The sequence below is a fragment of the Varanus komodoensis genome, unplaced genomic scaffold (assembly GCF_004798865.1).
Source record: "Varanus komodoensis strain SLA01 unplaced genomic scaffold, ASM479886v1 scaffold69, whole genome shotgun sequence".
NCBI classification, from domain to species: Eukaryota; Metazoa; Chordata; class Lepidosauria; order Squamata; family Varanidae; genus Varanus; species Varanus komodoensis.
Window position 1 is genome coordinate 1 of NW_025336334.1, and position 58018 is coordinate 58018.

Below are 58018 nucleotides of genomic sequence, written 5' to 3' on the forward strand. Positions count from 1 at the left end.
GAGGCCCTCCTGTCCCTTCCTGGCCCAAATCCCCAGACAGGTAAGATCGACGAGAAGGCCACTTGGGCCTTCAGCTTCCTGAGTTTCTTCCCCTAGGCCTCGAAGGCCCTGGTGATCGCAACTACACTCTGCCTGGCTACGTCGTTTGTGCCCACATGGATCACCAGGAGCGACTGGTGACCTCTGGAGCGAACAAGACTCTCCACTCTGTCCTTCACATGCCGGATGCGTGCGCCTGGCAGGCAGCAAACCTCCCTTGTCTCCAGGTTGGGGCGGCACACTGCTGCCTCATTGGCCCTCAGCCGGGACGACCACGCAGAACAGACCTGCAGCAAAATGAACAGACCTGCAGCAAAACCTCAGGCCCAGGGGTCAAATATGGCCCTCTGCAGGCCCTAACCCAGCCCTCTGGGTGACCAGAAGCCTCTATTTCTTCCCTGGGCTTCAGCCCCTTCCCTCAACTGCCAATCATTTTGTATTTGGTATTTGGATTCTTGACTTACAATAGAGGTGAGCCACAGGTGGCAAATGGGCTGCATGCAGCCCCTGCAATCTCCCAGTGTGCCCTCCGCCTTCCTCCAATACTACAGAGCCCTAAAAGAGTCCAACATACAAGCAAGCTGGGTATGACCTTTTTGGTGCTCAGCAGCACACTAGATGCCCTTTGTCCCATGTTTGTTAATTCACTTTTGGGTTATCTAACAGCTCTGCAGCCTCTGGTGGAGGGAGCTGAGGAGGCAAACGTGGTTCAGAAGGTTGCAGGAAAGCCTGAGAGGGGGCAGCAGGTGATGTTGGTGTTCCTGCTAATAAAAAGTGGGCATGCTGTGGTTCTCTGAGGCCCAGTTCCACACCGTTGGTGTGTGGAACCCTTTCCCAGTGCAGTGAGCTGGACCACATGACCTTTGGATCCCTCGCAGCTTTTCTATCCTCCAGTTCTTTCCTTGGAACACGTAACATTGACAGCAACGATGCAGCACAAAATTTTCCTGCAGCAGAGCCTGAGTCAAGAAGGCCATTTTTATTATGAGGTACAGACCATCCATTTTTACAGGCATGTGTACTGTGCTTACATTAATTGCTGTAATAATGGAAAATGTTCTCCATGGATGCGAGTGATGAATTGCAGGGGAAGTAAAAGTGTCTGTGGCAGTAATGAACTCTTGCGTGATTCATGTTCAAGAAGTAGACAAAAATATCATTAACACACTGACTCCCATCAGTTTATTTTTAGCTCCCAAAAAATCTCAGAGATAAAACATGGTGCAAAGCACCTGAAATTGCATAAAGAAACATCGAAACAGAGCGAGTCAGAAGGGGTCTCCCGGGCCATCTAGTCTGACCTCCGGCACCAGCCGGCTCTGCTGACCTCCGGCAGGAGTGCATATGAAATGCTCTCCTGCCAAAATTAACTTTCTTGTTTATGAAGTGACCAGCAAAAGCTCCCTGACCCCTTTTTGCCTGGGACTGACACACACCACTGCCCTTGTTGCAAAGTATAACTTGCAAAGTGCAACTGTGTTCAGATTTGGCAGAGACACCTTGGCTGACGGCCACTTTTTCCAGGAGCTGGCCTTGCAAGGAGATGACAGGAGCTGTCACATTTCACCTGTCAACTCCCTGCAAGCAGAACAATGCTTATCTGCAGCCTTGGGGAGCCACTGTACAGGGTAGCTCCCTGCTGAATTTGCCGGTTACCTATTGCCAATGACTATCTTGTATTTCTAACAAATACTGCCTGTGCAGTTTCTCAAGAATAATAGTACCTGAGTTAGCCACTAACATTATTTTGCATATAATAAATGCACATTGGAGAATGCATTCCGCTTCCCAAACACTCTGCTACACTAGGAGATTTTCTATCTGTCTGTATGTCTATCTATCTATCCATCCATCCGTCAACTGTCTATACCTCCCCTTACCCAAAGCTCTCATTTTCTTCTCATGACATGCTTTCTCAGTATTCTGATGGTACATTTGACAGGGCCTCAGTAGTAAGTCTCACTCTGTTTGAAAAAATAAATAAGATTAGATTTAGTATATGGATTTAACTCTTTTAAATCAGCATATAAACATGTTATTACTTGCAGCTGTTAGCGATATCATACTTTCAGAATATGGTTAAGAAAGATCATTTTAGAATTGTGCTTTGAAAGCTGCTTATGCATGTTTGAGTAACTGCTTTTGTATTTTCCATGCTGTAGATATATTGATAAATGCTTGCCAAATACACTTTCTAATGCTAAAAACATAATTATCCCAAACTTGGGAATAGCATTCTAGCAATTTTCAATGCACTGTTTTGTTTTTACTTTCCCACAAGCTATTCTTGCCTTTCATCATTTACAAATTTCTACAATGTTTTGTTTACTTGTTCTCCCACTTATTATGTGCACAGGTTCTCAAAATAAACATAGGATCCATTAGACAATCCTGTTTGATCTATGTAAGTGGAAACAGATCAAGAAGTTGTGCATTTCCTTTTGAGAAAATGCAGTGTGGTTTGGTTTTGCACTGTGATTTTAATTACCTAATTGGGCCTCAGTTCACCAAGAAGTTCTCTTGCATAAGCACTATATACTGTAAGTGAATGGAAACTAAGGAAGAGCATGGTATGATTGAGTCCTTTATAAGTACGCCTATAAAGGACCTTTTATAGCCCGAAGGCTTACATAATGATTCATTAAATTTTGTAGTTTTTAAAGCAAAGGAAATTCTACATTAAGATCCTAGCTTTTTATGTATTTCCATAGCCAAGAAAAATCAATATATTTTCAATCCATTTATAAAATTTATGAACATCTTTCGGCACCAAAAGGGCCCTCAAGGTGACATCCACATTAAAACAGGAGAAGCATCTTTAATGTCCCATTCAATTGGGAAAATTCAGTCTTGGTTAGCCTAAAACAATACATAATGAATAAATGAAAAACAGGAGAAAATGATCTTTAATGTCCTGTTCACTGAGGGGAAAAATAGTTTTGATGAGCCTTGATTCAGAAAATGCCTACTCCCACAGAATGACCAAATAGTTCCTACTTCAGAATATACAAATTGAGCAGAAGTGGCAAGGGTACCATAAATCCATAGTTGAAAATATGAAGGAGGGCCAATAGTGGTATTCAACATCTGTGTAGTACTTTCAGTCTGTTTCATATGCAGTATCTAATGTAAACCCTGTAAGGTAAGACCATATTTTCCCAGTATTCTAAATTGTGAGTAATTGAGGCTGAAGGAGAGTATCTTGACTACTTAATTCAAAATATAACAAAATTCAATCTTGTTATATGTAATCCTAACCTTTTTGCATTGATGTGTGGAGTGTATTGATGGACAGGAGCTAGCCCCCCTCGAGCCACCAAAAGCTTGCTGGACAGGAAGCTGCCTCTCACTTCCAGTGGAGGAAACTGGTGAAAGCCTTGACATGGGGCTGGTTGGGAGGATGAGCTGGCTTTGGATTCACAGGCTCCAAATTCACAGGCTCCCTGAAACAGGACCAACCCAAGCCTGTCAATTGCAGCAGCCTCTTCCCTACTGTAGTGAAGAAACACAATCCACCGCAATGAACAGCTCCACAACACTCTCCCGGTACATCTTCTGGCCCAGCTAGTGTGAGTTAGCCTGGTTTCGGCTGTGGCAAGAGACCTGCAGCTCTGTTCTCCAGCAGCACTTCAAATAGTTCTGCCTGCCCCCACGCCACACCAGCCCTGGTAGAATTCAGCAGCAATATGCTTGAGTAGATGCAGGCAGGCATGGGAACCTGACTCAACTAGACTGTTACGCCTTCCTGCTCCAATACAGGAATTGTGCCACTGATTCCATTTGTAGTCCCCTGCTACCTGTTGGCTACCCATAGAAATGGGCATTCCCCTGTTCTTATGCCCGGTTTGTACTTTACCAGAATCAAGCAGGAGAGGATTTTCCCAGACTGCACCATTTAGGGGGTAGGGTGTATGTTTCTCTTGAACATCTCCCTGAATGTTGAAGCTTGCATATAAACTAGGCTGCATTGTTTGCCTTGACATGCCAGTTTCCTATATGCAGGGGGCATTGCAACGTTCTCTCCTGGAGTTTAGCAGGCAGTATAGTGCAAAATACAACCCATTAATTCTACTGAATGGATGTTCTGTACTTTAGAGAGTCTCGAGGAAATGCCATCAAAAGTTAACTGACCACTAAGTCAGTTCCCCATAAAATAATAAAATAAAATATAAAAAATTGCCCAGAATCCATAACACTGTAATACCTTTATTAGGCCAACTGAACAGTCACAAGCTACTGTGCGAGCTTTCAAGGTCTCCCATAAACACAGCAAAGGGGGAGCAGGGAGGTGCTGAAGTTCAAACCCTGGATTCTGCACTTGGCTACAGTCTTTCCATGAGAAGTGAGAAGGAGGCTGCTGACATGCAAATTAGTTTCTCCTGGAGGCTGAGATCATTTTCAGGCTGCACTTTCTGCATGTGTGTTTGTGTACAGGTGTGATTTGCAGTTTTCATTATTATTTGATGAAGAATACAGTTCAGTACATGTGCCCTTCTTTCATATATTAAGATCTGAGCTAAGATTGTAAGCAGAACTATACTAATGTAGCTCTTTGTGCCTTGTGCCACTGGAGATTTCAGGGTTGGTTTTTCTGCATGTTTTCATGCTAATATAAAGAAATGTTTATATTTGAAAATTATTTGATGGGAAGAAAACTAACTAAAATGGCCCATTTCACTCTCAGTTTTTACTGTGAAATCTAATTATATACATACAGTATGATAACTGCAAGATATGATACATGTTTCTGTTGTTTGTAATGTTTTCCATCACCCCCGGATCCTCCCTCCTGGTTTTTCTTATCATCCCAGGGTCCCCATATTCTACCTGTGGTTTTCACTTCCACTTTTTTCTCATCCGTCCTTATCCTGTTCAGCTGGTAAAGTGAAAATGCTCTGCAAGTTACCTGTTGGATCATTCTATGTTGACCTATATGGTAAGATGACAATGATAATGTTTAACGATAAGGCAATGTTTGTTTATTTTTATTTTTTTAAGTCTCATCCGTGTGCTGTGAAAAGGTGTGGACAATTTGATGTATCAAAGAGCCATTGAAACTGGGTTATTTTGCATCTCTGTTCAAGACAGTTGCTTTGAAGAACTTTAAAGGCTTGGATATATGCCAGGTCATAGATCAGCTGCCCTTCACCACGTTTTGCCCTCCTCCCCTAGGAATGCAGGTGCTGGAATGGAACGGCATCTCCTTGACTGCCAAAACATATGAAGAGGTCCAGAGTATCATCAGTCAACAGAGTGGGGAAGCAGAAATATGTGTAAGACTGTGAGTTTTTCCCCATCTTTCTGTTTCCATTGATTTTGGCTTTTCATGGCTTTTTTATTCACAATTGTTAAGGTGGAACCTTTGCTAATCTGAACATTTTAAAATTAAAAATTGATTGGTACATATATGAGAGGAGGATTTCTTTGTTCCTTATGATAAGCTGATACAAAAGGAAGAGTTAAGATAGATTCTGAGTGCAAGTCACATTCTGTTGAACTAAAGGCTAACTTCCCTGGGCTTTATGGGTGTGAATTACAAATTCTGCCTTCCTTTTGACGTCTTCTTTTGTGTGTCTGCTGGGGCTACATGTTCAGGTTCTTTTCGTAATTGGAAAAGGTCAATTGATATCTGTTTAGAAGAGTGATTAAGGGTGAAAACAAACATTATTAATCCTAGTTGAAAGAATAAAGTGGCCTTTTTTACAGTTAGAATGAGAGAATTCTAGGTTCAAATTTCAGTGCAATCACATCTACCTTGAGCAATTTCAGCATGTTGGTATGATGTAGGTTAATGATATGTAAAATGAGAAGAAAATGAATGCACAGGACTGCTGTAAATGAAAGATAATTGGTTGTAAAGCACTATGTGGGTGCTGCAAAAATCATAGGTAAGCAAATATTACATAGAAGTTATAAATCATCAAAACATTGAGGAAAGTATGTGTATTTCAGTGTAAACCTGCATTTATTCCATTAAAGATTTCACCTTAAAAGTATCATTTTTCTCAGCTCTTCAACAGCATCACAAACATGTCTCAGCCGAGAAGGGATCATGCTTGGAAGCTGTTTTCTGCCATAATTCATTTCCCATTTATCTTCCCTTATAAAGCTATGAGGATATACCAAAAGAGTTCCTTTTGTCTCAGGCTTGTCATTGCTTCTTTTAGAGATCTCAGCATGTTGTCAGATGCCGAAAATCCACAACATCTGGAATTACTTGAGCCAGGAAAGCCTGGTAAGCGAAAGCCATTTGTTTCTTTAATGTCACAGGCCACAAATTGTGATTTCTTACAGAAAAAAAAAAAGATTCAGCTACATTTAGCATGCAACATGTGGTGCAGAACATTTGCTGTAACTTGTATCTTGAATTTCGTACAAGTTGTACCATGAAAAGAAGCTGAGGATTTGCTTTTTTTTTCCCTGAGGGGAAAAAATCCAAGTTAATATTTCCTATTTCTCCTCTATGAGTGGAAAACAGTGGTCATGTTTTCCGTGAATGGAGTATTTGTTTGTATACTCTGACAACAGAATTTCCCTCCACCCTAAGGCAACAACAAAAAATCTATCACCTGTACATTGAGCCATATGATGGACTAGTGTTTCAATAATTGAAATAAAGTGTACTGATATTATTACAACTGAAAGATGGACAGAATTTTAAATTTATTTCATTATAATTATTAAGTCTGTAAAAAGCAATAAAATTACCAAGGGGCCTATATTTGGAAGATATTATCTTAGTAAAAAGAAAAGAGGGGCAAATAAGTATTTGTATGATAGAGAGGTATAAAATTACACATAGTGTGGGGAAAGAAACATACAACATAGCTGAATTGTGGGGATTCAAACTAAAGAGAAGTAAATACTTTACACAGCACCCAGTTAAACCATAGAACGAGAAGTACCAAGAGATATGGTGGCCATCAGCTTGGACAGCTTTAAAAAGGGACTGGACATATTCATGTACGATGGACTGTCAATGCAATACGTTTGTTGTGGTCCATGGCCAAACAGTTTAGAACCTACAACAGAACGAGCCATCTTAAATGCATATATTTGAGTTTTGTGTAAAGAATATAAAAATATTAAAATAAAAGCACCCTTGTACTGTTGGTCATCAATATTTCCTGTGATAAACCACGAAGAATGTGAAAATCTAGATATTCTCACCATCAACACAGGGGTGCAGAACCTCTTTCAGTCTGAGGGCCACATTCACTTTCACAGAAGCTCCTGGTATCTATTTTCCAAGGGGTGGATTGGACTGAAGGCAAAGGCAGATGGAACCAATTACAAAAAGGACAGGACCAAATATATACCCTAAGACAGCCTCAAGTGCATAGTGGCAGTAATTAAGCCTTAGGGGAGGCACTTCAACCTTTTTGAATGAGAAGAAGACCTGCGCTAATGCTGCATAACTACCAAATTGTAGACAAAGGCATGGCCTTCGAGGGAATCCCAGAGAGCCAGATGGGGACCATAAGAAGACTGGATCTGAGCTTGGGTACAGTCAAACAAAGTAAAACTTTTTTTTTTTGTATTTTTTATTCAAAAGTGTCCACCTCCATGTATTTGCCAATCATCCCAGTGCCTTTGCATTCATCCTGCCTTTCCCCCAAAAGATGCAGATACTGCCCTGGTTAAAAGTCTAGATGAAATCATTGAGTTTCATAGTTGAATTTAGTTTAAATTTCTGGGATATGTTGCTGTTGATCTTTCTTGGTTCTTGGCATTCCTTTTTGCTGAAAGAATAAGAATGTTATCAGTATGAATGGTCATGTCTGTTCCCATGCACTGATGGTTGAAAAAACCTGAATGCAAAAAAATTTGTTTCCAGTGGAGAAAACAAAGTCCCCGGGTGTTGATCCTAAGCAACTGGCTGCAGAGCTACAAAAGGTTTCTCTGCAGCAGGCCCCAATGATGGCTTCCTCGGCCATGGAAAAGGGCTCCTATGCACATTCCGGAACAGCGTCAGCCAACTCTAGCTCCATTCCAAGCCCTGGCCAGCCTGGTTCTCCTTCAGTCAGCAAGAAGCGGCACACTGGCAGCAAGGTATGGACTTCTTTTGTTTGTTTATTTCTAGTTGACCCTGTATGGATCCAGAACAAGATGGATGTATGGATGGACAGGAGGACAGATGGATGGACAGAGGGATAGACAGGAGGACAGAGAGACAGACAGAAGTACAGCAATAAGAAAATTATATATTTGAAATTGCATGGCAAGGCCCTGCTAAGAGATCTCCTGTGTTGCATTTTATGCAATAGACAACATTTCATACATATGTGATATTCCGTATGAAAACATGTGACCCTGCAGCTTTGTTGTTTTTGCTTTTTCTTCTTTATGACTTATCATTATTAGAACCTTATCACTATTAGAACATTTTAGCAATGAACAAAAGTTACTTGTACTTTTGATTTTGAGCATCACAGCCACAGTAGGACTGTCATTTCGATCCACCAAATGCATGCCTGTTTCATCATGGCCTTAAATGCTCAAAGTGCTACAGGGAGAAACCATTCATTCAACAAAGCTGCAGCATCTACAGAAAGAACTGAACAAATGAGAGTAAATTACATGGCACAGAAGGGAATGAACCTTTTGGTGCAAAGTGCCAACCACATCCTGTGAAAGCTTGTTTCTTCTTTTATCATTTGATGGATGATCATGTTACAACCCACATTATATTGGGTGTCTAATTATAAATATCCTTTGAGAGCAATTAGTTGCAAAAGAACAGGTTGCACTTTTAATTAAAAGCAGAAATCCTTAAACTACTTCCTCTGGAGTGGTCTCATTGATGCCTGCCATTTTGGGGGTTGCAACTTTGACATTGCAGTCAACCCACTAAACTGGTGGGTTGTCCTCTCCACCCACCTCAGAATAAAATTACTGTTTTTCTGCTCCTGATTTACCATTATACTAACCTTTCAAGATATATAAATTTGCTTATACACTGACGTTCCTTTTTGCTGTAACATATGGAGAGTGACAGGCCTGCTGAGATTAGTAGTCATTCGACGCTGGTTTGGCTGTGTGCTGCAAATCAGTTGCCTGCCTAGAGTGCAGTCCAGTTTGAAAGATATAGAAGTATAGGGGAGACTGTGCAAAAGCCACAGGCAATGCACAAATCTGAGTCGAATGGCCCAACCTTGGTGGGATTCAGATCACAATAGAATATGAAGCAAGCCAGGTCTACCATTGTCCAAGCAAACAGGCAGTGGTTCCAAGGGCTTGGAACCCACTTGAGGATTCAGAAGGGTATTTTACTTTTGCTTCTGGCCACTTTGATCTCTCTTTGAACTTCCAATAAGCACTTGGGCTCTTGATAGCAGCAGAAAGCAGAGACGGAGAGGCAGAGGTAGGTGCCATCCACTGGCTTCCAATCAGTGTTCTCCCTTCTACTTCCAATTGTAATCCTTTTGACAGGAGTATATGAAAAGCCTTCTGTGATTTGGGTTTAAATTGAGCAGAATTCTGCAAAAAAATGTTAACATTTCAAATAATATTTTTATTCAAAACCCCCTAAAGCCACACCTCCCAATGCTTATATCCGAACGGTGACATCTAAGGCTTTTTCTTTTTCGGTATTTGAGAATATTTCATACTTGATCTATAGTAGTATCTGACAGTATTTGATAGCTGCACATGCAGGGGTATTTAGGCTGGGATCCAAAGAATTGTCTAAGTAATACCATAAACCCAAGGGCCTTTGGAGCTCAGCTTTTCAAACTTCAGCTGCTCAGACCATTTAACAGACCACAAATGTCTGCAAAGAGGAAGAGTAAAAATTCTCATTAGGTATGCCCAGGCCTTTGGATTCATGCTATCTTACTCTGCTTTATATTTTTACACGATTTGATAGTTAAGATTTAATGGTATTTAATTTAGAGTTTGTTATTATTTTGGTGTTATCCAGTAAGATGCCAATAAACCTACAGAAGTTGAATGCTGATATTACATTCAAATTTTCTATAGTAAATGGTACTTTTTGCCAGCTTTCATTTCAGTTCTATGTTTATGTACCACCAAAATCAATAATTAGGCATTTTACCTGTGTAGACATAAGAATGCTTGCAATAATCATAATCCTAGATTCATTCTTAGAGATATTATCTAAAGTTAATAATTGATACCAATAGTATATACCTAAATTTCTGTGTTCTTTTTTTTAATATGGCAGCCCACTGAAGCATCAAAGTCTGGATCCCATCCAATAACTGGGGAAATTCAGGTAGTCTGATACTAAGTTATAGCATTTATTTTTCTATGAATGCATATGTGAAAGAAAGCTGTATAATATCATTATTCGTTTCTAGGCTACCTTGTGCGGTCTTTAAATCTACAGAAGATAATGGGCAGCACTGCAAATGTGTGAATCAATGTTAAATATAGATTTTTTAAAACCTGTTCATTTTAAGTCATGTAAGCACTGATGGCTGATAGCAATCCAATTGCTGCTTCATACAGAAAGGAAGAGTTAATATTTATTTTTAAATTCTGGTTATGTTATCTGTGTGTGTGAGTAAATTATTGTGTGGATTTTCCAATTTCTTTTCCATTTTTCCCATGCCATGATACAAAACTAAAAAGATGGTCAGGTCATACTGGAAAAGAGCAGACATCTGGTGCTCATATTATATTCCAATTATATAGTTGCATTCTGGTTGTTTTGTTTAAAGGGGCAGTTCCATTGCTGTAATTACCTGCAGTGGGAATAATTCAGTTGTTTTTAGCAGCTGGGATAAAAAGAATCACACAACTAGTTCTATTCTACACTAACCTACCATGATGACAATCAGTTTTGTAACCAAGGAGACTCCTCAAAGCTGTTTGTGAGATGATGTCAAGAGCTACCACAAAGAGAAAGCAAAGTCAAAATCCCCACTGAATATGTCTGGGTCTTTAAGCACGTTGAGGAGTTCTAGAGATTAGCAATGCACTCCTATGTGCATCTACTGGGAAGTCAATCTTATTGGCTTCAACTACAATTTACTCCCAATGAAACAAGTCTGGGATTCCAGGATAAAAGTTGCTTTTGAGGGTTCAGTCCTTTGTTTGGATCCAAAGGTAGATGAGTATGTAAGGGACACACAGATCCAAGCCACTGTCCAAAATCACGATAATAAGAAACATTGAGTGACAAAATGAAAGTGACTGGTAGCTGGTTACCAGTCAACCTGCTCTTCATTGTTACTTTTTTAAATTAATCTCCCTAGGATTCTTCATAGCTAAGGGTATATTCCTATACAGACTTACCTGAGAGTGAAACCCTCTAAGTCTAAGCTAAATAGACTTACTTCTGAATAGATAAGCATAGAATTGTACTGCATTGGCAGAAAGTAGGTGGCCATAAAATGTTTATTCCCAAGCCTTATCTGCCATGGAAAAGAGTAATACGGTTTTGCAGACATATGGGGTGCTATTAAAGGGCAGCAAATTTGTCCACATTAGAAAAAATCAAGTTGTAAGTTACTACAGCTTTCCTCTATGCTCAATACATTTTTTTTCTTCTGTAGAGTTGGCATTGTTTCTTCCTCACTTTACACACATACACAATTCTCTGTGAGCAGATTTACAAGGAGGAGGAGAAGAAAGATTTCTAGAGCTTCAAGTAGGCACACAGGGAGCAGTCCTATGCATGTTTAGACAGAAAAAAGACCTACAACTCCCTGCATTCTCCAACCAGCACAGGGGAAAGATGACACATGCGGAGAGTTGTGCCTTTGGTAAACTGAATTGTGGGGAAAAAAATTAAAAGCCACTTGGGAGATCCATCTTCTAATCCCCCCTTGGGCATGAAAGCCAAGGTCATAAGTATTATGAACCCTCATCCTGGCAGTGAGGAAAATGAGAAAATAGCTCAGCTGAATGTGGGTTGAATGTAGGTTTTGTTGAAATATGAGTTAATGCATAATCTGAACCCTGCTGAGATAACAAACCATGGTGAACACAGTTCACCATGGTTCATGGTTCATAACCCACAGTTCATAATCCAACAAGCCATGATTCTCTTCATGGGTTGGTCATGGCTTTGCTAGCACAGGTGGGTTCAGGCAACATGTTTCAACAACAACCCACACAACAACAACCACTCACACTTAACCCATTTCATTCCCTTAAGTGTAAGCTAGGTTGTTATTAGCTTATCTACAGCAGCTCTTGTAGTTATTACTTTTCCTTGGGAGCCTTTGCTGTTAAACAATCAGGAAACCCTTGACTTCTGGATCTTGTAGAAAGGGATCTCCTGTAGTCTATTCAGTCATTCTGAGAAAAGAAGCGCAAAGAAAGGTTGAGGGAGGGAAGGAAGGAAGGAAGGAAGGAAGGAAGGAAGGAAGGAAGGAAGGAAGGATTTTATGTGGAAACATTTAAACAGTTCCTTGTTTGCTCAGGGGTAATCAGCTGGGGTGGGGGCAGAGGCCAGAGGTGGCCAGGACTGTAGCTAGTGATGCTGGGGCCAAGGCAAAAATGAGTAGGGTCACACTGCTCTTACTCACTCACTCTGCTACTACCCTCCCACCGCCATCTTTCTCTTTCTGACATGACTTCCTCTCCTATCTCTCTCTTCCTATCCACCCTTTGAGGATGGACGGGTCCCTCTTGCCAGAAGTCTGTGCTGATTGCTTGCAGTGGCATTTTAAAATTAGTATGAAGGATCCATGCTGCTTAAACATGCAAGCAGCCCAGCTAAGAATTAATGTGACAAGGCAATAGCCAGGATGGAACTTTTGATGCAATATTGTGTCAGAACAGCCCACCACATGTGTATACACACACATACAAATTATTTCTTAAACTTTTCAAGGAAATATGCTTCCATTCCTTTTATCCTGAAAGAAAGATTAACTTCCCTGCTTGAAATTAGTTCTTTGTGAGATTCATTTAGGAAAGCTGCATCAGTGAATTTTAGTGTCAGAGAACAGTAGAAAGGTGTCATGCCTAACAGCTCGACAGAGATTGACACGCGAGGAAGGGGCAGAAGCTCACAGTGAGAGTCAGGCGTTACAACAAGGAGACTAGCACTTGGTGCCCAGTGTCCAAACGGCCCCCCGCAACCTGTCTCTGAGGCCTCCTCGCAAGTAGCTTCCCCGCAACCTGGCTCAGAGTTGTTGGAGCAGGGTGCACCTTCCCTTCCTGAAGACTCCGAGGTGGTTGAACAAGCTGCCCCCACACCCCGACTCTGAAGCTGCTGGGCTGGGTCCTGGAGAACAGGAAGACGTAACAGGAAATCTACAGAACGCTCAACTTTGAAGAAGATTAAGCAGGCTACGCCATTTGGAAAGACAGGAGAGAAGTTTGTCCCACCTACACACGGAGAGGCATGAGAGACGTTTAAGATCCATGTGTCTTTCTCCTTCCTAGTTCAGAAAGGAGGGGGCAACTGAGATGCGAGGAGCTCGTTGCCAGAGTTTATCTGTTACATCATAAATCTTGTAGTGAATAGCAATAAAAGTGTTTAGTTTTATCGCCAGCTGCTGTGTGAGTTAATTGGGGAGGTGAGTAGCTTGTTCAACCACCTCAGAGTCTTCAGGAGGGGAAGGTGCACCCTGCTCCAACAACTCTGAGCCAGGTTGCGGGGAAGCTTCTCACGAGGAGGCCTCAGAGACAGGTTGCAGGGGGGCCGTTTGGACACTGGGCACCAAGTACAAATCTCCTTGTTGTAACGCCTGACTCTCACTGTGAGCTTCTGCCCCTTCCTTGTATGTCAACATCTCTGTCGAGCCGTTAGGCACGACAAAAGGTGTAATAAAAACAATACGTTACAGTGGCATTATTTTGATTAATGTGGAAACCGACTGACACCAACTAATGTTCTCCTTAGCTTCAAATCAACTATGACAAGCACCTTGGTAATCTAATCATTCACATTCTTCAAGCAAGAAACCTTGCTCCCCGGGACAACAATGGCTATTCTGATCCTTTTGTCAAAGTCTACCTTCTACCTGGAAGAGGGTAAGTGGAGAGGATATTTCCACCCCTGCCCCCCATTAAAGACTTTTTTCCATGAGACATTTATTGTGCATTTGTGATTCTTTACAGTTGTTTTTGGGTTCATTGGGCAATGTTACGATTATCCATGGAGACGAGGGGAAGGGTCTAAGCTCCTTGTAATCCTCATCAAGACCCATTGTTTCCTCCCTGCTATAACAGAGGATCACTGGTAGGGTTGGAGGGAGTGACATTACAAACTCTCCCTTTTTACCAGCCATCATGATGAAGGTTACTGGATATATGAATGTGTAAGCAGGAAAATGTTTATGTATATGAATGAATGAGATTGTGTTTCTGTGTGTGAGAGAGAGAATGAGTGCATGCATCAAAACAAATGTGAATACAGAGGTGCAGCCCGAGTCATCACCTTTCCTGCAAAAGGTTGCCCATCTCTGCCTTATTGCAGTCAAAGCAGGATCAAACTGTAGTTTAATATTCTAGTTAAGGAATTATCTGTGCTTTGAAGGCACTAGAGTTTCCTACTGTCAGACATGACTGGAAATTGCAGCTTGTTCTAAACCATTCAGAAAAGCTCTAAATAGCCTCCTTGAAGGAAGGAAGGATGAGGACCACATGGGTCTGAGAACTGCACCTTGCAGTGCTACAGACTAATAGTTTTTCTGAATTATGACTAGATGGCTAATAGATATTGTTGAGGAGTTTTCCATGCTGAATTACCTAAGCTGCTTAATGTTTCTATTTCTGCCAATTCTGATCATAACTCTGTGCTCTCATGAACTCTTTTAAATATCTTCTTTCCCTGGATTTTCTTTTCTTCTGCTTCCTGTATTGTTCCACCGCTGTTCAATACAACTTTTCTTCATTGGGTCCTTGCAGCCAAGTTATGGTTGTCCAGAATGCAAGGTACAGTGCATTATCCTTCAGCTGATTCTCTCTCAGCTTCTGTGCATGAAACAGCCAGATTCCTGTATGTGTAACTAAAGGTTTTACAAATTTCCAGTGGACTGTGTAGTGGGTGACAAAATTATATTTCCTTCAAGGGTGGCTTTGCTGCTCAGGGCTGTGAAAACGAAAAATCTAAAATGAGTAACAAATTGGTGCATTGACTTCTTAGTACAGAGGGAAAAAATTGGTAGTTACTTCAGGGATTGCAGATAGTGTCCCTTCCTTTCAAATATGTAGAAATAATGCAATGTGATCTCATCTTATAGTAATTATTTATTGATTCACCTGCCCTAAGTGTGAGCAAAGCCCACCTGAGAAATGTGGTTGATCTTATCTAAACTCTGTTGGCTTCTTTTGACATAGTCCAGATGATCCGCCTGAGGGAAGGTCTCCAAATTTTCTTTAAATTTAACTGGGGGCAAAATGAAGGTAGAGATGTGTTGAAGCACTTACAAGGAACACTGGACCCATTACTTTTCCCAGGTTTTGTTCAGATGCTTTGACTCAGAGAAAGCCCCTAATTCCCTTTCACTGTTTCTTTTGATGGAATTTCAATAGCAACTCAGTCTAATTCTGCTACAAATCCTATACAATGCATGCAGCTCTCTTTAATCAGTTTCCTTTGCAAAACATTTCTATATCTGATAAGCTTATATACTTGACAGTAAATGTGCATAGGCAAATCCTTGAGAAGAATGTTCACTTTGTACGCCACTTGAAACTTTCTTTCTCTCTGGGATTTGATTTTTTTTTTTTTTTTTTTTTTTTTGTGGTTCCTCCTATCCGTTGCCAGTACTGCAATATATGCATGTCATTGCTAGATAAACTGTGATTTTCCTCCAACTAATAGTAGCTGTAACTTCAGTAAAACATACCTTACATTTGAGCTGCCATGAGTAGCATGGATGGCACCATTTGGCTTTAACCGATGCCAACCATATTCTTCTGGTGTACAACATCTGCCTCAATTTTCTGGCTCTCCATAAAGTCATGGCATCCTTCTAGACAGAGTGTTGCTGCCAAGAGCAGAGCTGTCTTATCAGAGGTCACTTTAGTTGCCAAATGACAAGAGACACCAGCTTCAAAATGCCCCATTCCATGCAGTGACAGGTCTCCTTCAACGCAGTGACAATCTGTGGAAGGTAATGTGAAACAATCTATCCTAAAATATGGCTGTGATAAAAGTGGGGTAGGGGAGACAACAGCCAGTACCTCAGCCAACATTCCATTTTCCTTAAAATGATGACCTGTTTAGGCTCTGAAAATAACACCTCTTTGCATTTTTAAGCTAACTTTCACTATATGAAGCAAATCTTAATATGGGATGCTTAATCAGTTCAAAAGGAGCTGGAATGCCGTGTGTGTGACCTGCTACCAATGTCCTGCGGTGGCAAAGGAATCTGTATGGGTTTGTCATTTGTTCTGCTTTCAAGGCACCTGGAACACAATAAATTATGTTAGGAATCAGATAATTCAGCAAAACCTCTGGAATGGCCTATAGAAAAACAGCCCTGTTTGGCTTCCACTCTTGCTTTAAAGGATCAATATTGAATTAGGGTTTCTATCATTAAAAGGATATTGTTTGTACTGGAGTTTCCCTTTCAAGTTTTTCAGGGATAATTCTCTGATGATTAAAGATGAGAAAATAGAACAATGGTTTAAACTCATCTCAGACTGATAGTCAGAAGGAAGTTTTTCAAGAAAGCCGATATATCACAGTTCAGCCTTAAAATGGGAACTGCTGCAGCAAAAGACAGAAACAATTTGTAAATGCAACAAATGCAACAATTTGTGGTGTTGTCAGTTGGTTAAAAAGTTTCTTAGTAGGCAGGATTCAGAAATTTAATTTTCAAAGACTGGACTGGGAGGATGTTCAGCAGCAGAATGTTATAATCTACGCTGAAGCAGGTTTACCGTCTTTATACTGTGCCAGCCTGAACGACTGGTTTATTTATTTTTATCATATGCATTGAAATTGTTTCTACAATGGAACTGGTGGAAACAAGTAGAAGTAATGACACGTTCTGTTCCTTTCTTGTTTTTCAGCATTGAGAACAAGAGGAGGACAAAGTATGCACAGAAGAGCTTGAATCCTGAATGGAACCAGACAGTCATTTATAAAAATATCTCCATGGAGCAGGTGCGTGAATATTCTGTTCCAGGTGTGACCAAATGCTGCTCCTGGCTCAGGAGCAATTCAAGAAAGTGAACGCTCTATATAATCATGTCCCACACACCTCAAGAGTCTTTCTTTTGCTCCGGCTTCTCCTCCTGGCATGGACAAGAGAGCTATCTTCTCAAAGCTGAAACAGAGGGAGAGGAACATGGGTAGAGAAAACTGTGAGTTTCAACTTGGGAGAAAGACTGTCTCCATCAGAACTGCCTAGAGGCATAACATGGGTTTCCCCTGCTCTAATGCAGCTTGCCAGTTCCCCCAGCTCATCCTAATTTCAGGTCTGCTTGCCTGACTGGCAGCCAGTATCTCACACACAAACATGAAAAAGGCTGCATTGCTACAGGATGAGAAACAGGAGGTTTAAATTGTACATGGACCCCCAAATTAATTTCAAATTTAAGTTAAATTTCTTTGGCAACTCTAGCACTGGGCATCCTTTTTCAGGACAGATTTTTTTTAATGGAAGCAATGATGGCTATGAGGGGCAAGGGGATTGGTTTGTGGATCCTCCCTTCCAAGGTCAGAGTGCTTGGAAGTGTCCTTCAGACACTGTCTACAGGCCAGAGAATGATTAGCTATTACAATGACAGCACATTCACTGAAGTTTGGAAAAAAGTTAAAGGATGCCTCCAATAATTAGTTCGAGTTAATTCTGATGCATGTGGCCACTTCATAATGAATGGAATTGATAATGCATTGTTAAAATGCATTTAGAAGCTTCATAAAATGCTAGTGTTGCCTGTTTAAAAATAAGTCCTCTTTGCACCTGTATACATTTAGAAACAGCAAGAGCCTAAGGTGCTGTTCCACCTCTCTTCCCACCCTACTTGCCTATGATAATGCTGGAATCTGGCAGGCTATGGCCAGCAAGGGAAAAAAATAAGCGAAAGGGCAAGTGGAATAAAGGAAATTTCCAAAGCTAGCTGACAGGAAAGTAGCCTTGGAAGCCAGCATGGTTGTGCAAGGAGAGTCCGATGTCCATGGACACAGGGCCAGCAGAATGCTCAATGCAGGGGTTGGGGACCAAGAGTGTGGCTTCTCTATATGATAGTCACATGATGCACCCCTGAAAAACTTTAGTGGCTCTGAGAAGCAGGCACAGCATCAGATGAAGAACTCTGTACTCTTCTTGGGCCTTGGAATAGTTGAAGAAACTTTCTGTGCCATAGCCTAGGTAAAGCTGTACCAGGGGATGGGCTGGAGAACCTCTAGTCCTCCTGAGGTTCTGATCTGACCCTCAGGAGCCACCTCCTTTACCCAAACAACTGTTCAGTTTGTTCAGTTTTCCTCACATTCTAAAAGGTTGAAATACATCACTTAAGCCTCAGTCACTGGCAGTGGACATTTTAAGCTGCAGTATGCTGACACTTACCATATTTTGGCCCTGTTCCTTTTGCATTGGGTCCACCCTCTTAGCCTTCAGCTTTGCCCATTACTGGAAAATGGCCTTAGGAGCTTCTCCAAAAATTAATCCACTCCTTTGGCTGAAAGACATTCCCCATACACTGACTAAAACAAGAGGGGGTGTGGTGAGGTGCGTTATATGTGGCTACAGCCCTTCCAGATCTTCTCCATCTAGTAACTCTAGGAAAATAAGCAGGTGATGTGATGAAGCACGTTCAGCATTACCTTATGTGTGCAATCAGCAACTAAGGACATTGTGCAGAATAGAAATACTGAGCACATCAACATCACAAAGCATGTTTTACCAGTCAACACTGGCGAGATACAGCTGAACAGCAGGCACCTACCTTCTATGATATTTCGCTATTGCCAAACCTCCAGTCAAGAGGCCCTAAGAAAGCAATTTGAAAGTTTCTTACAGATGCTGATATGGAATCTCTGTCATGTTCACATGTTATTTCTGTGCAGGCTGTTTACATGGTGAATAAGGAACGGTTCTGTGTGCCCTGTCTCCAAGGTGGTTCCTTCGATGGGCTCTAGGGGCAGTCTACTCACATGGTCTCCAACGTGCAAAGTGATGCGCATGCATAATCTTGGCTTTGCTGACAGCCACACAGAACATGGTGCTAGTCCAGCAATGCTGCACTGGGGGATTGGGGAACAAGCAACATAGCCCCATTCCTGCTTTACCAGATGAACGTCCTGCATAGAAGCCATGTATGAATAAGACTTCTGTTGCAAATCTGTTTAATATCTAGAATTTGAAAAGACTGAGGAGTTAAAAGGGAACAGTTGAAAAAGTTATTGAAGTGAATAATAGTGTCATTTTCTGTATATCTTATATTCAGCAGGCTTTGCCAGTTACAGCCTGAAAATACTGCCCTTCCCTTTTAAATATGATGAGATAAAATTTGAGAATAAGCAGAAGGGTACGATGTTTTAGAGGATGTTTTAGAGGATGGACCTATGTGTGGAGCTGGTGCACCAAGCCCCTCCCCGCCATGTTGTTCTAGATAGCCCATCCAAATGCACATAGGCCAAAGCTAAGCAATCAATTCCTGGGTTTTGCCTGGGGAACCATTTGTGAAATTTGGTCTATGTACACAGGATTGTACATCATGTGTAGTCCTCATTTTGACAGGTTGCCCTCTTGTGGATTGTGGACTTGAGCCCAGCATGCCATTCCATGCAAAGGACTGGATCAGATCCCTGTGTATTATCCACCCAGGCCCTGTCTTCTTGAACTGTACAACAAGAGATGTCCCTATTTACTGAAACAGCATTTGGAACAGCTCAAATGTCAATAGTTATCTTTTTGACAAATGTTATGCAATGTAGCTGGCTATCTGCAGAATCCTTTTAATCCTCCCATCAGGAGGCATCAATATGCTCTCCCCTAACCTAAAATAAAGTGGGAAGGCGATCTCTACAGCCCTATCAGAATGTTTTTATAAAGGTACTCAGCCGTACCTAACTGTGAATACCAGTGCATTCTGCCTTTGCCTAAAACAGAGTAATACCTACTCACTGGTGCTGAGTGCTTCAGGAAGACAGATAGATGCTATCAACTTTTTAAAGTCACAGTGTGGACTTTCTATTGGGAGCACAGCCAAGCTTGGGCAAATAGCACAAGTCCTACAAAACCTAGGCTGAGCTCATCCGGCTTGATATCAAAATTCAGCTTTACCTGAAATGAATTTTCCAAGTCCAAGATTGATGGGAGGACGATAATTGCCAGACGGTCATATTGAAAAAGAACAGGGCCACAGGCAGGTGGCAACAGGCAGAGCATGGTTTATGGATTGGATGCCAAATTCAAAATGTCAATTGAAATTAATTATCTTTTGATTTTAACTGCAGCTGAAGAAGAAAACCCTGGAAGTTACTGTCTGGGACTATGACAGATTCTCTTCAAATGACTTCCTTGGTGAGGTGAGTACCTCATTTTTTCTTGCTTTCCTGTATTCTCTCACCCAGCATGATGGTCAGTAAAAGATAAACACATGATACATTTCTTATCCAGAGAGCAATTCTGGTATTTTCTAGGGTTCTGCAAAGAAGGGAGTAAGATCACAAATATAATCAGCAACAATGCCTATAGGATTCCTCCAGTCACTACCATTGCAAAAATTGCTGCTCAATTTGGCTAAGCTCAGACATCATGCTAAACCATGTTTAATGGAGCTTAACTGTGGTTTGATGTGATGCTTGAATTGATACCATAGTTTGTATGCAGATGGTAGAAACAATAAGAAACAAAGGTTTGAAGTAGACTTGCAAAGCTCAGGGTAACATTGTCTCAGGATACTGAATTGATTGGCTACAGTTATAGCCAATATTTGCAAAACCCACCTTTTCTGTGAAGTTCTTTTAACTCCCCAGAGAGGTCCGCCTGGCGCCATCACTATGTTTTTCAGCACCAGGCTAAGACCTTTTTATTTAAAACTTATTTTAATTGGTAATTTATTGTATTTATAGGATTAAAAAAAATTTTAAGCCAAGATGTCACCGGGGTTTTTAATTTTAATTGTTTAATTGTTATATTTATATGTTTTATTTATGTTGTGAGCCACCCCGAGGCTTTGTTGTGATGGGGGTGGCATAGAAGTGTTTTAAATAAATAAATAAATAAATAAATAAATAAATAAAATAACTTGTCCTCTCCACCTATAGAAACCAATCCTAAGTATATGTAGGGTCTATCGTGGTCATTTCTCCCTGATACTTTGTCTTGTGCTCCCACTGTTATCTCCCTCTCTGTCAAAATGTAGTCTGAAAACTCAAAACAGGGACATATTACTACCACTCTATACAACTCTGGTGCACCCTCAACTGGAGTATTGTGGTCCCTCATTACAGGAAGGATATAGCCAGGTTAGAGTCAGTGCAGCGCAGGGCCACAAGGTTGGTGGCTGGTTTGCAGGGGATGGGGTATGAGGCGAGACTGAGGGAACTGGGTCGCTTCAGCCTGGAGAAGAGGAGACTCAGAGGGGATCTGTTGGCGACATACAGGTATGTGAGGGGATGTCACGTGGAGATGGGTAGAGACCTGTTCTCCCCTGCAGAGGAAGGCAGGATGCGCTCCAACAGAGCAAAGCTCAGGGAACCAAGGTTCCATTTACATGCCAGGAAGCACTTCCTGACAGTCAGGACCCCAAGGGTGTGGAATGGGCTTCCATGAGAGGTCGTTGAGGCCCCATCTGTGAGGGTGTTCGAAGATAGGCTGGACATGCACATGATGGGCATGTCGTGAGCGGAGTCAGCTGGAGCCGGGGGTCAGACTAGATGGCCCGGGAGACCCCTTCTGACTCACTCTGTTTCTTTGTTTCTGTGTCTTCTTGCTTATGCTCCCTTGTATATGCCAGGTACACAAATGGAGCAGCGATTATTTTGAGGACAACAATGACAATGGCAACAACCAGTTAGTCTCCAAACACTGATCTCCAAGGCCAAATGTGGAAAAACTAGGACAAAAAAACCTCCTTCTGAAACTGCCTTTGTCATCGTATAGCCATTTTATGACTTTGCAGTGCACCACGTCCATGTTTATATATTGTGAATGCCTTTGTCCTGGTATGCAGGATATATTTTGCAGAGCCTGTTCACATACTGCTCCATCTTGAGCAGAGATGCACACACGTTCATCAGATCAGGATCAGGTTCCTTACACCTCTGGATTTTATTAACTTGTTTACTCTCTGTCTGACCACATAGGCATTAATTGAACTGTCTAGTGCCTCTCAACTGGACAATACTCCACGGTGGTATGCTCTGAAGGAACAGAGTGAAAGCATTGATCATGGGAAATCCTATTCTGGGCAGAGCACCCAGCAGTCCCCAAAACCATCCGTCATCAAGAGCCGAAGCCATGGCATTTTCCCTGACCCATCAAAGGGTAGGAGATTGTTAGCTCATCCATGTGTGTGTTTGTGTCTGTTTTCCCAAGAAACACCAACTTGTCACCCCGCCATGTCAGTATGCTGTGCGTCTCTCCCACCCCGCCATTGAGAGTCAATTATGAGGTAGGGTATTGACGTGCTGCATATCAGATCCTCTGGACTGCCCCAGTTCACCTAACTGGATGGAAAGGACCTCTCAGAGAGAAAAAGATGCTGAGTGGTGGCACTTCCATTTCTCTTGTAATGCAATATCGCCCTGGTAGTGAAGGAGGGCTGTTTATTGCTCTCATGGATGCCCACCCCACCTCCCAGTAAGCCTCCCAATTTGTTGGACTGACATCATTTGCTGAGAGGGAACCACCAAGCCAAGGCAGAACACTGTCCCCGACCCACTGGGGGGCCCTTGGACATGTAAGCAGCAGAACAGTGGGCCACCGCAGTAGGATCAATCCCAAAGGGCATGCATCACTTTGGCTCACCTCTTTGAGACTCTGGGAGAAAGGCACTGATTTTTTTTCTCCTTTACTGTCTCTCTTTGTGTGTGTGTGTGTGTGTTTGTCTGCTTGGTTTTTTACTGTAATCTGTTGTGTATGGTGGAGGTGTTGCTAGGTGAGAGTATGTGTCACCTGTTAACTGAGCTCTATCTGTTACGCCATGCGGGTTTATGAGTTGCTGTCTAGCTTGGATGGCAGACCAGGGCTGGGCTTTGGGTCCTAGAGATGCTCCTTCTGGACAGGTATCAAGCTGAGATTCCTTCTAGGCAAGAGCTAGCAGGGAGAGATGTCTGTAAGACTCCACGTGAGAGATGGGGTGAGTGTTAACTACTGGAAGTAGGTAGGAATGACTAGGAAATACATGCTCTGGTTGTTCTCCATGTTGTTTGATGGGTTAGCAAGCCTGATGTCACACACATGACTGGCTGCAACAACAAATGATAATTTTTATTGTGCTGGTTTGACTGTGAGAGACTGGCTAGATGAAGAGTATATGAGGTTCTGAGTGCCTGTGTGCTTGCATTGTGAGTGTGCACTGAGAGTTTGGTGTACTAAGAAATGCTTGGTATGCTTAGAAAACCCAGATTTGAGGACCCATGGAAGTGTTCATGATTTGGGGCAGAAGGAGATATTGCAAGAGAAGAGATTTGAGACATCAGAATTGAATGGTTTGTAGAGTTTTATGAATTGTTTCCTTCTCTCCAGCTGCCACCCCTCCCCCCCCCCCCACACACACACACATGAACACGCACTTGTGCCTGGTAATTCATCCTTGGATCCCTCCTGCCATTTGGCACTATTTGTCACCAGATTGGTCTGCAATAAGTTTGCACACATTTACAATTTAATCAAGATGGGAGGGATGATCAGACAAGTATTATTGAGACTTGGCTGAGTGAGCTGGGTGGAGTTGATCTGACCCAGTTCTGCTCACCTGAGTACTCAGTGTAACACAAATCCTTGAGGACTGGAACCATCCAGGTTTTCAGAACTTCCATTCCTCTCATCAGGATACCATTCCACCTGTCTGACTGGAATCTACACATTTGTGGGCTCAGTTAGTGTGATCTCTCTGCCCACTTGCCCAATTTTGAGGTGTGAATTCATATGAAGGGACTGTGGATTCTGTGCATGTGGTAGCAGTTAAACATTCTTTCTGTTCATTGCAGGATGCAGTGTAAATTTCAGCAGCCTCTTTAACTGTAGCCTTCGCATATTTTGAAGCATATGTGAAAAGGACTTAATACACTTATGCTGCCCAATGTCCTCCCTGAGATGGTCTCAAGTGTGGTCTTGGAGGAACCCAGGAGAGTGGTTCTGGATTACTTCAGTTAACATAATTGAGGCTGTCTCTGGAGCTCCAGCTTAGGGCTTCATGGCCTCCATGACACCCATGGAGGTGTTCAGTTTGTTATCAGCCCAACACAGGAAGCAAGGAATAAACTTGTCTCTGAGCTGTGAAATGAAAAGTCTGAAATGGGTGTGGAGGTAGTTTCCAAGTAAACCAGTTGTCATGGACAGATTATTTCCTAGTAAGATTTAACTTCACCCTTGAAGGGTTCAGAAGTAATCATTCAGATGATCCACCCTAGGAGATTGCTGGCATCCAATGGATTGGTGAACAGCCTTGGAAAATTCCCAGTGGAAGAATCTAGGCAGAAACTCTTGGGGAATTCCGATTATCTATGTCCATTACAATCTGAGTTTTGACATGGTTATGGGACTAAATCAGGTTTCATCGCCCTTATGGATAACTTCTATTGAGTGTGGCCCTGTTAATTTTGTTTTTTTTTATCATGGATTTTTGATACTACCAACCATGATCTAGTGATGCTAGATAGGGAAGGGAGGCTGACAGCCACACAACACATGAGTCAGCAGTGTGATGCGGTGGTCAAGAGGGCGAACGCCACCCTTGGTTGCATTGCCAGAAATGTGGCTTCTAGTTCGAGAGAGGTATTACTACCACTCTGTACGACTCTGGTGCGCCCGCAACTGGAGTACTGTGCTCAGTTTTGGGCCCCTCATTACAGAAAGGATATAGCCAGGTTAGAGTCAGTGCAGCGCAGGGCCACAAGGTTGGTGGCCGCTTTGCAGGGGATGGGGTATGAGGCAAGACTGAGGGAACTGGGTCTCTTCAGCCTGGCGCAGAGGAGACTCAGAGGGACATACAGGTATGTGAGGGGATGTCACACGGAGATGGGTAGAGACCTGTTCTCCCCTGCAGAGGAAGGCAGGATGCGCTCCAATGGAGCAAAGCTCAGGGAGCCAAGGTTCCATTTAGATGTCAGGAAGCACTTCCTGACAGTTAGGAACCTGAGGATGTGGAATGGGCTTCCACGAGAGGTCATTGACGTCCCATCGGTGTGGATGTTCAAAGATATGCTGGACATGCGCATGTTGGGCATGTCGTGAGCAGAGCCGGCTGGAGCGGGGGGTCAGACTAGATCGCCCGGGAGGCCCCTTCTGATTCGCTCTGTTTCTATGTTTCCGTAGTATCCTCCTGGATTGACTCTTTAGGTTGGACATTGGAGTCAATTGCAGAGAATAATATTGGATATCTAATCCTTTTCCCACTACCCCAGCATTTTAGCTATAGTTCATGAAGGTACAATCTTGTCCCCAGTGTTAGGTGTTAAGCATATATATCAGCCTTCCCCAACCTTGTGCCTTCCAGGCACATTAAGGACTGCAACAGCCAGAATTCCCAGTCAGTGGCCCTGCTGGATGGGGATTCTGGGAGTTGCAGTCCAAATGCCCCTGAAGGCCACCAGATTAGGGAAGGCTGATCTATATGATGCCACCGGAAGTAGTCCTTAGGGAATATAGAACGAATTGTTATCTGTGTGCTGATGACACACCACTCTATCTCCCTGTGACATCTGAATTTGGTGAGGCTGTGCAAGTCCTGAATTAGTTGCTGAACTGGGCTAGATGAGGGACAATAAACTGAAGCCACAGAAGCACTGTGGCTGAGTGATTCCTGGGTCTGGTAATAGACTTTTCACCCATCCTGGATGGGGCTGCACTCCCTTCGAAAGATCAGCTTCATAATCAAGAGGTGCTCCCAGAGCCTTGCTGTTGCTGGAAGCCCAGTGGTGGCTCAAAGTACAGTGGTACCTTGGCTCACGAACTTAGTCCATTCAAGGACTCTGGTCGTGATCCAAATTGTTTGTGAGCCAAGTTAAATTTCCCCATAACATTCAATGTAAATAAGGTTAATCCGTTCTGTAACTATTTTGTTTTAGTCAGAAAACTGAAGCGAAGTGACAAAGAACAACAAAGATCCCGGCCATCTCCCCCGCCCCCCACCCCAAGCATGATCCCGGCCATCTCCCTGCCCCCCTCAGCACAACCACGATCACGTCCATCATCCCTGCACGTGCCCGTCATCCCGGCGCACTGGGGGCGGGGGGGGGGAGAGAGACAGGTGTGTACACAGGCGCACTGGGGGGGGATGGGCGCGATCGTACTGGGGGGGGAGATGGCTGAGATTATGGTTGTGCTCATGCAGGAAAGACAGGCACAATCACAGGGGCACTCCTGCAGGAAAGATGGGCTCAATCTCAGCCATTTCCCCTCACCCCCAGCACAATCGCAGCCATTTCCCCACTTGGGCGGGTGGGGAGATGGCCACAATCACAGTCTCTACCCAATGCAGAGTTCGCAACCTGAGTCAACATTTTTATGAAATTTTTGTTTGTGACCTGATTTGGTTGTGAACTGAGGCATTTGTGAGCTGAGGTACCGCTGTACCTTTTCTGGCTTCTCCTCGACAGGGATAGCCTGGCCACTAGTAACCTCAAGACTGGACTAGCATAATCAATGTATTCTATGTGAGGCTGCCTGGAGGTAGAGCAGAATTCAGCAATTCCACTGTTGTCAGGAGTTGTCCCATTTCAGCATGTATCTCCTTTGGAAGTTACATTGAGGTCTGCTGCTTTTGCTCTTGTCTCCACCTGCTACTGGAATGTAACGTGCAAGAACCTTTCTGAAATCGAATGCAGCCCTCAGTTTGGAAGAGGTCCTGTTCCCATGCTGTAGCACATGATGAAGGAGGGAAGGATAGATGGACATGGTACTCATCCATAGAAGCTGTGTGTACAGTGAGAGAGGAACCAGTTCATACTGGTAAAGGGAGTCCCACATTAGTGCTTTGAACATTGAACCCATTTCACTAATGCCTGGTATTCTTATTGCTACAGTCATTCTGTGGCCTCTGGACAGAGACAGTATGGTAATAAAGCCTACCCACCTGAAGTTTTACTGTCAGGGATCTAATTAACTTTGAACAGATATTTATCAACAGGCTGACTGACTCAGCTTCTGGAAGTTAGAAATCCCTTCTGAGCTGAGTCTAGACAGCTTTCATTAATTCAGAATTGCAGAGTCACCTGCCAAAGCCAAAATAAATTAGACAAAATTGGTTCTTTTCTCTCATTTCACTGGGTTTTGTTTTCAAAATAAAGCAACATCTCTTATATAAAATCATAAGAAGAAGAAGATATTGAAATATATATTTACTGAAGCATGCAGTTTAAAAAAATCTGCCTGGCCTTATTCCCAAATCTCCTTGAGCAATTTCCCATAACAGGGTAACACCCCTGGGAATTCTACCCATGCACTGGGCACAAAATTCCCCTGTGCCTGACAGATGATGATCAGGCACAGTAAGGAGAATTGGCCCTCTTCCCCTTCCTTTCCCCTCCCTTCCCTCTCAGTCTTCCAGCAGTCCCCTAGGAACACAGAGAGAGTAGGACAATAGTAGTAGCCAAAAGTTTGCACTTCGGGGCAGCTTCCATCTGCTTCCCCTCCTGCACTCCTGCCAATGCGAGAAAGCAGGACTTGGTAGTCAGCTGAGCAAAGGGCATGGGCAGCCTCCATGCTCCTCAGCTGCAGCAAACCATGACTGAGTAGCAGACAAGGGGCTGCAAATTCAAGTGCTTCTCCTTGAGAGGAGTCTTGGCTTACCTCACTGTCCTGGCCGGCAGTCACCTTGTCCTCAGAAGTTATGATTCCTATGGTGCCACATCACCTGGAGAGGGGGACAAGCTGCTGTCTCCCCCATAGACTTTCTCAAGAAAAGAAGAGGCATGAGGGGCAAGCACTGGGAAGGGAAGCTTCCCACCCATTCCCCTTTTACCTACTGGGGGTGCCCAGCCAATGTTGTTGCATCAGGTGGGATGCAGCTCCTTGGCCTCATTTACTCATGAGGAAGCAAAACCAAGCAGCGGTTCTTCTGCCCCATGCCCCCTCAGCAGCATTTTTGCTCCTCTGGCAAAAAGGGGCTATTTTACTTTGGGCTTTATAAGCCACCATGGGTTATCATGCTGTCTGAAACCATCCATTGAAATTTAAGGCCATTGAGGCTGTAGAGCCAAAAGCCCATCCAAAGTTGCACACCTGACTCTGCTGAAAAGCATCTTCCTCTCTCATGCATCCCCTTTTTTAGTCTTTCTTCTTTTTGCCCAAAAGACTACCATGTCCCCAGTTTTCCACAACAGCAAAGCATTTTCAGTTATTAGCCTTCCCTTGTCTGTGGTGCTATCCAGCCAACTCTTACAGGAAGCAGTAGAGAGAAACACACTGTGAAATTTTTGAGGAAAATCCCAACTCCTGCTTCATCCTGGGATCCATTTACTTACATGCATCCAAGGTCCGCTGGGCCATATAAACTGGGATGACATGAGTAACTATTATACAATCAAGGGAAATAATCAATGCAAGATATCAAACTTTCTGTTTTCCCCACCTACCAGACATGCAGGTGCCCACCATTGAAAAGTCCCACAGCAGTCCAGGAAGCTCCAAATCTTCTTCTGAAGGACACCTGCGCTCTCACGGACCATCCCGCAGCCAAAGCAAAACCAGCGTCACTCAAACTCACCTTGAAGATGCTGGGGCGGCCATCGCTGCTGCTGAAGCAGCTGTCCAACAGCTCCGCCTTCAACCAAGTAAAAGACGCAAATAAAATTCCTCAGCATGGCAGCTTAATGTTCATCTGTTGCCTTCCTCTCCCTTCCCACCCCGCCCCCGTCCTTCCTCTGCTGAGCTTTTCTTTCTGCTCTTAGCACATTGTGTGTTCCGCCTGTTCAGTATTCTCTCTGTGTGTAAGTACTTGTAAATGCGATACCTTCTTCCTATTTAGAAATCCCCTTTTATTTACATAGAATGCAATGAAACTGGCTGTTTCACAACTCCTGTCTCCTCCGTTTGTTCAATGTACCCCACATCTTGTTTTGTTGCTTTGGTGCCACTAGGTGCCTCAACCACAATTCAAACTTCCCATGGTTGGTTTCTAATCTCCCAGTAAGATTAGACAGTTTACCTAGGAAAGCCAATTGCTAAATTAGAAAGCAATGAGAAAGACATATTGGGCAGTGTCACTATTTGGGACCCAAAAGTCTAAAGGCCATGAGACTTTACTTAAATGGGTTTGTTTTGTACTGGTAAATGTTGATGATTTTACTCTTTTGGCAGTATTATTAAAAACAACAACCTTGAGATGTTTGCTAAACCAACAGCATTATGGTAGTACATGCAAACAAAACAATATAGACTTTACAGAGGAAATTGGATATTGGTAATGTTAACAACAATATCATTAGCTTAGCTGGGGTCTGCATTAATCATGGGCAGGAGAGATTTTTTTTTTTTTTTTTTTTTTTGTTACACTGTGGAGAGGTTTAACAATTGCAACTCTTCTGTAACCCTCCATGTGCAGATCCTCCTTTCACGGAATTACAGTTTGAGGATTTAGTCACTGACAAATTAATATAATCCAGCTGTGGGATCATTGTGTTTGCCTTCATGATTATTTGGTGTGTCATGCAGTCACTGCCACATAATGCAGAACGCAGGAGTAAAATCCCCTCCGTCTTCTTCATCCTTTTTTAATTAAAAGGAAACAGCCAGTTTAAGTACCCTTTTAATGCTGTGCATGTGATGTCTCTTTGGTGTTCAAAGACACTTACCTATTTAAATACAGAAAAGAGAATCCCCCACTTCTGTTTGCATGACTAACATTTAAGCTGGTTCCATCTGAGGATACATACTCTGGGTTTCCATTTCACCCACACTGCCACAGCAGCACACAAAAGCGGTCAGTCTAATCATGCAAGGAAGCAGCACAGACACAGCATAGCAGGAGTCCTCCCAATTCAAAGAACTCAGTCTGACAATCTGCCTCCACCAGCCAGTGACAGCAAGGACCAAAGCCAGCTAGCCCTCAGGAAAGTGATGTCTGATGGACCGGTCAAGCCTGAAGGAGGTGAGCAGAAAGACATGGCCAAGAAGTCAGCCTTAACCAAATGCCTTCTTGCCATATCTGCTAAGCCATTGTACGTGGAAATTATTTCTTCAGCCCTCACTATGTTCGGTTCGGTTGAAAAATCTTTTCCCGGTCTTCCTGTTAACGTGTGAGCCCCATTTGTGCTAAGTCTAAATTATAGATGGTTCTGATGTGGGGAAAGGCCATTGTCTCTCAAAAATGGGATTAAGTATGTTCATATTGCCTGCTAAATGGCATGCACTTAACCTGATCCACTGGAGCATGATAAAACCATTCATGGCACATTAGAATTTCAGTTTGGACACAGCATCATTACTGTTGTTGTTGTTGTCATCGTCGTTACCATTTGCACATTTTTTGTGAATTCATATGTTCTAGTTCAGGGACCGTGGGAATTCACAGCAGGAAAAAAGAACAAGAAGAAACAGTGTTCATGTGATACAAAAGCAATGTCAGCATTTAAGAGTCTTCTAGTTTGCTTCAGAAAGTGTCTATGTCTTGTGTGTTTGAGAGCAAAATAATTCCTTGGAAACTGAGGAAAGAGACTCAATACTTCATGGAAGCAAATGCTGAAAAAGATAATATCCATTCTGCTGTTTATTTCTATGATGCATTTCAGGCATGGTAAACAGGAGCAGCTGGAAGGACAAGGAAAATGACTTGTGTGTTCCTTGCTCCTGCCTCTTCTCTATCATGTCTGAAGAAGTTCTGCATCTCTGCAACTCAGGAAGATTCAGGCTGCTTGCTGCATCTCTCCACTATTAGCCTGTATGACTCCTCAGAATAGCAGATATAAAAGTTCTCTTTTGGCCCTGACAAAGAAACTTGGGGAGCAGAAAACACAAATTGGCTATGCTTTGTCTTCCCACCATTTATTGTCATACCAAAAAGAGACCTGAGAGTTGACTGAGAGGTGTAATGCCAGCATGCCTCAGCAGAGCATCGAGTATGAAGCCTAAACTGAGACAGACTCACCTTTCTATTGCATCCCCTACTGGTACCAGTTCCATCGCTTAAGAGAATGGGGAAAATGGGCCCAACATGTGCAAGGACAGTTCCATCTCATGAGGATAGCACAAATGTGTTGGCCTGCTTCTGCCTCCAGGTCTTCCACACACTCACACACACACACACACACACACATAGTGCTGGGGACAGAACCAGTAGGGGATGCAACAGGGGGCAGTGCTAGCAGGCAGTCCCACACTCTACCACATGATGGTACTTGCATGAGAAAAAAATGCCTGACTGGGGCTACCGTGATATACTGTTTCTCACTAAACTATACTTCCACTGGTGACTCTTCGGGTTCTAAAAAAGACCAGGATTTCTCAACCTAAATAATTTTAGCAATCAGTCCTTCTTTTGTGAGGGTGGAGACAGAGAAATATACTAACTATGCCATGGAAAGTATGCTGGATCATAGATCTGGGCTATGAACATGCCTTTAGTTAGTTAACATGCCTTTATAAGATGCAAACCCTGGATTTATATACATAAGCAAATACAAGGTGACAGAATAGTTGTTATTTGAATGGATTTTCTCTGGTGCTAATCCCTTCCATGTGCTAAACTGGATGAACATTATTAATTTCTGTAATGTGATGATTGATTTATTCTAATAACTGAGACCAGCATATACAGTTATATTGACACAGTAACCTTTTTGGGAACCTTAGTATCCACTAAGATCTAATTTTTAAATTACTTGCACAAGGTGACTTTACTACATCAGTGTCTTGTAATAAATATTCCACTTGACTTGACCCTATATATGATAGGGACCTGGTTCACACATAACACCAATTTGCAGGTTGTTCATGGTAAATGAGTGATCTTTCCCTCAATGGTGAGTGATCTGTCCCTGAATAACTCATCAGAAGTAGCATTCCTTGGGTGTTTCTGAAAGCTGATGCAAAGGACAAATGCTGAGGACACCGGAAACAGCTTGTTCACTTTTTGCAGAGCAGTCAAATACCTGTTATGTGTAAACTGGGCCAATGTCTATTTTCCATGACAGGAAGCCACCAAATACAATGTGCCTTAAGGATGTAAATACCAACTGTAAAATATGGTTTAATAATTACAGCATTTTAAATGTGCTGTCTGAATAACTGATGGTTTGTGGGACTGACAATATAGCCTCATTTATTTATCACAGTTGTACACTGCATTTCTCCAGAGGAGCTCAGACTGGCACCTCTGGACTCTCACACCAACACTGCAAAAGAGTGAAATTAGGGTGAGAGACAGGATGTGCCAAAGCCGTCCAGTGAGCATCATGGGTGAGTCAGGCATTGATCCCAGGCAGGCGTTGGAGCAGTTTGCATGACATCATGAGTTAATCTACCTACAAGGAGCTGCCATGCATGTTGGCCTCTAGTATGAATATGCAAGATCCAGTACAACCATAAAACAGGTTGTGGGTTATGCAACAGGTGTTTAGCCCCTGTTGCCTGGACTCAGGGGATGCAACAAGCTATGGCAATCTCTGCCTAGGACATGCATAGTCAAGTCAGCAAGTGCCATGGTGTCCCAAGGGTTAATTAATCTATGGTGAGCTGCCATATCATCTAAACCAGGTTTCTATCTATATCACACACTTTCATTTTAGTATTAAGGTATTGTTCATGGAAACTTTGAGTTTCCATGAGTTTTCAGTATTTCTGATTTCTTAAGCTTATGTTTCGAGTTTCCATTTAATGGGAAACATTTGGCTACCAAATTGCTTTTAGGACAGCCATGATGACTGTGCAGAAACAGCTAATATGATCCTTTCCAATGCAGAGCCTTTTAGCAACCAGAACTTCTCCATCACCTTCTGTCACTGTTTTGCATGGATTCTACACATTGTAAATATACTGCCCCATAAAGCTTCTCTGAAATTGGCTTTTCAGTACTTAATTCCTAGGAAAAAAGTTAAATGGGCTTTGTAAGTTTGTAAAAGAAAAACAAGCAACCCCAATCCACCTTTCAACGACCTACCAATCCCTTCTCCCACTGTTCAGTCTATAGTCATCAATAACCTTTAGCTGTCCTGTTTTGAGTCTCACCACATTTCAGTGCTCTTGTTTGCATCTTTTACTCTCCACATTTTTGAACTGACCTGCAGTGTCATGAAATTGCTCAGATGCTACATTTCCATTTGAAGAATGTATTGGACTGTGACCCAGACTTTAGACCCACATGGAAAAGAACTGTTTGCATAACTTTGGAGCCACATAGCATTTATCCATGGTATAAACCACAATCAGGAGCACAATATTTTTCAAAAATACCACCCCTCCCCCACCACCACCATTCTTATTCTTTCAACTTGCATTTTAGAAGTTATCAAAAAGATGCCATGGGTAGATTTCCTTTCTAAATAATGCCCAATTTGTTTTAGTTTTTGGTGGTGATCTATTGTTTTGTACAACTGTATTGTTCAAGGATACACTTAAGCAGTGCATTGTTGATAGGAATCATTTTGTGTGACATTGCAATATTGCTTTTTCACACTATTTCTCAATTTACCCAAAATGTAAAACACAGAGATACCAAAATAAGGCAAGATATATATTTATAGGGCTGAGTGGAGATGAAATAACAGCTTTCAGTGGATTCAGAATGGTTGGACTGAGATTGTTTGCTTCGGTAAATTTTTACACTAGATCAGTAACCAACAGATTGTGCAAACTTCAAGGTTGTAGTTAAGAAATAAAGCATGTAATCTTGCAGTATCTAGAGAAGACACACACTGTGCAGTGCTGCCTGACAAATTTTTAATTCAGGTTTTGTTTTCCTTTTTCTAACCATATACCTTTTCTAAAAAGCTGTTCAGTAACAAAATGCTTGAGCTAGTTAGTAAATTAGTTAGGCTTGGTTCTGCAATGCCATAATTATTGATCAATACTGAAGTTTTCTAACAATTGTGAGGAAAATGTAATTATGAAGATGGAGTATTATGAGTTTGACTTGATACAACATGTTGTATGGGTTATCCAGAATAGGACAATGCACAAACATTCATGGCAACCAGTAAAGTGTCTTGTGAATATTTTTGGATTTTGCCTTGTGAATAGCCAAGTGTTATTTAAACTGCTTATCTTTATAGCCTGTTTAGTAACCCATCCTTCCTACTCTGTACAGCAAGGCCTACCAACCATCGACCAGGAGAAAGTTCAGTCTCCTCCACTGGTTCATCAGCCAGTACCTTTGGCAGTGGATACAGTATGGATAGCGAAGGAAGCAGCAGCAGCAGTGCCACGACAGGGGACAGTAATCTCTTTCCCATTCCAAGAATGTAAGACTTTTACAATCATCAAATATGCTTTGAAAAGATTCCTAGGAAACCATGAAGAGACAAATAATGCAATTAGTTCTTTAACCCTGAAAAACCCTTATGCCCCCCTTCCTGCCTCAGTGCATATTTGTGTGCATTCCTGTCCTAGGCTTGTTTACTCAGAGGTAAGTCAGTGGATCCAAGGCTGCAATCTAATTCACTTTTCCTTGGTTAGAAACCCCACTGAATACGGCAGAGTTTCACACATGCAAGCCCTCACTTACTTCTTCTGAGGCCAAGTTTTGCCCCTTTCCTTCCAGATGCGTATGCACAGACCACAAGACTGCAGTCTGACTCTCTTTCTGTTTATTTATTTATGTGTTGGACTTGTGTATCAATTTTCCAGCACAAAAAATTTCTAAATGAAAGAAACGACCATGATTTAACATCCATAAAAGCCTTAGCCAGCAGCAGTACCAAAGCAGATGTAGACGCAGAAGAGATTCTCTTTCCCCATGGAACAGTTGTTGTGTGTGTGTGTGTGTGTGTGTGTGTATCTGTTATTTATGTTTTATTTGTATTTTGCTCTTTTCTTAAAATTGCCTCTAAGCTCTGTTGAAGGACAATATACAAATCTTATACATAATTAAATAGAAAAAAATTCCCACAAAAGATGAATAAAATAGGAGGGTTTTAGATAACAAAGGGAACCTCTATAATAATGAAGCCTGGCAAACTTTCGCAACAAGTATAATCCACTAACCTGGCACCATGCTGCCCTTGCTTTTGAACCTTCCCACTAATGGAATGTGGCCCTCTCCAAAGTGAAATGTATCCCTTGAATCGAAAGCAGCACTGCACCCCAGTTCTAAAATTCATTAAAGGAGCAAGGGCCTCAAGTGATTGTCTTCCAGAAGCACTCAAATAATGCATTAATTCTTTCCTGGCTTGCTATACAGTAGCAGCTCTTTCTTGTGCTATGGCAGGAGGAGATAAAAAGAAATCATCCATCTTATTCTTTTAAGTTTTCTTCTCAATAAATCTGGTAGAAAAGTCCTGTTACACTGGAAAGTTCCATTTAATTAAAAAACATTATTGAATCTTTCTGCCTGTATATAACAAATTATTCCCTGAAGTGTAAAAAAATCAATCATACTTTATAATTTAGGTGTGTAATTATTTTATATTAATCCCTAATAACATTATATAGCTTCAGGAAGTTTTAGGAGATACATATTTTAAAATATTTAGATTAAGGTCATCTTTATATGGAAAGAGAACTTCACACACTGATGAAGATATGATAATTGAACTGGTACTTCTACAGCAGAGAAACTGCTGAAATTTGGTACATAGTCCAAAGCATCCTGATCATTAGAGGAGTCTTAAACAGGGTATTTTTATCCCTCTGATCGAAAACATGTGACACTTTCAGCCAATTCAGACTTTCAGCCCAACATTAATACCCTTCCTGGTGTGGGAAGCAGCCCTAATGCCACACAAATGACATCCTGTTAATTCCACTAAATATCTGTCCAGAATCTTCTGCCTATAAATAAGCATGGAAGGATAATGAATTTCTGGTGAATTGTTTGTGTGTATGTATTCCATTCACAAATGCCCAGCTCACAGGTGAAATCATGGTGTAAAGCTCATACACAGTGAATGCCCAGCCCCATGTTCCATCACATGAACGTAATTTAGAGCAGCATATACATTTTATAGATGCATCTTTAAAATCTGCTCTGGAGAGTTTCTCAACTCTCTCTGGAGCAGATTTTGAGGACATACAGCAGGGGTGTCCAAACTTTTTGCAAGGAGGGCCAGATTTGGTGAGGTGAAAATGTGTGGGGGCCGACCATTCAGCCTGACATTCTTTGAACCATTAACATTAAATGCAAATGAACTATTTTATGAAAGACTAAACAAATAACTTAACTGCACTAATGTGAAGGGTGATACTGAGATCTCGACTGCATTATATAGGCCAGGTCTGGCTCAAAAACAGTGGTTTTGATGCTCAAGATGCCACGCAGGTGAAAGTCACTTAGTCTCGTCCTCACGCGGTTCTTGTGAATGTTCATAACCAAGAATGTCTTCTCGCACAAGTATGTCGAACCAAACAAGCTCAGCATTTTCTTAGCAAATGTTCGAATCTCTTGGAACCTGTCTTTATCCAGCTGGCGGTAAAAGTTGACAAGAGGGAGCTGTTGATGCCGACTGCGACACTCGGCGTCACACTGCAGCTCAATGAGCTCCAGCTGCAGGTGGTCTGGAGCGTCATCAGGGTGATCTCCTTTTCAATAGCTGCAAAATCCCGAAAGCGCTGTTGAAACTCCTCAGCCAGAGATGAGATGTCTGCTTCATACCTCCTTATTTGCACACTCATATTCTTCTGTGGAAAACTGGTCATTATTTCCTGCAGCGATGGGAAAGTGTGGTATTGGGCTGCGTTTGTGACAGGTGCCTTTGGAAAAGTAGCAGCTTGGTCCCAAAGGCTTTGATATGTGAATAGAGTTGGCTTACCACTGCATTTTGCCCCTGAAGGCTCGTGTTCAGCACGTTCAGATGTCGTGTTAGGTCAACTAAAAATCCAAAATCAGCCAGCCAAACAGGATCAGATAGCTCTGGCATCGGTTGTCCCTTTTTTGCCAAGAATGGTCCGATTTCCTCCCTACGAGAGTAGAAGCGCTGCAGTGCATACCCCCGATTGAGCCATCTTACCTCGTTGTGATACACAACATCTCCATATTCAGCCTGGATGTCAAGTAGAAACTGTTGAAACTGGCGCTGGCACAGGGCTTTGGAGCGAATATAATTAATAGCCATGACCATATTTCAGAAGTTTGGCACAGAGAACCTGTTGGTGAATAGTACAGTGCAGTTTTATAGCTTTGCCTCCTCCTTCGCTGACTTTGTTACAGACTAGGGTTGATAATCCACTTCGCTCGCCAGCCATGGCAGGTGCGCCATCCGTAATAATCCCAGGGACTTTATTTAACGGTAGTTTTATGTCATCTATGGCGGAACAAACAGAAACAAATAAATCTGTTCCTCTTGTTTGGTTCTTAAGGCTCTGGAGGTCAAGTAGCTCTTCACTCACGTTCATGTCATTGTCCACTCCTCTCAAAAAAATCAATAACTGAGCGGTGTCAGATGCATCCATGCTTTCGTCGCAGGCTAACGAAAAAAAAGTCAAACTCCACTCCTTTTGCCTCTAACTGTATCTTAATATCAGATGAAACGTCTTCAGTTCTCCGTACCACAGTGTTACGAGCCAGGCAAACATTGGCAAACTCTTGCTTCTTCTCAGGACAAATTTTCTCCACCGTTTTCATCACGCAGTCTTTAATAAACTCACCCTCAGTAAAAGGTTTGTAGTGCTTGGCAATCAGCATTGCCACCTCATAGCTCGCCTTTGTGGCATTTTCATTTGACCCACGGGCTCTTGTGAAAAAGCACTGCTGTACCGTTAAAGCAGCTTCCAGTTCCTTCAATTTTTCGCTGCGTTCGTTCCCAGTTAGCTTGTTGTAGTTAGCATGTTTCATCTGGTAGTGCCTCTTGATATTGAATTCCTTGAAAACAGCCACAGTCTCTTGGCAAATTAGGCAGACACAGTTGTTTCGTATTTCAGTGAAAAAATACTCCAATTTCCACTTGTCCTGGAAGCGGTGGCCCTGGCTGTCAACTTTCCTTTTTTTAGTTACAGTTGCTATTTTAGAAATGGGCACACAAGCCTTGTGTCACAAGGGTCACGCGGCGAGAGTGCTGACTCAGGTCTACTGCCATCTTCTGGTGCAATATAACCACCAGCCTTGAAGGAGCAGGAGGCAGCAGGGGACAGCTGCAGGAACCGCTGTGCGGTGAAGGGAAAATGCCGGCCGGGGGGATGAGTGACAGGCTGAGCCGGCAGGGAGAAGAGGCTGCGGGCTGCTTGAAATTTGAAAACGGGCCGCAATTGGCCCCCGGGCTGGACTTTGGACATGCCTGGCATACAGAGGGCTGTGATGAGATGGTGAGGCTCCCATCAGCAGAATGTTAGGACACTTTCTTAACAGGCTTAGTAATTTAAAAGTAAATTCCATAATAGCCAACATCAGCTCAAACTACACCTTCAGTGGAATGCCAAGTGTGAATTCTCTCATCTTCTTCTGCAGAAAGCTATTTTCCTTGCATGTAGAAAATCAACTGCATATGAAAGCCTGTTTTGGGCAGTGGAAATGCAGAAGCAGGGGTACAGTATATGTGTTTAGGAGTGTTTTCCTTCTACCGAAAGAGACCTTTTTCAATGGTAAACCTTCCTCACAGGTTGTAGATTCCAAGGAATGAATATTTATCATGAATCAACCTGTAAACATCTCTGTCTTTACTGTATCTGCACATTGCAGCATTCATAGTGGGGGGCTTTGTTAATAGCTGCTCAACTGTATTTTTCAACAGAGGAAAGATGAACCAGAATGGACAAGAACCAGTGAAGCAGCCAGGAGTGGGATTAACAGAGGCTGAAGGTAACCGTGCATCTTCAGAGTGCACAGAAATCATTTGTTGTCATTTCTGCAAAAACTCTATTTACTCTTAAACTGGTTCCAGATGTTGCTCCTAGGAGTGACAACAGTGAAAATTATAACTTCTGAAGAAGAAGGCAGATCATTATAGTGATATTTCCTGTTACACAACCTTTGCTATTCCTGCTGTGTTCAGAGTTATATCACAGGCTCATACACTCACTTCCTTTGAAAGCCCTGCCACAGAAAGCCAGCTAAGCAAGTATTAAGTGAGCTGGACCCAACCATAAGATGCCTCTAAATGCAACATTGTCCTTTTCCCATTAGGAATGATTGGCAGCCATTTACTACATGAGATAAAACCCAAATTGGGAGTTTCTGGAATAATAAGAAAATGAGAAAGCAAGTGTTTTCTGTGCAAGAGTTTGCATTTTCAGCAAAATTGTGTAACAGGACTGGAAAAGAGCTTTGCTGGGGAACTTGAAGGGCCACTGTCATTAAAAATAGATAACCTGGGTCCAATGTGTATGGCAGATTCATAGGTTCATACAGTTGCCATTTCTCCAGCATGTTCAGATTATAATCAATTGACTTTGTTCTCATAGATCTATAGAAAACTGACTTATCTTTCACTTCATCCTTTTCCAGCCTGCTGTTTTCCAAATGTTTTGGACTACAGTTATCCTCAGTCTTGACCCTTGGGCAGAATTTCTTAATCATGTTCCAGTGCGACAGTAGAATACAATGCAATATTGAGAATATTCACTTCTAGATAGCAGCAAGAAGAAACAATCATGTAGGGAGTGTATTTGCACTCATTTCTGTATATACAGGAGCTTAATAAAGGTTTGAACTGGTAGCTGTTTGAAGCACTGTACCTACAAAAATGAGGACAGATTGAAGAATGGTTTCAGTTTGGTGCTGAGAGGAGGGTGGTAAATAGCATGGTGTCAACTTTTGAATTATTGTTCGTGGAGATATATTTGATTTATCTTAGCCATACAGAGTTAATGATGCTTAGTATCATTTATTCAGCCAAACAAGGAGAAATAGAGGAGAGTGACCAATGTAAATAGGTAACTGTGTATATTAGAAGTGTGCTCTGTCATTTACTATAAACACAGGTTGAATCTCAGTTGCTTCAGGGACCAAAATGTATCTTACACAGATCACAGCAGTCTCTCTTGGATTTAAAAAAAATTATGCGCACCAGTCCACATTTCCATAAATGTTCAGTAAGCCATTTCTTCTGATAAGCATTACAAACTTCCCAGCCTAGTCCAGTTGCTGGTGGCAGGGTGCTTTCAGTAGGCCTAAAATCAGAGAACCCCCACTGATTTGGGTAAGTTCTGTCAGTGCTCCATTGAAAAATGCACCCTGAGAAAAACATATGCCAAATTTAATTTTGTATGGAGTCAGGAATGTGTACCCATTTCTGAAGAAGAGTCCAAGATAGATTGGACTGGCCAGATTGCCTCATGGGCTATAGGATGGTTTATGCATGTCATAAATAAATACATAACAGATTTTGTACTCCAACAAAAATGTATACTCTAAGTGTGCTCCAAGCTGTGAGATGAGTTCCCAAATTGATAAGCCCAACAGATGAAGCTGGCTACTAATGAATTAACTGTTTTGTAAAAATAGGCTCAGAGGTCAAGATAACTTGATCAGACAGAGTTTCATTTTCTTTACAATGGATGGGTAGAATGGAAGTCAAATGTTTTTGTTTTCTCTGACTTGCTCAACCTCCTTTGTTTAAATGAACAAACAATATCAGCCTCACCAATGATACTTTGCTTAATTACCTTTATTGTTACACAAGAGTCTCTGAGCATACACAAAGTGGAGTACGGAACCCTTTCTACCATTCTTTTTCTGAAGCTCTCTTTATGAGTTTTCCGTTGGTGAGACCACTACTTCAGTGTCTCCTCCCTCAGGCTATAATTTCTCAACGTGCCCACAGCTGGGTTGACTGGTCTCCTCACCTGCTCTTGGGCTCATCTCCCCCACTGCCACTTCCCACTGGGTCTCAGAACCTTGAACAACAGTTGGAGTCTGAGCCATTCTGTTTCCAGTCTCATACTGGAAATTGGATTCATCAATCAGACCAGCACAGGGAGTCTCCCATGAGCGTGTCTGAAGTTTGATAGGACACACACACACAACATGGTGGTGGTGGTGGTGGTGGTGATGACGACAACAACAACAATAACATTTATATGCCCCCCATAGGCCATAGGACTCTCTGGGCAGCTTACAATAGAACAATAAAATACATATTCCATACAAATACAATAATATAATCAAGCAGTACAATATTTAACTAGGACTGCAGGTGGCGCAGTGGTTTAAACCACTGTGCTGCTGGGCTGGTTGATCGAAAGGTCACCAGTTCGAATCTGCACAAAGGGTGAGCCCCCGTTGCTCCGTCCCAGCTCCTGCCAACCTTGCAGTTTGAAAGCATGCAAATGCAAGTAGATAAAAAGGTACCACTTCGGTGGGCAGGTAACAGTGTTCCGTGCACTCCGGTGTTTAGTCATGCCAGCCACATGACCACGGAGACTTTCTGCAGACAAACACTGGCTCCCTCGGCTAGGAAATGGAGATGATCACTGCCCCCTAGAGTCATGCATGACTGGACTTAATGTCAAGGAGAAACCTTTACCTTTACCTTTCTGCAAAATCACAACAAAACTTAGTACAACAATATAATACAGAATATAATAATACTATCAGCAATACATAATATCCATACAATACAGTATAATACATAATACAGTACATAATATCAGCAATAATTCCCTCCACACACAAAGCCCAATTTCCATCAGTACAGTATACACATGCCTATCTTACAAGATCATAGTCAAAACTGCTCTATTGTGCCTTTCTTATTTTCTCATTATGCATGCAAATAACCACTTCCTTTCTCTTACCCATTTCCCATCCCAATGTCATACCACCAAATTTCCCCCACCACTGCCACCTTTAAAATCACAGCGTAGATACCCTTAGGACTCTTTGTATACCATCCCATTACATTTCATTTGTAATAGCTTTGTTCTCCTACACATACGAAGAGATCGAAGAGATTGGCAGCTTTCAGGAGCGCATGCATCCACCACCAGCTGTGTTGTAGAATCAGAATCATAAAGAATACACAGATGATTTGCTTCTGCCCTCTTGCAGGCTGCTTGCAAGGATTGCTGCAAGGAGGAGCTTTTCTCCATGAGTCATTTATTGTGCTTTCACAATTCCTCATTCACAGCGGTTTTTGCATGCTTTATACAACTTTATCATTCCTGCAGTAAATTAAACACTACTGTGAATTTTTTCCAGTGGGGTGGGAGTAATTTCAAAGCAGTTTTATTGTTTTAAGAACAATAAAACATGGAAATAACAGAAGAAAACTTGCCCAACTAAACCTAGTTTCTGTCATTTTCCTCATTAAGCCAGTGTTTTGCACATATACCTCTCAGCATCTAATCAGCAAGGCAGTAATTTCCTATATTGTTTTAGGTTCAGAAACACACACAATCACATTTATGTGGCATTTTTTAAACATCTGAGATTTCTGTTGCATCTCTAACCTTCCATGAAAAGTAGTCTGTAAAAAAAAAAGCAACAGTTTTGGAACCAAAGCACAACATGACTGAAGAGTTACAAATTCTGCAAGATATTCTTCATATATATTTTACATGAACTTTGATCTTCCATTACTTCCTATGCACATCAGTTGGGAAGTCTGGTCCTTATGACCCAGATGTGCCCAGTGAATATATATTTTTAATGGTCTTCGTCATTGTCTGAGTTAACCCTGTGAATGGATGGTGGCTGTTTGGTGGCTGTTAAAATGGTATCCCATATCAGTAGTTGTCCCTTCCTCAAAGGCGCATACCGCTCACAATTATTTTGGATACTTTAACTACTTGCATGCAAAATGCATTATTTAAGGAAATTTCAGTGTTCTTCAGACTACTGTTTTATGCACATCTTCTCAAGAGTAAGCCCCGCTGAATTTAATGGGACTAACTCCCAGGTAAGTGTGTACAGGATTGCAGTCTTGACCTTTTGTCAGCATACAAACCTGCTCTTATTTGCCTTTTTGTATTGAAAACTCCCTTCTGTTCTTTGGCATTTCTGTGGTGGGAGTTTTCACTGCTAGAGTTCTATCAGGCCCATTCCAGGCCATATAAATAAATGCTACATGATATCCAAACTTTTGTTTCTACCACCTTTATGCTGCTAGATGGTAAACTACATTAGCATCTATATAATCCACCACTTCTAAGATGAATCTAATGTACAATGAACAATCCAATTTCTTTTTAAATCATGGCCTACTCTATAAGAATCATTTTAATCAATACAGCCTTACAGTTACTAACTATATCAGCGTTGATTTGAGGCGAATGGGTATCGATCCAAGACTTTGCAGAGAAAACTGGCCATCTTGAAGTCTCTAACAGCACAAACTACAGTGGTGATTGAATATCTATTTTTAGTTTCAAAGTCATGTCTAAAAGTGAGGAAAGCCAAAGATTGCAAAAACCCTTGAAAGTCCTTCTTTAGAACTCCTAGAAATCAATATATCATGTCCTTTAAAACAGCAGTTGATGGCACCTGCCCTGTTGTCTCACCCTCAGATGGCATGAGTAAAGGAAAATTAATATAGGCTCTAGTCCCTGCAGTGGACATTCTTCTGAGCCAACACAGAAAAGCTCAGGATCATGCAGAACTGCCACTGCTGAACTATATTCATAAAGGAAGCCAAACTCTGTCTATAAAGCAGGCAGAGATATCCATTCTCTGTGGTCTTATTCCTGCACCTGAAATCTGCTACAGCATCTGCTTCAGTATTAGGTCCTTCCATTCTTTCTAACCAGGCTGCCATCTTTTAGTTGTGTTCAGGACTGAGAGCCTAAGCACCACCGCAGTAACTTGGGAGGAATTTTAAAGCGCAAGGAATAGGAATTGGCTTATTACCCACAAATTTGCTTTCTCAGATAACTGTAGGATGGCACCCAGTTCAGTTGGGGCCACACTTAATCCATCTGAGATACAAAAGAGTATAATATTTCATAACTGTAAACAACACTGTATACAAAGTTTTGTATACAAAGGAAGTGTAGCAATAGCTGGAAAGCAAGAGAAGTACATCATCATCATCATCATCATCATTGTCGTCATCATCATCTTCAGTATCATTGCCCTTACAGCTTCTAGAGCTACTTTTTTTTATTGACCGTCATACCCACATGCTTGGTGCTACCCTGTGCAGTCACATCTGCTGTCTGGGCTTCACGGCAGTCTCTGATGAATCAATGTCAAAATACCGAATGGGGAAAAAGATCAGTGAGGTTGATCTCTGTCACTGAGTAATTGATTTTGCACTGGCAGAGAGTGGTGCAGGAGCCTGGAGAGCAGGCAATACAGGTACCTGTCTACAGGCGGCATACTGTATGCATTGGCTTGTACCGGCTGTCTTTCCTTTCTGAAATGCCACTTTTTCATAGCATATGCTATACATTAGAAAGGAACCAAAGAGCATTCATCCCCAACACAACAGAAAATGGGTCCATGCACCCATGATGTAAGAACATGCAACATCTATATTTAAGAAAATCTCCTGCACCCCTCACGTTGAAGGCACTTTTTTCCGCTATGGTATGGTGGTAAGAAGGTTGGACTGGTGACCTGGGAGATCTAGGCTAGAGTTCCTCACTCAACCATGAAGCTCACCAGCTGGCTTTGGCCCAGTCACTCACTCTTACCTAACCTGCCTCACAGGGTTGTTGGTGTAAGGATAAAAAGGAACTATATAAACTGTTTTGGGTTTACACAATAGGAATAAGTGTAAACGCAATGTAATAATATAATTTACTCTCAAAGGAAAAATACTGGTGTTTTAATATTTTATGCTTATAAAAATGTATGGTGCAGCCACACTTAGAATACAATGTAGGATTCTGGATACTGCACCTAAAAAGAATATTGTAAAGTGTGGAGAGGTACTGCCTGTCTCAGAGACAGTACTAACAAGTGGCCATTAGGATGGAGCCTGAGGTCTTTCATTTGGAGTCTGGAATCTGGGAGGCCACCTGCCTCTCCATCTTGCTATCCATGGGCACCTGCTGAACTAAAGATACAGGGCCTCTGATGATCTCTCTTGTGCCTTCACTCCCTGATTAGCTGCCTTTTGGCCCATTCTGCTGCCCCTGCCCTCCCAATCTTTCTGCCTGAGTTTTGGTGATTATGGTATAGTCTTTTTTCCAAAATCAGATACCTTCCTCTCCCTGGTCATACATCCTTTTAGAACAGGGGTCTCAAACTCAACTTACCTGGGGGCCGCTGGAAGTAGAGTCTGGGTGAGGCTGGGCCGCATCAAGTATTCCACCCCCGCGGTGGTGGTGGGCCACTCATCTGGAGGCCGGCCCGGGTGCCACCAGTGCTTTGAAGGCCACAGGGCCCCTCCCCCGTGCCCCCCCATCCCGGCAATTGGCCTGCGGGCCGCGAGTTTGAGACACCTGTTTTAGAAACAGGGATATCCACAGGAGACAGGGTTCTTGCAAGATAAACACAGGGAGGGACATTAAAGTATATGCAAAGTAGTGTATTCAAATCTATGTTCTTTTTTGTCCTGAGAAGCTGAGCCCTAATACCTAGCACTGCCTCTGTCCTATCTCAATATTTGTTTCTTTGCTCCTGTTCAACTTACCTACTTTTACATAGACAAACGTAGCAAGAATGACCTTTGTCTCAGCAGTTTCCCCTCATAAGAAAACTCATCTTGTTAAAGTTCTCTGAAATTACATAACACTCAGAGAACAGCAGAGTGCAAACAATGTATCACTTGTGCCCAGCCTGTAGCATGTGTATTTTCTCCTGTTCCAGAGTGTTCTGTTTGCCCTGTGACTTTCGCTGAGGACTATCAGCAGTACCTGATTTTAAGATCAGGACTTATCACAAAATAACCAGCAGTCCCTTAGATCCTGACGACTGCTTGTACAAATGAAAGAAAGCTTTTGTGTAGCAGCATCCTTGGTATTCTGATCACCCATTTTGTCCTCCAGATGTCTCCAGCAAGACCATGTGCTGCTTGGCTCCATTTTTTTCCTCACAGTTAAGCTGTATTTCAATACCACTTTTGCTTTTCATGACATTTCTGTCAAAGAGGAATCAAATGATTGACTTTATTAACTCTTTGAACTTGCCATTTGGAAAGGTGCTGTGTGAAGCATTAGTTCCTGATCTGAAACTAACAATTTAAATGTAATGTTGGTGCCTTTAACCTCTTAAATGAACATACAAGCTCAAGAACTAACCCTTTATTAACTTCCTTAGCTGATACTCTGGGCTGATTTGCACCATATTTCAGTGGATTAATGCCCTGAAATTTGATTAGCACCAAGTCATCCATGTAGAAGTGGTATTCTGAGTGTTATAAATGCCAATGGCATTGTTTAACATACAAAGGAAATGTTTTGAATGACAGGAAAATTGAGACTAAGGTCAGATAGCACAAGTGCTGTCAAGTGGCTTCTTCCTAAGCTTTTGTTTGCAGTGTATCCAAGAACTCCAGGGCTCTGTCCTGGAACCGATCCTGTTCAATGTTTTCATCAACAACATGGAAGAAGGGATGAACAGTCTGCTGATCAAATTTGCAGACAATACTAAAACAGGGGCAGTGGCAACAACTGAGGAGCAGATATTCCAGATCCATAAAGACAGGCTGTGGAAGCGTGCCGGGGACAACAGGATGGTGTTCAGTGCAGATAAGTGCAAGGTCTTGTACTTGGGGCATAGGAATGGGTGTCATAAGTACAGGTTAGGGGATGAGTGGCTGGAGAGCAACACTTGTGAAAGGGATTGCAGGGTACTGGTTGACTGCGGGCTAAACATGAGTCAGCAGTGTGATTCAGTGGTTTAAGAGGGCGAACACCACCCTTGGTTGCATAGCCAGAAGTGTGGCTTCTAGATTGAAAGAGTTATTACTACCACTCTGTACAACTCTGGTGCACCCACAACTGGAGTATTGTGCTCAGTTTTGGGCCCCTCATTACAGGAAGGATATAGCCAGGTTAGAGTCGGTGCAGCATAGGGCCACAATGATGGTGGCCAGATTGTAGGGGAAGCTGTATGAGGCAAGACTGAGGGAACTGGGTCTTTTCAGCCTGGAGAAGAGGAGACTCCATGGGGATCTGTTGGCGACATATAGGTACGTGAGGGGGTGTCACACGGAAGTGGGTATAGACCTGTTCTTCCCTGCAGAGGAGGGCAGGATGCATTCCAATAGAGCAAAGCTCAGGGAACCAAGGTTCCATTTACATGCCAGAAAGCGTTTCCTGACAGTTAGGACCCCGAGGATATGGAATGGGCTTCCACAGGAGGTTGCTGAGGTCCCATCAATGAGAGTGTGCAAAGAAAGGCTGGACATGCACATAGTAGGCATGTCATGAGTGGAGCTGGCTGGAGCTGGGGATCAGATTTGATGGCCCAGGAGGTCCCTTCTGCCTCACTCTGTTTCTATGTTTCTAACTGTGTATAGCAAATTTTAACTTTGTTCTATGCAAGCTCTTTTTCTTTAGTCATTAGGACCCATAAGGAACATAATATTTGACATACAGACCATTCCTAACATGGGGAGAGGGGGCAAGCCTAAATAATTTGGCTGGAATGATTACATGTTTGGTGCATTATCTGAAACTTCTATTCTTACCCATGAAGAGCACATGGAGCCTATGGGCAAGAAGGGGAGAGCCTGACTCAGAACAAGCAGGATCTGGTTCACACAAAATGCAGACACTATAGCAAACAGGAGGACCTGTGTTGCTGAGGCAAGTTCTGAAGGGAAGAGCTTGCTCTTATATAACTCTGTCACCAGGGCTCCCAGCTGGGGCTCATCTGGAGGCCAAGAGCACCAGCAGGGGACATGTCTTGCAAATACTGAGGTGGGCATTCTTGTCCTGATAAACAGATAGTACCCTGGAATGGACCCTGACACATCAGAACCACTTGATCATCTGTTTGGTAGATCATGGTAAAAAACCATGAATCATGGTAACCACAAAGGATCACTCGTCTTGTTCTCTGAACTCCGATGCTGTCACTGAGAATTAATCTCCTCTTGATGGAAGGAAAAAGATGGGGAAGTCACTGCCTTGGCTATTCGCTCCCTGTTTTCTCTAACATTGGTTGATTTGGCCTGCAGCTGGGAGAGAAAAGAGCAGACGAAAATAGCCAACACTCGAAAGAATGAGAAAATAGGAAAGGATGGATAAAATAACAACCTCTTTGTTCATTATAGCTAAGAAAAGCAAAGCTGTCAGAAGGAAGAAACAATGCCTCTCTGCTCACTGAAAACATGATGCAAGGGAGGGCTGGAAAGAGGCGTTCCAGCCAGAAGGCCCACAGTATCTACTGCATTCATTTAAATGCTTCTGTATGTGTGATGCTTTTCTTGTTCCAGTTCATATGATCAAAACAAGCCACTATGGCTCATTTAAATCAACAGAATGTGCCCATAAACTGTGGTTGAATTATTGGAGGATTGTTTTGCTTTTCAAATCAAGCCCAGGTTTGGACAACACAAAAAGCTGCACCTGGGTGGGCAATTAGGGTAAAGGCACCTGACATATGCCACTCATTTAAACAAGCTCCCATTGCTTATTTGATTTCTTTATTTAAGTTGATGTAGCTCATGCAAAATGGCCCATTCTATGTGAACTGGCATACAAAAGCAGTGCCAGGAGAGGTAATTTTCCTAAAATCAGTGATTTTCCACGCCAGTTTAAAGCTTTTAGAGTATTTATTTACCAGCAAAAATGCGGTCAAGTCTGAAAAGGAAATGCTGCTTTTCTCCCCTTCAAGGGTGGGGGACCTAGTAAGATGGTCTGCCCTTGGATGGATCTGGATGGCTTCTAAAGGGCTCCCTAGAGGTTTCTGGGTGATATTGCTGGCTCTTCTGTAGAAACCCAAGTATCTGTGGAATACAGATCTATGCTGTTGTAGCAATTGAACCAGAGCACCCTCTCCAGAGTAGAAATCATACTGTTCTGTGATGTACTCCAGAGCTGAAAGTGATGAAGCAAAATTGGAGATGACTGGAGTGTTACTGGTGAAAAGTCCAAATGGATCCACTCAAACACTGATGCATGCCTGTGGAAATGTGTGTGTGTGTGTGTGTGTGCGCGCGCGCGCGCGTGAGAGAGAGAGAGAGGACTAAAGAACTGAAACTCAGTTCAGACAAGACCAAGATGTTCTTACTGGGTGGTTTTTCTGAACCGATGGTAGGTACTGCAGCTGTTTTCTATGAGGTTGCACTTCCACTGAAAAAGCAGGTCCATAGCTTATTGGTTTTCTTGGAGACTTCTTTGCTACTTGAAGCTCAGGTGGCATTAGTGGAAGGAAGCAGCTTCTACCAACCTTGGTCAGTGGGTCAGATATCCCTAGAGATAGCCTGATTTTGGTTGTCAGTGCTCTGGTAACCCTTTCCTAACCTATCACAAACATTGTCCCCATTCCTAGAAGCATCTACATGAAAAAACTCCAGCAGAAGTTTCTCTAATTGCAGTTTCAGAGGTAATATTGCAAGAAGGGATTTTCAAAAACCTCCTCATATAGCAGTGGGCACTCATGTGGGTGGCATTTGCAAATAAGTGTCCTCCCGGATACACATCAAAAGAGAAAATATGATTGTACCAGCTACACAGCATGGCCATATGGGGAGGTAGGGGGTTGAGCTTTATCATATATTTCATTTTACACATCATTTAACTGATACATTGTTTGCATTTTATTTTTTAAAAGTCCCCTTCCAGCACTCACCAGTTCTAAGAAACAAGTATAATATAGATACAAGTGAATCAAAGATGTAGGATACCACACAAATTCATTCATTCATTTTACTTTTTTGTTACATTTATATACTGCCCCATAGCCCATTTGGCTCTCTGGGGGGCAGGGGTTGCAAATTTAACACATATAACAACAATAGAATAATAATATTTAAATAAGCAAAAACAATAAAACCAATATAACAGTCAAACAACCTTCAGCAGTTGGAATAAAAATTAATGCATGGCATAGCAGCAAATATAATAAATCAGGATTTAAAAAGAACTTATCTATTAAAACATATAGCAAATAAAAAGGTTTTCACCTGGCACCATAAAGGAAACAAAAATGGCCCAGGTACACCTTGTTGGGGAACAGGTTCCAGAGAAGGTGTGCAACAGCTAAGAAGGCCCTTCGAGTTTCCCAGATACTCTGAACTCCACCACCAAATGTATATATTCAGATGCTTGCAGCACAGCCTTGCAAAATGTTTTCTGTGTGCTGATAAAAATGGTTATGTCTGAACTTCATACAAAGTCATAAAAAGAAGGTTTACAAGATTGTGAGGGCTTCCAGTTGGAGGTCCCTAACAGTGCCAGTAGACATGTGTCTAATCTGCTTTGTCTCGTTTGCCTGCTGTAAGAGAAAAAGGCAGAAGAAATGGTGTGGAAACATGGGGCAGCTTTTATGTTGAAGATGGACTGCATAGCATTCTGTGATGGAGGCCGGGCACTAGGTACCATAAAAATCTCATCTGTAGGCACCTTGTAACTAAGCCAAGAAAACAGAGCAGACAAATCAGCCAAGATCCTTTTCTCCCCCTCCCTGTTTTACACAAATCGATACTACATGCCATCCAAAGGTTAGGAATTGACTAAACCTGACATCTGAAAAATAAAACGCGTGACTAACCAGTCTCTTTAAAGAGGAGGATTTCCACTTTCTCCTGCTCCCACAAGAGAACTCCGTCCTAGATCATGTTTTCATGCAACAATGCTAAGTTGTTGATACAGCTATTGCTATATTTAAAGCCTTTCCCTGAAGCACCCTTTCTTTGTTGTTGACAGTAAAATGGATTGCCTCTGAAAGGAGATTTTTGTTGTTACTGTTTTCATTTCCAGTCAGTGGGAGAAACTGCACAGCAGTTTTGATCTCCCTTTTGAGTTACCAGCATATAGGAGCTAAAAATGTATGACTAAGAAGCCTAAAGCAGTGGAATGGAGCAAAGGGAGAACAAACCAAAAGCTTGGACACTTTCTGTGATCTATAAACAAAGAATGTGGGCATCATGCATTCACATTAAAGAGAGCCACCAAGATTTAGAAAATAGTCCCAGAGAGGGATTACAGAGATTGAGCATTCAACATAAGCTGGAAAGACCCATTCACCATGTCTTCTCAAAATGGGTGTGGTGGACCATATGCAAGAATGTATCTTTACATGAACATCTTAAGCAGGAAAAATGAACATTAAATGAAATGCACAGAGAACATTAAATATTTCCCCATTCATGTGTGACTTTTTCAAATCAAAACCTAGCTTTTTCACTACTCTTCTTCTTGGTTTTATGTGTGTTTGTGCATGAACACCAGTGCAGAAAAAAAATACTTAAAAAATAACTTGAGGTTCATGGTATAACTGATTCCAATGTGAAGCTGCAACATATTTCTCCAGACAGATGATTAAGTATGAGATTGTGTCTCTGGCTTAACTTTAGGTTTTGTTTTTCAAAACTGTTCTTGTTTGCCACCTTCTCCCTACCTGAAAAATATTAAGGGGCTTCACTCTTTTAGAACAGGTGGGAATGAGGCAAATTTAAAGCACCGTCAATGCTTTTTTTCTTTGGGTTGTATCTGTGGATCTTTGTTAAAAGCACTTGAATAGGATGGCCAACAATTCTGTTTTAGGCTAGCCAACATGTATTCTTTGACCTCTGGGTCAGTAGCCAGACGAGAAAGAGGGAGAACATTTTTTTCCTTTCCATCCAGTTTCCCTTTCTCTAGCCCATTTTTAATTGTTAAAATGTGTTTAAAATAAAAACAGTATTTCTTTTGCACAGGCATGCACTGGAGTCATACTCACACTGGGTCAGAGTGGGACTACCCAAAAGCTGGTGGGGATGCAGCAACATACTGCATGGATAAAAAAAATCACTTATAGAATTTAAGAGGCAGATGCTGCCTTCCAGGTGTTTTTCTTTCAATTTTTACATGTTTGAATCCAGAAAATAATGAAATCTGTGAAATACAGTATCCTAACCCCTTTAAGTAACCCCTCAGGATAGATGAAAATAGTAATGCTATTTTGTCCTGGATGTAAAAGAAGCACTGGTTTAAAATAATGACCCCTTGAGACGAAGAGCTAGCATCTTTATAATAATTTTAAACAGACTATGCTGAGTTGTGATGGGTCAGAAGCCAAAATGTCGGATGCAAAGGAACCCAGTGCAAAGGAGAGCAGAGCTCCTGCTCCTTTAACAGTTCTATAGAACAGAGAATATGGAGAGCCTCCAAATTATGTCATAGTCTGACTCAAACTAGATAATGGACAGTCTGCTGTACAATTCCCTTACAATATATGGCTCTATGTACCTCTGCCCATATTCACACTCATGCAAACACATGTATGCATATATATTTGTATGTATGTATGTGTATCTCAGATCAAGAGCAGTTACTGAAAACAACTGACCTACATGTGTCATTTTATGCATCTTTGCATTTACTACACAGGTTTTAAAAATGCAATTGACATTTAAGGGATGTCTAGTAATTACTGGGATTGCAGCAGGTGTTGGTAGGAAATTTGGACTGCTTTGGTCTCTTTTGAAATGGTTACTCTTCCACTTGCCCCAAAGAATGGGTTTTTATCAGCACAGCAGGTGAGAAAATGGGAAAGGCAAGGAGGAGAGAAGATGGAGGGAGGGATACATATCTTAAATTATTCATATGCAGGTTTTTCCCTCAGCTTATGCATTTTAATTCTGTATGTTGATATATGTACATAACCAAGAACATTGATACAACATTCAGACAAATGTGAACTCTACTGTACGGCTAGTTTTCCATCTGCATAATGACCTGAGAGGAGCAGCTCAGAACATTTTATATACCTAAAGCAACCCTAAGTTTTTTCACAAATGTCTGCTATGCCACAACCTCACTGAACACAATTTGAACTTGATTCATGTTTGTTGTTTTCTCATAATTAATACAAATCAGGATGGGGAACAATGGAAAAATGGTTGCATGAGTCCAGTTAGGGAGTCAAAAAAACTTGCACCTAGCTTGTTAGGCTAGAAACGCAGGTGGTAAAGAAAGACAGGGACCATTGGTGTAAATTAAAGTTGAGGTTTTGCTCAGGAAATTCAATTAATAGTGATCCTAAAGGTAAATTTTCCCCATAGTGGGAATGAATGTCAGAATGTCTTTCTTATCTTTCTAGATGCCTTCTTGCTTTCACTTATAAAAATGATTAATAAATTATTAGGTAGAAGTCAGATGAACAGGCATGTTCTTTTCAAAAGATAAACATGCAGCAATTATAAAGAAAACCTGTATTGGATAACAAGTATTGTATATCAAGACTTAAATCCTGAAAAGCAATCTTTGGCATTCTTCTGTTATTCAAAGTGGGATGATGAATGCTATGCATGAGGTAAAATCAGTGCACTTCATCTTTATTAATTGAGGAAGGGGCCAGTTTGATAATTGAGGTTCTGGTTCCATGGCCTGCCAGCCAGAGTTGGCCCAAGTCACTTTGCTGTCCAAAGTGGCATCCATGTAATACCAACACAGCTGATGCCACCAGAGGCAACATTTTAAAACCTCAGAGATCAATTCTTATTTCATCTTTTTCCTGCTCTCCCTTTCCAATGCTACTTTAAGCACTCTGCTGCTAATCATATGGTGTACATTTTTAAGTATATCTTCAAAATGCACGTTTCCCAGCAAGCTCTATTATTACTATTACTACTACTACTATTACTACCATTTATAAAAACCAGCTCACTTTCAAAAGATGATTATTTTCACGTTTTCAAAATTCAGCATATGTTAGCTAAGTTGCAGCAGCAAGTTATCAGCCAGTTCATGTGGCCATTTTTTTTTCCAATATTTTTATGTTCTAGTCAGCATGGTTGTGAAATGTGACTGTTAGAAAACATCCAGGGCATGCCATACACTCAGTGCAGATGGGAAATAGTGGCACTGGCTTGTGCTGGATGAGAGACAAAATATAATTTAGTGCTATTGATTGTTTTTTCACTGAAGTACTAATAGAATGAAGATAAAAACCCTTAAAATTAGGTTTATAGTGGAACAGTAAAAAGTGCCATAAAATAGGAGTATTTTCAGCTGAATGAAACCAATATGCTAATTGAAGCTTTGGAAAGCTAAATTTCTTGGCTTGATGAGTAGGCTGGCCCTGCTACAAGTAAGTACTGTATCATGACTATGTGCTTTGCCTCCCAAGTGGACAAAGACAGGCTGTGTTTCGGTTTTGCATGGATCCCTAGATGAATTTCTTTCCTGAGACTGTAAACAGGAGAAAACTACAATATGCTTTTTCTAGGAAACATATGTAAGTAGACACTTACGCATAGCCAGAGAAATACTTTCTGTTCTGATGTGTCTTCCTCTGTAAAGTTTGTCACCCCTGCAAACATAGAAAGACATCAAAGGCATAGCCCTACAAATACAGCAGGGGTAGGCAACTCGGTACCCACCAAATGCTTTGGGCTACAACTTACACTATTCCTGACCATTGTCTGGACAGGCTGAGCTGCCGCATTTCTACTGCAAGTCATGTGAAGGACATCCAGTTGCCTTCTTGAAACAGAGGAAGATGGACATATGGGCACTCAGAGTGCATGTCTTTGTCCTTAGGAATGTCTCAGTTCACATCCATATCTCATTATATCCTCTTCCGAAGACTAAGTTGATACAAGACCAGCTAGGTGACTAGCAATTTGCTAGTACTCAGCTCTTGTTCAATTTCAACCCATTTTTTCTTCATTTCAGTTGGCTTTATAACAAATACTGTGATTTATGCCGTGACACAAAATTCATCCACAGCAAGAAAATAATACGCATCACTTCAACTTCTCTCTGTTTACTAAGCACAGCCACTTTTTTCTGGTCCCTTTGAAAATATCATCCCTATTTTGACTTTGCTAGCTATGCAGATACAAATAAATGTATAGGAATTTCTACTTACAGCAAGAGTTCTGTTCTTTCTATGTTCTGAGTTAATTGCAGCTGTATGACTAGTCCATTTTATAATGGTTGAAATAAGTAGGAGATTTGGCATTGTGTTTGTTTAAATTTAAATGGATAGCCTACACCTTCAGCATCGCCACAGCAGTTATCAAATAAGTCAATACTATCAGTCATAAATCAAAAATAAAATAGTGGGACAAACAGAAAAAACATAGCAAATAAGAAAAAGCAAATGAAACGTACAAAGTGGCTTACAGCCTAGGAGAATAGGTTCCAAACTGTGGGTGATCTGGGACAGCATCCCAGTATCAATGTGCTATTACTGGTAAGACTCTACTTATGACCCACTTTGGAAGGGGAAATGTTTCCCCAGTGAAGAACCTCTGCTGATGATTTCACGGACTGAACTGACTGGTATGGGCAAAAGCAAACTAGCCAGGTCCTAGGCACTTCATTGTAGGGTTCTTACGGTGGGTGGCAACATGTTGAACTGGATGCAGGAACAGTCTGAGGGTGAATGAAGCTGTTTCAGTACAGGTAAGAGATGGCTCCCAATGCCCTGTTTCAATTAGCAATCTGAGGCCATTGGGTGGATGTTTCTTCATTGCCTTCAAAGCAGCCTCAAATTTCATTACAATAATTGTACCCAGCACATGGATCAATGCAGTGAGGTGATTTTTGTACCACAAAGGCTGGAGCTGAGATAATATTGCGGTGGTGGACAACACACTGGGTCTTTGACATCACTTGAGCCTTCAGACACATCCCAGGATGGCAAACCAAATTCTTTGGGTGAATGCATCCAAATGAATTAAAATTACTTTACTGAGCAGACAAACCACCCACCCACCCATTCAGTATGGAGCTTACTGCTTCCAGAACTCTTTTTAGCAGCTCTACCACCTCACTGGACTCAGATGTAAATGAGAAGCAGAGTGGGTTGTGATCAGCAGACTGATGGAATGTCACTCCAAATCCTCAGGTGATCTAACCCGTGCATTCCATGTAGATACAAAATGGGACAAAAAGGCACCATATTATGGATACTGGGGAGGAGAATCAGTCCCGAGCCATCATCCATCTAGGAACCATTTTTCAAGCAGGAACTGAATTTTAGAAATATTGCACATCAAATTCCTAATTCTCATTACCTATCCAGAAGAATACTGCAGTTGAAGTGCTGCACAACCAGAAGGAAAATCCAGGAGACATCATAAAATTATTTGGGTTTTGGGTTTTGTGAGACATTTGGGTTTTGTGAATCACCTGACTGCAGACAATATGGACTGGTGCAGGTCCCCCATATTCTAAGGGCATGATCCTGTGGCTGCTAGACAGAGTCTAGATGGACATAGGATTATTCAACATCTGAACTGCAACCGTGGAAAGGTTTTTTGAAGTCGAACTTAGACACCCTCCCTCTGCCCACACAGCTGATATGGAAAGAACCACACCAGCTGTGATGACTTGGAGGTGATTTGAAGCGACCTCAGAGATGGGTTTTGGAGGGGCAGGAAGGGAAGCAGACAGACAGTGCATAAAGGTAAAGGTTTCCCTTGATGTGAAGTCCAGTCATGCCTGACTCTAGGGGGCGGTGCTCATCTCCGTTTCCTAGCCGAGGGAGCCAGCGTGTGTCTGCAGACAGTTTCTGTGGTCATGTGGCTGGCATGACTAAACACCGAAGTGCACGGAACACTGTTACCTGCCCACCGAAGTGGTACCTTTTTATCTACTTGCATTTGCATGCTTTCGAACTGCAAGGTCGCAGGAGCTGGGGCAGAGCAATGGGAACTCACCCCATTGTGCAGAATCGAACCAGCGACCTTTCAATCAACCAGCCCAGCAGCACAGCAGTTTAAACCACTGCGCCACCTGCAGTCCCCTAGACAGTATATATATAGTACCAATTATCAAATTCCAGGGCAAAACACTTAGTTGAGATCAGCCATCTACATGTTTTGCAGGGTGGGAGAAGCATGAATGCAACCATTACCTGCATGCTCTTCCCACCTTCCAAAGTTTATCTATAATCTTCGGAGTTTGAAGAGTTACAGGCAGGCTCATCAGACTGTACTGCCCATAGAGTAAACTAATAAACTACCATTTCCTACAAAACTATCCCACACCAAAAGTAATTCAAAATACAGGATGAATACAAGATTGAAAATACAAGGTTCACCCCAGTAAATTTTTAACATGAAGCCTTTCAAATACTCAGGCTTAATGAGTCTTACTTCTAGACATGCATGGAATTGTACTGTTCAAGATTTTGCATATTCAAACAAATTCTTCTGCTTCTTAGTTTTTCCTAATGCAACAACCTGCAAGGGAACGTGGTCTCCCAAACTGCTTTACCATGCATCCTGGTTCCTGTCAAGCCAACTGGTGTTCAAACATCTGTCCTAAAGTGATTTTGAACTGCATCCTATGCCAATTGACCCCAAATGGACCTAGGAACATATAGCTGGATGCTGACCAGGAGGTTGTATTATTACTTTCAGGGGAAAGCAAAGCATATGTGGCATCCAAAAGATTCTGCCTTTACAAAACAGATTTGGTGTTTGAACTCTGAACTCGTTTCTTCCACACCAACAGAAATCGGTTTCATAGAAGTCCTGTCTTCATTGCCTAACTTGAAAGTACTGAATCTTCAAGTAATGCTATAATCCAAAATCTGTAATATGCATTTCTCTTTTCACTGAAAATTATGACTTCCCTCCTTTTTAATAGGTAAAACTCAGGTGATGGGTGAAATCAAGATTGCTTTAAAAAAGGAAATGAAGACCGATGGAGAACAACTAATAGTGGAGATCCTTCAGTGCAGAAATATCACTTATAAGTTTAAATCTCCAGATCACTTACCAGGTATCACTAATAAACTAATATTTTTAATAAAGATTTTTAAATTATTGATGTGATAGTAATCACCCAGTGGGTCAGATCCAGATTTAGACATGCTCAGAGTAAATCAATTGAAATTAACATTA

At 42.0% G+C, this 58018-nt stretch overlaps 1 protein-coding gene across 1 annotated transcript; it reads left to right on the plus strand.

The window, feature by feature from the left end:
* The first annotated feature begins 5259 nt into the window (after positions 1 to 5259).
* On the plus strand, positions 5260 to 28884 carry LOC123033940 (protein piccolo-like). The gene is made up of 9 exons (XM_044450903.1): positions 5260 to 5312; positions 6207 to 6274; positions 7877 to 8091; positions 10226 to 10276; positions 13865 to 13995; positions 16987 to 17080; positions 20381 to 20452; positions 22235 to 22415; positions 28673 to 28884. Exons 1-9 carry the CDS (start codon positions 5260 to 5262, stop codon positions 28882 to 28884), a joined length of 1077 nt encoding a protein of 358 aa, XP_044306838.1.
* The last annotated feature ends 29134 nt before the right edge of the window (positions 28885 to 58018 follow it).

What these genes read in the sequence shown, in the direction of transcription:
- LOC123033940 (XM_044450903.1), top strand. Translation starts at nt 5,260, where the DNA reads ATGAAGAGGTCCAGAGTATCATCAGTCAACAGAGTGGGGAAGCAGAAA. An exon ending in CAATAACTGGGGAAATTCAG is followed by an intron (nt 10,277 to 13,864) that starts GTAGTCTGATAC and finishes TGTTCTCCTTAG; the next exon opens with CTTCAAATCAACTATGACAA. An exon ending in TACCTTCTACCTGGAAGAGG is followed by an intron (nt 13,996 to 16,986) that starts GTAAGTGGAGAG and finishes CTTGTTTTTCAG; the next exon opens with CATTGAGAACAAGAGGAGGA.